Raw genomic sequence first — 72,089 nt, forward strand, 5'->3', positions numbered from 1 at the left:
GAAGCAAAGAGTGAGGAAAAAAAAATTCCTTGCCAGATAGTGGCCAGATAATCTAGGTCAAACTGTGTACAAAACCAATGATTGGCGAGAAGGCAATTAGACTATGCTTATTTCCTTAAGAAGAACAAAAAGGAAAAACTTAAAACACACCCACATGAACAGGCATTGTTTGTATTCCTTGGTTAAGTTGGTTTGAACCTATAGCTGCTGCACCTTCAGACAGAATTAATTGTTAAGCAAGTGTGTTATCTCACGTCGAAGAGCTACATAAAGAAGTCGAGCACCGTGTCGGTCTCTTGGATACTCGTACCCAACTTCATTCATCACGATGCAACAGAGTTCAAAGATGTCTTCATCACATGGTATTGTTTTTCTGAAAACACATTCCTCTTTGCATGCTTGCATACGTTCCTGGCTCACACCATGCAGATAATCTCTTGTAGTGTACAAAGACGGCAAGTTGAACATGATGTTTGGGCGGCCGCTAGGAGCTTGGACGTTCCTCGATGGTCTAATGAGATGCCGATCCCATACATCTACCACTTCATCAAGCTCAGCCTGCAATTGAGATGGGAAAGAGATAAAACGGCGTCATTTAATATTTTAAGCATAAACCAGTATACCGTCAACAAAAGACACAAGGGAGGAAACATGAAATTTAAAATGTAAAATGTTTGGCAATATTCTATTCGGCACTGAAGCATGATTAATCATCTATGGCTTCGGTTACTAAATGCTATATTAAATCAGGCCCCTGAGAGCAGCACCCCTGACCCTTTGGAGGGGGGGGGGGCAAAGTTACCCTGCAAAAACGCCCCAACTTTTTTTTACATTGATCCTTTTGAAAGTTTGATCAATATCCAACTTCGTTACTTCTTGGGGATCGACATTCTCAAATGTCCAGAACCAGATCCTTGCGCTGCTTCAATTCATTTGCAGTGCGAACAAAAAAGTTGATCACTGTAAAAGAACAATTAAAGGCCTAGATCTATATGATATTATAAAGTAAAGTTAAAGATTTTCTTCTAATCTTAATTTCTGATTCTTAATTTTGGTCGATGGTCATGCAAATCTAAAATGGAGGTAAAAATTGCCATTGCTCTTACCTGGATAAGATGTAAGAAACAAAACCGTAGGAGATTGACATCTACGAAATTGCCAATGAAATCACCGTCATCTTGCAAATCGCGAAAAAAATAGATCCAAAATTCCATGCACTCCCTTCGAAGGAAGGACCACCAGTACTCGATCCTTTGATTGGCGGTGCTTGGACCTTCTAGATAACTGCGAATGCCCGCCATGCCATCTTCGTCGTCCTCACGGAAGAACCTTTGAAAGTCACGCACATATCCATTCTCGGTACCTAGATCCCCACGTACAACAGATGGACATCCTCCGATGTCTGACACCTTTTCTATGTAGTACCCTCCAATCACCTTCGGGTCTGATGAAGTGTGGTAGGCGTTCATCCACATTATTTTCCTGAAAAACCCATCGATGCAGCCATTAATGCATATTCCAAATGCTTTCAGTTTGTCGTAGCTGTCCAGATGCCACAAAAAGTTTGGCCCTTTGGATGAATACTGACGTCGCCTCAGTCTTCTCCTTCTCCTCTGAGTTGTCCCTTCTGGGTCGACAACTCCAAGGATTATCCTTACATCTTCCTTTTTACAATTGATATGATGTGCCCGACATTTTTCAAACATCCATCGGTAGCCATGCAGACGACCCGATCCCTCGACCTGCTTTAGAATAAAGTCTACAACCTCACCGATGTCACTGTAGTTTTTTCTCCTTGACAGGCCATGCTGTCTGAGCAGCCTTTTCAAATGACGGAAAGAAATTACAATTCCACACTCTGTGGCAAGAATCGTAACTATGTCTTTGTACATGAGTCCCATTTCAAAGCATATCTTTATCATTGCATTTCGTTCTTGCTCTCGTTCATCCATTTTTGGCTAAAATGGTCAGAACAAAGTCAGTAGTTTTAAAGAAGATGACTCTGAATCGACTCTAAATCGCTCTAGCATAGGCCTTACGAAGAATTTAGTCCAGACGCAGTAAACGAATTATAAGTGGTGGTAACGACTTATAAGTGGTGGGAACGACTTATAAGTGGTGGGAACGACTTATAAGTGGTGGGAACGACTTATAAGTGGTGGGAACGACTTATAAGTGGTGGTAACGACTTATAAGTGGTGGGAACGACTTATAAGTGGTGGGAACGACTTATAAGTGGTGGGAACGACTTATAAGTGGTGGGAACGACTTATAAGTGGTGGGAACGACTTATAAGTGGTGGGAACGACTTATAAGTGGTGGGAACGACTTATAAGTGGTGGGAACGACTTATAAGTGGTGGGAACGACTTATAAGTGGTGGTAACGACTTATAAGTGGTGGGAACGACTTACTAAAAAAAAAATGTTCATGCATGTCCCCTCTCGGGCTCCGTAGTTTTGGATTAAACGCCATATAATTATTATAACGTTTGCTTTAATGATCTATCTCAAAGATACCATATCAAATTTGTCAACACGACAATTTACAGCAGTGCGCTATCTTCAGCATCAGATATTTCACGTTCATGAGTTAACGGAGGTGCTGCAGTTCGTCACCTTTTATGTCCAAATTTCAGCAATGTTCATCTGTGTCCCGTCATAGAAGTAAGTTTCGTAGATTAATCAGATAATAGGGGAGATAATGTGTTGATTATATAATTATGTCAAGAAAGTCAAAGAGAGTTATTGACGAAAAACAGACGTAAAAATTCATTATAAATGTACACGTGAAAAGAGGTTGAAGTTAGAAGACAATTTTTTGGCTCAAAAGGCTCGTGTGAAATCTGATCACAATGGTCTTAAATGGACATAACTGAAATTTGTGTTATAAAGTAAAAGATACAAGATGTCTAAAATCTGAATATTCAATTAATGAAAAGCTTCAGTTGAAAGCTTTGTTTAGTTTTTTGGGAGCAATTAGTGATGTTGGAAAATGTGAATGTGAACATTTCCAGGAAGTTCAGTTCAGTTGGATTTATAATTTTAGCAAGAGCATGAAAATATAAGACTTCTTTTAGTGAGAATGAAGAGACAAAATATGTAGGTTTAATTTCATATTACAAAGTTTGTATTGATGTATTTTAAAGCATATCTATGCTTAAGACAAATTGCTCATTGTGAGGTGAAAGTGCATAAATTTATATAGATCTATACAAAATGATAGAAAAACATGGTCATGAGTCTGATACATGAACGTTTGGTGAACTCATGAAGTGTATTTTAAAAGAGTAGAAATAAGTTTCTGACAAAACTAGTTTAGTTCATGAATAATTGAATATACATTTAATTTAGAGAAAAGCAGTTTTAAAAGCTATTAGGGATTTGTTTCGGCATAGTTGGACTCAACTATGCGTTGATGGCGCCCTGCCAAAATTGGGCATTGATTTTTTATGCCTTTTATATAAGGAGTGATTTTGATAGAAAATAATATTGTCTGCTACATTCAGACTTTCAGTTGGTTTATATTAGTCTTAATCCATGCTTTTACTATAAACAATGAAAGTCAATCTTGGTCAGAATATTAAGTAATACTTTGATGGACAAATGTAAATGCATCAAGACCAGGTTACACAAGATATTCATATTTAAGTGCATGTTTTAATTCAGGATGAGATGACTCAAAATATGCTGTTTTGTTTTATCATTTCAGATTGAATAAAATCTACAAATCAACACTGTAGAAATATCTCAATTCCATGGTTCACATCTCGGCTTGTTCTGTACTATCCAAACATGATGTTTTTATGATTGTGCCTCGAGCATTAGCATGATTAGGGCGAAGCTCAATGCGTGATAATAACAAAAAGAGGGGGCACACCATGGCCCATGCCGAAACAATTTGCACAATAATAAGTCTCGAGCGAGCGAGAAAAAAAATATGCAAAAAATGACATTATATCTTTCATCTTTCTTTCCTTTTCCTTTTGTTATTTCTTTTTTTTTTCTCGGTTGTAGAACTTTTTTTGGGGGGGGGGGTGGGCAATGCTATGCAGATCGGGTCCGTGGCAATGACGGCACCAAGGTTTTTAACCTAGGAGTAGGCAAAATAACATTTTTGGGCCGGGGGTGACACACAATTAAAAAAAAAAACAGAGCGAGAAGCGCGAGTTAATTTTATTTCAAATGTAGTCCCTACTGACTGGAAAAAGGGAGTAGGACTAGCTGTTTGCATTAATTTGTCCATGAAGATGATATCTCACCAAATAAATCATGCAAGCCCGAAGAGCGAGCCGAAAAGTATCCGGGGATGATACCTGGACGTAATCACTTTTCGTAATCATGAACTAAATGGGTATCTAATTCGCTGAAAATATTTCGCTTATAAAAATAATGAATACGCAGGATATGAATCTCGCTAAAACGAATTATGAAAACTCTAAAAACATTGGATTTTTAAGCCCCATGTGAACAGATAATGTACTTATCTCAATTATTAGTAATTGCGAGCGCGTAGCGCGAGCGACATTTTGAATATTATATAATAAACTCAAAGATTTATATTAGTGACCAAAACTGTTGCGAGCTAAATGCTAACGGTGAATGGATGAGAAAATTTTCGAAATTTAAAGAACCAAAAACCGTTTCGAGAATTTGATTTGATTTTATTTTATTTCTGCACTCAGGATATTTATGCAACATAAAATCTAGGTGATACAATTTAGTTTTACAAAACAATTAAGCAGTATTCATAGTAAAGCGATGAAAGCAATGAAAAAATAAATATTAAAGGACAAGTCAACCCCAACAAAAAATTGATCTGAAAAAAGGGAGAAAAATCCAACAAGCGAAACACAGAAAATTTCCTCAAAATCGGATGCAAAATAAGAAAGTTATGACATTTTTAAGTTTCGCTTGATTTCACAAAACAGTTATGTGCACATCCTAGTCGGTATGCAAATTGGCAGATTGATGACATCACCCACTCACTATTTCTTTTGTATTTTATTATATGAAATATTCTAATTTTCTCCTCCTTGTCAAGTGAAACAAAGTTTTATTTCTCCCTGAACATGTGAAATTACCATTATTTTAACAGTTTATGGTTAGGTTAACTTGGTCCTTATTGTCAAATCTGTAAAAATTGTAATATTGTATTATTCAAACAATAAAACACAAAAAAAAATAGTGAATGATGGACATCATCGACTCTCTCAGTTGCATATCGCTGAGTAGTGCATTTAACTGTTTTGTGAAAAATAAACGAAATTAAAAAATGTCATAACTTTCTTATTTTACATCCGATCTCGATGAAATTTGCAGCGTTATGTTTGTTTGATTTTTCTCTGTCGATTCAAATCAACAATTTTCTGGGGTGGACTTTACCTTTAACAAGAAGCAATATTCAATGAAAAGAAAATAACAGTTTAAACGAATGCAGGAGACCGCCATCGTGAGCGGTTAAGCTTGAAAATGATGGCGGCCTCGTAAAATGGTACATCAGTTTCTCTCTTCATTGATCAAGTGGGTGCAATGCAGGTGCAGGTGCGGGTGGAGTAAAGGGCAGTTGAATAATTAATCTAAAGAGGGGGATGCATATGATTCGTTTTTTTTTTCTTTTAATAGTGGCTTTAAATGAGTATATTGTTGAACATGACTTAACGTTGCCTGGAAAGTTGTTCCAAATATCCAGATTCTGGAAAGTTGTTCCAAACATCAGAATTATGACAACGTTTACTATACATTTTTTTCGTCAAAATTTCGGGGGGGGGGGGACAACTCATTGGGGCCTCCTTCTTTGGTGCCGCTACTGGTCTGGGGTGGAGCCCCCGGAAATTCGTGATATTTTCAAACATTGCAGATACATTGCAGATGGCCATTTTTTGTATCAAATCGCGGGTAAATACAGCACATATTATATTAAGTTCAACGCAGTTGCGGATAATAAACGAAATATGTTGAGGCAGCACAACATAGCAAATGTGGAAAAAAATTAAAAGTCGCCAGCGAGCGAAGCGATTAGGAAATGTTTGGCCTTTTAAAATGATTTTGAAATTAAATTCTAATTATGTTGTAGTCGCTTTGGAAATTTAGCCGATCAATCAATCAATCAATCAATAGCTTTGGAATTAGTCACGCGATATCGTCTAAAAGAGACATTTTAGTTCATGTAACGTTTATTTTGTAGGGGTATAACTTCTTGTTGATTAATTGAATTGAAGGCTACACATGCAAAAGAAAATGTCTCCAAAGAATCATTCGAAGATTAGAGGAGCTTTGTACTCATATTATATGTTTTGACAATACGTTTTCTATCGATATACGCCCCCATCTTTTTTTTTCAAGAAATGACGATCTACAACAGACGGCTAAAGATATTCATTCGACCCAACCCATTCTCATTTTTTTTTGTAAGCTGATAAGACTTATTCTAGAAACAAAGAATGGGCAACCACTGAACATATTTTGTGCGAATAAAAGAAAAATACATATACCACTAAGCTTTCGGAACTATTTTAGTGGAGGAAGAATTAGACTGAGTATAATAGATCAATAGGATGTGCTCATGAGATGTTTACCGAGTTGCTCCCTAAATGTGCATGCGCCGGGTCAAGCTAGTGTTTATCTGGTTGCCCGAGTCCAGTTCTATACAAGTTAGGATACGTGGTTACCTCGGCTAGGCCGCCGGGATAACCCTGGGGGCCCCCTTGAAAAGAAAGGCTTTTTTAATAAGAAAATGCTTGAAATAGCAAATTATTCCTTTAATTGTTTAATTTGAGCCCCCTAAATGTGCATGCACCTGTTCAAGCTAGTGTTTATCCGGTTTTCCGAGTCGAGTTCTACAATTTAGGATACGTGGTTACCCTGGCTAGAGCGTCTGGATATCCCTGGGGGCCCCTTGGAAAAATCCTTTTTTTAATTAAAAAATGCTCTAAATAGCCCTTTATTCCCTTTAATTTTGTTAATTTGAGCCCCCTAAATGTGCATGCACCGGGTCCAGCTAGTGATTATTTAGTTGCCCGAGTCGAGTTCTACGAGTTAGAATACGTGGTTACATTGGCTAGGCCGTAGGGATATCCCCGGGGGCCGTCGAAAAAAAAAATCATGCCCTTTTTTAGTGACGTTTGTCCCCTAAACGTCCTTGTACTAGGGCAAGCCCTGGGGGCAAGCCATTGTTTGTATGGTTGCCCGATACGTGCTCCACCTGTTAAATCCCCTAGTTAGCTTTCAAAACCATTGATTTTTTTAATATCGAATATCGAGTATTGGTCTAACTTCACACGCGTTTGAATATCGAACCCGAATATCAAACCAACCTCATAGTTTGAATATCGAACATCCAACCAACTTCCTGCCGGTGCTTCCGGCGCGGCGGCTCCAGCTCTCTACTGTCCTGCTGCTAGCTGCCTGACGCGTCCCGTCCGACGTCCCGGTCCCTACGGCGTACGCTAGCCCGGGCTGCACCACTGAACTGAAAATATGTATTTCTAGGTCAGTGGGCTGTACTAGTACTATCGGCCGGTATCGCGATCGGTGGCCCAGCTGCATGAGGATTTGTCGAACAAAATTTTGTAGTAAAGTGAAATTTTGCCGAATGAATTGATATTTCATCGAATTAATTTTAGTCGAATAAAATGTATTTTGCTCTGAATACTTTTTTTCGAATTGAATTTTGCCAAATATAAAATTATCACATGAAACATTGTCTAAAAAAAATTTGTCGAATGTGTCGAATGAATTTTGGTCGAATTAATTTTTTTTTGTGTGGAATGAAATTTTGACGAATATATTTTGACATCGCACGTATGGTACGCCAAATGTGTAGGTCAAATGAAATTGTGTCGAATTTGTCAAATGAAATTTTGTCGAATGAATTTTTGTCAAATAAAAAAAAAGTTGTGTGAAACTGTTAATACCGAATTGAGTAATGTCTGTGAATGGTTCAGTGCAAATAAACTCACAATCAATTACAAAAAATGCAATTACATTATATTCCGTAACTCTACAACGCATATAGATTTTAATCATGAAGAAGTTAGGCTTAATAATCAAATTATTCCAAGAGTTGAAAATACTAGATTTATTGGTGTTATCATTGACAGTAATTTAAGTTGGTCACATCACAAACATGGAATTGAAAAAAAGGTAGCGAATAATATCGGAATTATACATCGCCTAAGCTTTTATTTTCCAAAACCGGTCCTACGTACATTATTTTTTAGTCCTCATCAGAGGTATTTATTACATTAAAATCAATAATCAAACACATTTATTTATTTATTAAACAATATTTCAAAAGGGTGCCCTTTCAGCAAATGCTGGTATCAAAAGGGGCCATAAAAGCATAAAGACAAGACATGTATATACAAGTGGTAAAACATACAAGGTAAAACAAGGTAAAAACATTATATAAATCATACATATTAGAACACAGAAAGGCATGCAAAATTTAGTTATTAAAATATTTGTGGCACAGGAATCATTGACATTTTAACATTTGCTGGACATTATATATGATTTGAGTTCTTTTTTAAAACTAGAGAGGGTGGATAGGGTTTTTAAATGAAGGGGTAAGGAATTGAACATTGATATTGAGGAAATAATGAATGAGCATTTATAGTATTCAGTATTGCATTTTGGGACATCGAGCTGTAGATTGGAGGCGGATCTTGTATTTACGTTATGTTTTTCGGATACTAATTTCAAATTTTCATTAAGAAAGTCGGAAGATAAATTATTTAAGCTCTTAAATATAAATATACATCGAAAATACATTACTCTTTGGGGATAGGAGAACCATTCAAGTTTTTTAAATAACTGATCAGACGGGGTGAGGACGTTTGCTTTGAGTATTATTCTGGCAGCACGTTTCTGAAGTTTTATTATTTGATTTGTTTGTGTGATGAATCTTAAATCCCATACCTCACAACAATAGTCAATTTGACTTTAGATTAAACAGTTATAGATTAGTTTTGCAGTGGTAACATCAATGAATGGATTAGCCCTTTTCAGTATGGCGAGAGCAGCACATACTTTTTTACTAACGTGTTCTACATGATCATGCCAAAGAAGTTTATCGTCTATTATGACACCTAAACACTTTGTGGAGTGAACCTTTTTATTACTTTACCATCAAACGTGATAGAAATATCTTAATCTGAATTATTATATTTGTTCATTCTTTGTCTTGATCCCAGAATCATCATATTTGTCTTTTCAACATTGAGAATTAACTTATTTAATTTTATCCATTGGTTTAAAGCATTTACATCTTCTTGTAAAGCCAATTTCATACAATCTATATCGGATCCTGATAAAAATAATGTTGTGTCGTCGGCATACATTGTAACTTGACCATTCTTTATTACATTCGGCAGGTCGTTAATAAGTACTAGAAAGAGTAGCGGACCTAATATGGATCCTTGTGGTACTTCGATAGACACACTTTCTTTCTCAGAAATAGATTTGTTATATTGAACACATGGCAATCTCATGTTGAGATACGAGTTAAACCATCTAAGTGTTTTATCGGAATAGCCAATACGCTGGAGCTTATTTAGCAGTACATTCGTGTTAACAGAGTCAAACGCGCGTCTAAGATCAATAAAAACAGCGCACACAAGCTGACCATTGTCTATTGCTTTAGACCAGTGATCCGTCATTGAAGCTAAAGCGGCTGCGGTTGAGTGACCCGGTCGGAAACCGAATTGTACTTTACTCAAGATTGACTTTTTGGTGAGATAATCGTAGAATTGTTGATGGGCAAGTATTTCTATTATTTTGCTTATCGTGGGGAGAATTGAAATTGGGCGATAGTTACTTAAATTTGAAGTATCACCTTTTTTTTATAAATGGGTAAGACTTTTGCGCATTTCCATTCATCAGGGTAGGTGCTCTCCAAAAAGGATTGATTCATGAAATTTGTAATGTAAGGTAGAACAGTTTGAATTGAAATCTTTAACGGTTTCGCTCCGATGCCATCCAAACCGCACGCTTTAGATTCTTTTAACAAATTGAAACCTTCTTTACCGTATCTTCATTTACGGGTGAGAAATTAAACGTATCTTCTGGTGGTATTGAATTACACGCTATGTTATCATTCTGGTTATTACAGTGTATATCATTACTAGTTGTATTTATATTGATAAAAAAATTATTAAAAGCACAAGCAATTTCCATTTCGTCTTCAACCATCTCGCCTTCTATATTAAACTGGTTTGGTAATTTCTGTTGACTTTTTGGAATTAGGTTTCTGAGACATTTCCACATATTTTTGGGATTATTACTGTTCAATTTGATTTCATTCATAATGTACGAACGCTTTTCATTTCTTATCAATGTATTAACTTCGTTTCTTACTTTTTTTAATTCAGTCCAAGTACTCTCCGTTTTGGTTTTAATTGTGATGAGGGCGCATCTGGGTGAACAGGCTATGACACTTCTACCTCTGAAATGACCTTTGAATTTCACATTTTTGCTATCATTGGAGTGCATCATTAGGATCCATGTGATATATAGTACACTGATAATTACTATTCGTTGATCTTTTAGTGTGTTTCTTCAGTATTGTGACGTTTTTTTCAAGAAACATCTTTCGTTCGTTTGAACTCATACTAGTAATGTTGAGTATAAATGGCGCCGGGGACTATATACAGCAACAAGCATAAAGGAGTACCAGGAACATCATCATTCGCCTAAAAACTCCCAAAGAACATAACTGTTGCAAGTATAAACTTTTGTCTCCAAATATCATATGATTCGATTTTGTTCACCATATCTGATGAAGTAGAGGAATCTACTATTCTGAACCATTTGACTAAGGTATACCCAAACTTGAATATTGAAATTGGACGCCATTTCGTATCGTTATTCTACAACGAAGTAAAGAAGGTCAATGTTCATGACTCCCCTCTTTGTCTACCTTCTCCGAACAAAGAAGCTCACCCAAATGACGACATCGAAGCGGAGATTTCTTAAAAAGATGATGTGCCTGAACGAAATACAACAAAGGAATCTGTAGAACTCATACCCAATCACGTATTTTCGCAAAGCGGATTAGAGGAGCAACTACTTGACTATCGCAAATCCCAAACTTCTCGTTTCCATGACTACAAAATGACACATGCCGATAGCCTCTTGGTTGGTGACTCCATGCTTCGTCGTATATAACCAACAAAATTGTCGCGATCTCAACGAATTATTTGCAAAACTCTTCCAGGAGCTCGTGTTGATGACATTAGCGATGATGCGGTGAGATTGGCCAATTATAGTAATGTGAGTGAAGTTATATTCCGCATTGGCACCAATAATCTTTATCAGAATGATGCTTCAGAAATCGCAACTAAAATCGAAAGTGCAGCTATACATGTACTCGAATGTTGTCAAACGGTTACTCGAATTACGATTAGCAGTATAATCCAGAGACGTCAAAGTGTCCTCCAAACTACCGCCAATAAGGTCAATGACCTCTTGGAAATAATTTCGAAGTAGCATGACTGGAAGTTCATTGACAACAGGAATGTTGATCCGAGCTTGCACATCGGTCCTGATGGAGTGCATCTTAATGACATCGGGGTCCGCATCCTTGCAAGGAACTTCATCTCCCATCTGAAAGGAATCACCCACCGAGATGATCCAAGTCCGGAACCGCTTCAGGATCTCCATCATGTTCAACGCCATGTTCAACGTCAACGCTCGCAACAGAATGTGAAATATGATGACACAATTACGTATCACGAGGATTTCCCCCTACCAGATGGAAGAACTGGATATCATCGTCGGTATGAAAACCCTTATTACGGTCCACGTTGGGCTGCCTCATTGGGCCACTCCGGAAGTGATGATGATATTTCCCATCCATATGTTCATGAAACTCCGAGTACCAACCGTGTACCTTATCATAACTATCAGCCATTATCGAATGAGATACAGATAGACAGTTCTCATCACCCAGATTATACTTTCCTTACACCTCATGAGTACACCGGATGCTACAACTGCGGAGAAAAGAATCATACACAAAAAGTATGTCGATACCCAAGCAGACTGCAATGTTTCAAGTGCCTCAACTACGGCCACAAATCAAAATTCTGTTCTTATGTGACAAATTATTGAGTTGCCGGCAAGGAAGACCTAGCCGTTAATAATAACAACATAGGTCAACAAACTTTAAGTGCAAGTTCAAACGATTGTATTGAAAACTGTAATTGTACATGCTGTTTATTTCGTTTACTACCATTCCATGACACTAATTTTTATGTGAACGATAATTTTGAAACTGACAAAATATTAACTAAAGATAGTTGCATTCAATTATCTGATGGCAAAATCCCACGATTTAAAAAGGGATTGGTTTTTGTGTCACTAAATATTCGTGGCCTAATCAACAAAATAGACAACCTCAGGTATTTACCTTCAGATGCCATAAATTATATTGATTTTCTATTTATAAATGAGTCATTTTGTGATCAAACTATATGTAATGATGAAATATCCCTAGAAGGGTTTGGTGTTGAACAAAATGACCGAACCCGCTCTGGTGGTGGCATTGTAGTTTACATATCAAATCGTCATAGATAAACCAGACGTATTGAATTTGAAGATAGCAATTAGAAATAATTTGTCTGCAGGTACACTTACAGTTCCAAAAAGACGTGTATGTAATTGGCTTATACAGGCCGCCATCTACGGGAGTCGAATTCTTTGGCAAACTCTCTGACGTATTATGAATTTAATCGCTTCTTTACTCGAGTGTTGAGAACCCTTTAAATAGTTCATCGCATTCGAAACCGTTTACAAATAAATCATTTATGTTTGCCAGTGTTACACGTGAATTTGTTCAAAGGGAGTTGTTAAAACTTGACAGTCGTAAATCGTGTGGTCTTGACAACCTACACCCGTATCTGTTGAAGATTGCAACGCCGTTTATTTTAAAACCATTAACCTACCTTTTCAATTTATCGCTTAACTCTGGAACTATACCTATTGACTGGAGAAAAGCAAAGGTAACCCCAGTTTTTAAAAATGGAAAAAAGGATAATATTAACAATTATAGACCCATTTCAGTCATATGTCATTTGATGAAAATTTTGGAAAAGGCAATACACGAACAAGTGTACAATTATTTTACTTCAAATCAATTATTAAGTCATTGCCAGTCAGATTTTCGCCCACTGCACTCAACGACGACTGTTTTGTTAGATTTGAATGAATATGTTTTGAAAAATATTGACGGTGGTTTTGTAACAGGGTGTTGATTTTTGGATTTCAAACGGGCGTTTGACTCTGTATCACACACTATTTTATTGCATAAATTATTTAGATATGGTTTTAAGGATAGCGAATTAAACTGGTTTAAAAATTACTTTTCTGATCGACAGCAGTGCGTTTCCTTTCAAGGCATACTGTCAGATTTACAAAATATCCAGTTGGGGATTCATCTGGGGTCTATATTGGGACCTCTTCTTTTTTCTATATTTATAAATGATATGTGCAGTTTACCGTATTTAACAAATACAAAATTATGTTTATATGCAGATGATGCTGCTGTTTTTTGTAAAGACCGAAATATTAATACATTATCTAAATTACTCCAAAAAGAATTTACCAAGATATGTAACTGGGTAGAAATCAAATAACTTAGAATTGAATTTAAAGAAATGCAAAAGTATGTTGATTGGGTCAAAAAGGAAAGTTAAAAATGCTAATTTGATTATAAAATTTAAAAAAAAAATTGTCGAGCAGGTACATGAATTTAAATATTTAGGTGTTGTTCTTCATGATTGTTTTTCATGGAACAAACATATTGAAAAAGTATTTACGAAGATTTCAAGAATAATTGGTTGTATCAGACAGATAAAGCACAATGTTCCACAAAATATATCACTCATGTTATATAATGCATTAATATTGCCACATATTGATTACGGTATCGTTATTTGGAGCAGAACTAATAAGTGCAATATAAAGAAAATACAACAACTCCACAACAAGTATGCTCGTTTGATTTTTAATGCTGATTTTTCAATACCTTTCAATGTTCATCGCACCCAATTAAACTGGCAAACTATTGTACAAAGACAACAGTATCATACCTACCTTATCATGTTTAAATTAATTAATGATTTAGTTCCAACATATTTAAAGGAAATTATTATTTATCGTGATATTAACTTTCAAACTCGATATGCACATTCTTGCCCATTAAAAATCAAAACACCTCGAACAGAGCATTACAAGAAATCTGTACATTTTTATGGTTCAAATCTCTGGAACAGTTTACCCCAGAGTATGCAAACTGTAACATCTTTTCCAATATTTAAGAAACAATCTAGAATTTTAACTCTTAACTCCGAATTTTAAAAAGCAGTATTAACTTTGATTTAATATAAATATTAAAGTGGTGTTATTTTATATTATAAAAACTCTGCTTGTATGTTATTTAAGCTTTTTAATTTCAATTTAATTGTGATTTTACTTGAGTAAATTTTTGTAGTTAAGTATTAAGTATTAAGTTTTGAGTTTTTTGTGTGTAAAGTTGTTATTTATATGTATTTGTTTTTTATTGTGCCAGGCCCCTTTGTAGAGCAGTTTTGTAACTGAAAGGGCTACCCTGCTGAAATAAAACGGAAATAATAAATAAATAATAATATTAGAAAGATTGCATTGTTCCCCAGTGAACAACAATCGAGAAGTGTTTATTCTTGGCGACACAAACTGTGATTACTCAATTAATGCTAGAAACAGCTTAAGAAATAAAATTAAAAGGGTCATGGATCCATACAATCTAAAACAGATAATAAACTTACCGACCCGAGTTACAAATACGTCTAGCACAATAATTGATCAGATATTTACTACAAACCCTGTTAATATATTATGTAAAGGTACAGTCATCACCTCTATAAGTGATCACTTTATGGTATTTGCTATAAGATGCAAGCATACCAAGGTCAGAAAAGCTGGGAGAACATTACAAATACGGTCTTTCAAAAATGTTACCCCAAACAATTTTAATGAAGAATTTCTTAATGTAAACTTTGATGATTGTTTAGATCCAACGACTGTGAATTGCAGTTGGAATGCCTGGAAAGAATTATACCAAAACATCATAGATAAAATTGCACCTATCAAGTTGATAAGAGTACGTAATGAAAGCCTGCCATGGATAACATCTGACATCAGAATAATTATGACAAAAAGGGATCTCCTTCATGTCAAAGCAATTAAAACAAAAACGGAGAGTACTTGGACTGAATTCAAAAAAGTAAGTAACGAAGTTAATACATTGATGAAAAAGAAATGAAAAGCGTTCGTACATTACGAATGAAATCAAATTGAACAGAAATAATCCCAAAAATATGTGGAAATGTCTCAGAAACCTAATTCCAAAAAGTCAACAGAAATTACCAAACCAGTTTAATATAGAAGGCGAGATGGTTGAAGACGAAATGGAAATTGCTTGTGCTTTTAATAATTATGTTATCAATATAAATACAACTAGTAATGATATACACTGTAATAACCAGAATGATAACATAGCGTGTAATTCAATACCACCAGAAGATACGTTTAATTTCTCACCCGTAAATGAAGATACGGTAAAGGAGGTTTTCAATTTGTTAAAAAAATCTAAAGCGTGCGGTTTGGATGGCATCGGAGCGAAACCGTTAAATATTTCAATTCAAACTGTTCTACCTTACATTACAAATTTCATGAATCAATCCTTTTTGGAGAGCACCTACCATGATGAATGGAAATGCGCAAAAGTCTTACCCATTTATAAAAAAGGTGACACTTCAAATTTAAGTAACTATCGCCCAATTTCAATTCTCCCCACGATAAGCAAAATAATTGAAAGACTTGCCCATCAACAATTTTACGATTATCTCACCAAAAAGTCAATCTTGAGTAAAGTACAATTCGGTTTCCGACCGGGTCACTCAACCGCAGCCGCTTTAGCTTCAATGACGGATCACTGGTCTAAAGCAATAGACAATGGTCAGCTTGTGTGCGCTGTTTTTATTGATCTTAGACGTGCGTTTGACTCTGTTAACACGAATGTACTGCTAAATAAGCTCCAGCGTATTTGCTGTTCCGATAAAACACTTAGATGGTTTAACTCGTATCTCAACATGAGATTGCAATGTGTTCAATATAACAAATCTATTTCTGAGAAAGAAAGTGTGTCTATCGAAGTACCACAAGGATCCATATTAGGTCCGCTACTCTTTCTTGTACTAATTAACGACCTGCCGAATGTAATAAAGAATGGTCAAGTTACAATGTATGCCGACGACACAACATTATTTTTACCAGGATCCGATATAGATTGTATGAAATTGGCTTTACAAGAAGATGTAAATGCTTTAAACCAATGGTTAAAATTAAATAAGTTAATTCTCAATGTTGAAAAGACAAATATGATGATTCTGGGATCAAGACAAAGAATGAACAAATATAATAATTCAGATTAAGATATTTCTATCACGTTTGATGGTAAATTTATAAATAAGGTTCACTCCACTAAGTGTTTAGGTGTCATAATAGACGATACACTTCTTTGGCATGATCATGTAGAACACGTTAGTAAAAAAGTATGTGCTGCTCTCGCCATACTGAAAAGAGCTAATCCATTCATTGATGTAACCATGGCAAAACTAATCTATAACTGTTTAATCCAAAGTCAAATTGACTATTGTTGTGAGGTATGGGGTTTAAGATTTATCACACAAACAAATCAAATAATAAAACTTCAGAAACGTGCTGCCAGAATAATACTCAAAGCAAACGTCCTCACCCCGTCTGATCAGTTATTTAAAAAACTTGAATGGTTCTCCTATCCCCAAAGAGTAATGTATTTTCATTATACATGTCTTGTTTTTATGCTTTTAGGGCCCCTTTTGATACCAGCTTTTGCTGAAAGGGCACCCTATTGAAATATTGTTTAATAAATAAATTAATAAATAAGCTTAAAAAACAGCTTTTAAACGTATAATTAACATAGCCTACATATTATGTCGAACAGAAGGCAAGTAATGGCATCAGCATATCATTGGCTGTTATACTACTATTCATTAACAGCTCAAAATATTGAATTTCGAGCATGACATACAGTCACGTATTTAGAACGAAGCATGATACGGATGTCTGTTTTTTCACAATTAATGATATGTTTTAAGATGAAACTCTTTTTCTTTAGCAAAAAAAAATACTGGATAGTGGAATTCATCAATTGATTGAAGGCTGCATAATCTACAAAGCCTCATGTTTCTTTTACGATTTTCATATCTTCCTCAGACAATAGGAAGCCGATGATTTCCACAGCGGAATCTACAAAAAGTGATTCTATCTATTTTGTTTATATTGATGATGATTGAACGTGCGTGAGGTGTTAATGGTGCGCGGGTGTGATGCAATAGAGCGAGTGTGAGGTGTGATGATGATTGAACGTGTGTGAGGTGTTAATGGTGTGTGGGTGTGAGAGCGAATGTGAGCTGTAATGATTATTAAACGTGTATGAGGTGTTAATGGAGTGGGGGTGTAATGATGATTGAACGTGTGTGAGGTGTTAATGGTGTGTGGGTGTGATGCGATAGCGCGAGTATGAGGTGTAATGATGATTGAACGTGTGTGCAGTGTTAATGGTGTGTGGGTGTAATGGTGATAGAGCGAGTGTGAGGTGTGATGATGATTGAACGTGAGTGCGGTGTTAATGGTGTGTGGGTATGATGCGATAGAGCGAGTGTGAGGTGTAATGATGATTGAACGTGTGTGCAGTGTTAATGGTGTGTGGGTGTAATGGTGATAGAGCGAGAGTGAGGTGTGATGATGATTGAACGTGAGTGGGGTGTTAATGGTGTGTGGGTATGATGCTGTAGAGCGAGTGTGAGGTGTGATGATGATTGAACGTGTGTGCAGTGTTAATGGTGTGCGGTGTGATGCGATAGAGCGAGTGTGAGGTGTGATGATGATTGAACATGTGTTAGGTGTTAATGGTGTGTGGGTGTGTGGGTGTGATGCGATAGAGCGAGTGTGAGGTGTAATGATGATTGAACGTTTGTGCGGTGTTAATGGTATGTGGGTGTAATGGTGATAGAGCGAGTGTGAGGTGTGATGATGATTGAACGTGAGTGCGGTGTTAATGGTGTGTGGGTATGATGCGATAGAGCGAGTGTGAGGTGTAATGATGATTGAACGTGTGTGCAGTGTTAATGGTGTGTGGGTGTAATGGTGATAGAGCGAGTGTGAGGTGTGATGATGATTGAACGTGTGTGCGGTGTTAATGGTGTGTGGGTATGATGCTGTAGAGCGAGTGTGAGGTGTGATGATGATTGAACGTGTGTGCAGTGTTAATGGTGTGCGGTGTGATGCGATAGAGCGAGTGTGAGGTGTGATGATGATTGAACATGTGTTAGGTGTTAATGGTGTGTGGGTGTGATGCGATAGAGCGAGTGTGAGGTGTAATGATGATTGAACGTTTGTGCGGTGTTAATGGTGTGTGGGTGTGATGGTGATAGAGCGAGTGTGAGGTGTGATGATGATTGAGCATGTTAGGGTGTGATAATGATTGAGCAAGTGTGGGTGTGATGATGATTGAGCATGTGAGGGTGTGATGATGATTGAGCAAGTGAGGGTGTGATGATGATTGAGCGTGTGTCGGTGTGATAATGATTGAGCAAGTGTGGGTGTGATGATGATTGAGCATGTGTGGGTGTGATGATGATTGAGCATGTGTGGGTGTGATGATGATTGAGCATGTGTAGTGTGTGATGATGATTGAGCATGTGAGGGTGTAATGATGATTGAGCATGTGAGGGTGTGATGATGATTGAGCAAGTGTGGGTGTGATGATGATTGAGCATGTGTGGGTGTAATGGTGATAGAGCGAGTGTGAGGTGTGATGATGATTTAACGTATGTTAGGTGTTAATGGTGTGTGAGTATGATGCGATAGAGTGAGTGTGAGGTGTGTTTTTGATTGAACGTGTGAGGTGTTAATGGTGTGTGGGTATGATTTGATAGAGCGAGTGTGAGGTGTGATGATGATTGAACGTGTGTGCGGTGTTAATGGTGTGTGGGTATGATGCCATAGAGCGAGTGTGAGGTGTGATGATGATTGAACATGTGTTAGGTGTTAATGGTGTGTGCGTATGATGCGATAGAGCGAGTGTGCGGTGTGATGATAATTGAACGTGTGTGCGGTGTTAATGAAGTGTGGGTGTCATGATGATTGAGCATGTGTGGGTGTGATGATGATTGAGCATGTGTGGGTATGATGATGATTGAGCATGTTAGGGTGTGATAATGATTGAGCAAGTGTGGGTGTGATGATGATTGAGCATGTGAGGGTGAGATGATGATTGAGCAAGTGTGGGTGTGATGATGATTGAACGTGTGTGCGGTGTTAATGGTGTGTGGGTGTAATGGTTATAGAGCGAGTGTGAGGTGTAATGATGATTGAACGTGTGTGAGGTGTTAATGGTGTGTTGGTATGATGCGATAGAGCGAGTGTGAGGTGTGATGATGATTGAACGTGTGTGCGGTGTTAATGGTGTGTGAGTGTGTTGGTGATAGAGCGAGTGTGAGGTGTGATGATTATTGAACGTGAGTGCGATGTTAATCGTGTGTGGGTATGATGCGATAGAGCGAGTGTGAGGTGTAATGATGATTGAACGTTAGTGCAGTGTTAATGGTGTGTGGGTGTAATGGTGATAGAGCAAGTGTGAGGTGTGATGATGATTGAACGTGTGTGCGGTGTTAATGGTGTGTGGGTGTGATGGTGATAGAGCGAGTGTGAGGTGTGATGATGATTGAACGTGTGTGCGGTGTTAATGGTGTGTGGGTATGATGCGATAGAGCGAGTGTGAGGTGTTAATGGTGTGTGGGTATGATGCCATAGAGCGAGTGTGAGGTGTGATGATGATTGAACGTGTGTGCGGTGTTAGTGAAGTGTGGGTGTGATGGTGATTGAGCATGTGTGGGTATGATGATGATTGAGCATGTGAGGGTGTGATAATGATTGAGCAAGTGTGGGTGTGATGATGATTGAGCATGTGAGGGTGTGATGATGATTGAGCAAGTGTGGTTGTGATGATGATTGCGCATGTGAGGGTGTGATGATGATTGAGCATGTGTAGGGTGTGATGATGATTGAGCATGTGTGGGTGTAATGGTGATTGAGCATGTGTAGTGTGTGATGATGATTGAGCTTGTGTGGGTGTAATGGTGATTGAGCATGTGAGGGTGTGATGATGATTGAGCATGTGGGGGTGTGATGATGATTGAGCATGTGTGGGTGTAATGGTGATTGAGCATGTGTAGTGTGTGATGATGATTGAGCATGCGAGGGTGTGATTATGATTGAGCATGTGATGATGTGATGATGATTGAGCCTGTGTAGTGTGTGATGATGATTGAGCATGTGAGGGTGTGATGATGATTGAGCATGTGAGGGTGTGATGATGATGGAGCATATGAGGGTGTGATGATGATTGAGCCTGTGTAGGTGTGATGATGATTGAACGCGTGTGTGGATGTGATGAAGATTGAGCATGTGTGGGTGTGATGATGATGATTGAGCGTGTGTGGGTGTGATGATGACTGAGCATGTGAGGGTGTGATGATGATTGAGCATGTGTGGGTGTGATGATGATTGAGCATGTGTAGTGTGTGATGATGATTGAGCATGTGAGGGCGTGATGATGATTGAGCGTGTGTGGGTGTGATGATGATTGAGCATGTGTAGTGTGTGATGATGATTGAGCATGTGTATGGTGTGATGATCATTGAGCATGTGTAGGTGTGATGATGATTGAGCATGATAGGGTGTGATGATGATTGAGCATGTGAGGGTGTGATAATGATTGAGCATGTGAGGGTGTGATGATGATTGAGCATGTGATGATGTGATGATGATTGAGCACGTGAGGGTGTGGTGATGATTGAGCGTGTGTCGGTGTGATAATGATTGAGCATGTGTGGGTGTGATGATAATTGAGTGTGTGATGATGATTGAACATGTGTGGGTGTGATGATGATGGAGCATGTGAGGGTGTGATGATGATTGAGCACGTGAGGGTGTGATAATGATTGAGCATGTGTGGGCGTGATAATGATTGAGCACGTGAGGGTGTGATAATGATCGAACATGTGTTGGTGTGATTATGATTGAGCACGTGAGGGTGTGATAATGATCGAGCATGTGTTGGTGTGATGATGATTGAGCACGTGAGGGTGTGATAATGATCGAGCATGTGTTGGTGTGATGATGATTGAGCACGTGAGGGTGTGATAATGATCGAGCATGTGTCGGTGTGATAATGATTGAGCACGTGAGGGTGTGATGGTGATTGAGCACGTGAGGGTGTGATGATGATTGAGCATGTGAGGGTGTGATGATGATGGAGCATGTGTCGGTGTGATAATGATTGAGCACGTGAGGGTGTGATGATGATGGAGCATGTGTCGGTGTGATAATGATTGAGCACGTGAGGGTGTGATGATGATTGAGCATGTGAGGGTGTGATGATGATGGAGCATGTGAGGGTGTGATGGTGATTGAGCATGTGTTGGTGTGATGATGATTGTACCACCGACTAAATATTACAATGGGCCCCGGTTAATTCTAACATTGATGCTGGAGAGAAGGGGGATTTTCTGGGGGTTATTGTCAAGGGGGTAATTGTCCTTGGGAGTAATTGTCCGGGGGTTAATTGTCCTCGGGGGTAATTTTCCGGTAGGTAGTTGTCCGGGGGTAATTGTCCTGGTGTAGTTGTCCGGGGGTTATTGTCCGGGGGGTAATTGTCCGGGGGGTAATTGTCCGGGGTTAATTGTCCTTGGGGTGTAATTGTCCTCAGGGGGTAATTGTCCGGGGGGGATTGTTCTCGGGGAGTATTTGTTCGGGGGTAGTTGTCCCTGGGGTTAATTGTCCTGGGCGTAGTTGTCCTGATCCCCTCCATTTCACTTCTTAAAAGTCAAATCAATCCGAAAAAAATGTTGATTTGAGTCAGTAGAGAAGAACAATTGAGCAAGGAGTTTTATTCACTTGCACATGCTCAAGGTTCCCCCATTTCAATTCATGGCTGGTACTAAGCCTAAATTGTGTACCTTGACAGTCAATCACAGCTCGCCGCTTAGCGTCTTTTTTCTCTTTCTGTTCTATTTTTTTTTGCTCTAACTTTTTAGTCATTCATGCGATTTCACTCCTATGAGATCATGTCGAAAAACTTCAGTTTGTTCGTTGTTAGGGCATTTAGAGAAAATTAAAAACAAGCATAACGATATAAATCTAACCAGAAACACCTGTGAAATGAGAAAGTGATGTAATTTTCACGTTTCGCTTATTTTTCACAAAAGAGTAATATGCACAAATCAGTGACATGCAAATGAGAGTTGATGATATCGCTAATTCACTGTTTTTTTTGTATTATGTGAATTGTACAATATTTCAATTTCTAAGGTTTTCACAATAAGAACCAACTTGACTGAACCATAAAATGTTAAAACAATGGTATACCACATGCCCAGGGAGGACAAAATACTGTTTCACGTGAGAACGGGGGGGGGGGGGGGGTGGGGTGTAAGAAATATTTTTCTCCTATAATGAAATACAAGAGAAATAGTGAGCAGTTTCCTAATTTGCATACCGACCAGTGTGAGCATTATAACTATTTTGTGAAATTAGGCAATTGTATGTATTGTCCTAACTTTCTTATTTTACACTTTTTAATGAAATTTTTTGCTCTATGCTTGTGAGATTGTCTCTTCTTATTTAAAATCATCTTTCTTGTCTGAGTGAACTTTTTCTTCAATTGCGTCATGCAATCTTCAAATTTTTAACTCCGAAAATGTTTTAACGGGTCTTGCTGGTGTTTTTATTGTTGCCATCTAAACTGGAAAGTAGTACATAAAATTAAGGCTCTTCCGTAAGCTATGAATTACTTTGATTGCTTCCCTTTTCATTTTAATTTACAAGAACACAAAGAGCATAACATTCCCCCTTCTTAGTAGTACTGGTGGTACAATTTGGATATCTCAACATGCTGTGCAATCAGAATCAGCAATGATTAAACTATTAGAAGTATATTAAATGATCGTAACTTACTCTATGGTCCCCTCTCTTCTTTGAATTGATGTCTGCTGCGTCTGTGAGCTTGATGCACTGTGCTCTATTGCTACAAAAAACACGGCAAAAGTAATTATGACATCCTTTATTTCATTGTACTGTACACGTAGTTCAATTCAATCCAACATTTCATTTCCAAAGGTTAATTATTCATTAAAATACATTTATATAAGTTAGAATATAACAAAGGTGAATTTTCCATTTTTGCTCATTATGATAACATTTTCCTTGCAAGCCATGAATGCAAAAGTGGCTATTTAAAGCTATTATTTACTTTATCACATTTAAATAGGGCTAAAAGCAATGGTTTGTAAGTGAAAATTTAGTATACATGACGATTATATATAAAGTATGTTCAATCTTGCTCATGATTTTGAAGTTGAAATTGAAATAAATCTATTTGAAACTTCACATTACATTCCGGATGAAATCAACTAACTAATTCACCTACATCCAAGATTACACAAAACATGATATCGTTGACTTAGACATGCTTTCCATTTTTAACATTCTCATTTATATAATAATTTTTCATTATTATTATGGCTGTATCATAGTCAGTGATTGTCTTGGGGAAAAGGATGTGCTTGGAAATTAATAATGTTTGCTCATATTTGCAGCTGTTACCTGAATCTAGTGGCGAATCCTTTTCTAATTTCTGAGGAATGGGAAAGTCTAACTGGAATAAACATTTGACCTCCAGTTTCTTGGTTTGTCCTGCTGTAATTGATACTGCAACAATATCAGAATGATTACCAAGATCCAATTCAAAGCCCACACAAATCCTGGTCAAATTCGTAAGGTTGTCGAATGATACGACCTGTAGAGAATAGTATTGTCATTTCTGAGATTATTACGATTTTTGTTTTTGTGTTTAGCGTGTAGTCTTTTTAAAGTTCAAGTCCACCGAAGAAAAAAAAAACGTTTTGAATCAAAAAAGAAAAAAGCAACTTCTTTAAAATCAGATGTAAAATAAAAAAGTTATGATATTCTAAAATTTTGCGTATTAGTTAAAAAAAAAAAAAATAAAAATATGCACAACTCAGTGACCTGCAAATAATAGTTTCGACGATGTCCGTCATTTACTATTTTTTTTTTATTTGACTTACACAAACTTTTACTGATTTGACATTGAGGACCAACTTTACTGAACCATTTTTTCCCTTTTTGATGAAATTTTCAGTGTTATGCTTGTCGGTTTTTCTCTTTTTATTCAAATGGACTTTTGTTGGGGTAGACTTGTCCTTTGAAGAATATTAGCAAGGAGCATATAAAAATAAAATAAAAATCTGGTTTTGTTACATTTTAACGAGTTTGGTGATCATCAAGATGACCTCAAGGTGCGCTAAAAGAATTTAGAGAGGGGTGAGTGGGGGTGACTACCCTGTCCTGTAACCGTATTCTTACACCAGTGTTTTTATTGTTCTCTTGCTAAACATCCTTGTGTTAGGTATTGCGAAAAAGCTTAGTGAGCGAGCTTAGCGAGCGAAGAAATATTAAAAAACTTTTCGCGAAAGAAGCGTTATCATGCTTATTGAGATTTATTCCATGCTCATCACACATACACACGGACACCTTATGTAAGGATTTTTTTTTAATGCCATCCAAACAATGTTCTTTTTTTCGGCAGGGGCATGTGGGATGCAACCCCGCTGTTTAGTTTAGTGGGGAGTGCGTTGTATCAGCCCCCCTCCCCCCTGATATCCTTGTCATTTTTTTAAAATGTAATTTAGCTAAATAACAAACACACATACACACAGTCATTAATCATAAGGGTCCAAAGTTGGAACGTGTATGTGCAGTCTCATGTATATTTTAACTACCGGGCAAAACTTACAGACGATAAACATTTTTTATATTGAACTGGCCCTAGATAATGTAGATGTTCAGCAGCCAAAAAAAGAAGGGCTCCTAATTTTATATGGGCTTTTAAAAAAAAATACAGTAAAACGGTGATATCTTACACTTTTATATAACAATATCCTTATAACTGATGTACGCGAAATGATAGTATCTTAATTTTGTAAATTGAAACTTGAGTTGGGCAGAAATCGAAAGCTAAATTTTGATATATTGTTAAGTTTGAATTTTTATTTAAAAAATGATACAGAATAAAACATTACCACGCATTACAACAAATGTTCGAACCCCCACCTCAGAAACACAATTAGTAATCAAAATATTTTAACTTATTACTAAACTTACAGCAATGTCTCCAATTAGCTTTTTCTTCACATAACATCTCATTTCAAGATCAACTTCTGCCTTCTGTACGAGGACAGGTAAATAGATATGAGCAGGAATGAGGCCTTGTATCTTTTCCTTCTCTTCCACCTCTTGCTACCAAAGAAACACAGAAACAGAATATATATATGGTGAATATATCACTAACATGACATGAAAGGCAATATCGGGTATATTCATACAACATCATGATCATGATAAGTAGATTCAAGATCTTCTTACATCTGTTATTGACAATTAATACCACCATCAAAAATATATTCGAAGTAAGTTTCAAACACGGAATTAAAAAGTGTATTTTATAGTGTCCAGTATCTAAACAGAGCCAATAGAGAATTTGGCAAGGATATCAAATACAAAGATTTACGTTTGGATTATCACTAGGACCACAGAACTACTACTTGTATAGTGGTAGGGTATTGGAAAGAAAATTTACTAGTAGGTGAAATGTTTTTTTAATCACGTGATGTACATGATGTACGCATTTCACACGCGTTTAGTAGATCCCTCCTCCTACTCGGTTGTCGTAAAATAAATGCTATGAATATTCCAAGTATCGTGATTAGCAGATGAGCTTGGCAGGTTTTAAAATAGGCAGATACTGCTTTGACCTCTCGGTGTGAAGTGGTGTACAAAAACGAATCTACCAAGCCAGAGTAGAAAAATAAGATTTTAAAGGAAGCCATGTGCATTAAAAACACCACCCCCCAAAAAGACCCCTGCTCCCCCCCCCCCCCCGTCCTGGTGTCATGGCATTCTATCAGTTTTTAATTCCACTTTCAAATTCATCTTAATATTGAGGTTTTTTTAATAACTATTTTAAAACAATTGATAAAGAAAAAGAATTAAAAAAATAGTCACGCTTGAATGCCCGATCCATGAACAATAAGACAACGATGATCTGTGATTTGATATTTTAAAAGTCAGACCTCCTTATTGTAACACAGTCTTAGTTAAGAGGCGACGCACATGATAACAGTGATATCACAACTACTTTCCCAGACTTAAATGTCGTACATTAACATCGCTATTATCGTAGAGGTGGGATATGTATAGTCTATCGTTAATCTTTGGGAATCGCTGAAGTCACCTCAGAGAAATTGACGTCTTTTAAGCATTATTATGGACATTTATGTTCGCATCTTATCTTCGGTTGCGTTTAGGACGCTGGCCATATATAGGCCCCCTCATTGTCAAGAAACAGAAATTCATATGACATCTTTGTGACCGAGTTTTCTTCATTATTGGAATCTGTTATAATTGATCAGCGCCAAGTCATCTTCAAGGGACGAGAAGCGTCGTGGCCCAGTGGATTAGTCTCCGAACTTTGAAAAAGAGGGTCGTGGGTTCAAATTCCAACCATGGCGTAATTTCCTTCTGTAAGGAATTCATCCACATTGTGCTGCACTCGACCCAGGTGAGGTAAATGGGTACCAGCAGGAAGTAATTCCTCAAAAAGCTCTGTCCACCGAATAGGTAGCCTAGCTTAGCCGGGTATTAATAATAGCAGGGCTCGCTGGGAGAACAGTTTTCGGAACTGAAGTAGACTAGAGCCTGTTACGATACTGCAACAAATAACAATTAAAATTTAGTTTTAAATTTGATTTCCTTTTCTTTTAATACAGGAAAAATTTAATGAATACACTAAAAAATACAAAAATAATGATGATCTTACATCTCTTGAATGTCAGTTATGATTATAATCCAAAGCTATGATAGTCCTGTATTGAATTCAGATAAAATCCACGTTGGTTGGCGAAGATTCTTTAATTAAAGTTCACAATGATAGCGATGGTGAAATTGATGTTGAAGCACGATGAATAACAAGAGTCACTGTGTGAATCCATGTTGATTTTTTTGACCTACTGGACCACTGACTGTCCTTTAACTTGTCCTTAAGAATTATTTGGCCCTTTAAACCATTTTTAGATACCAGAGTCGTATTTTCTAGGTTGATATTATAAAAAGTTTTAGGGGGGTTTTACGTATCAGCAGCCATTTATTAATTTTTGGAAACCATTGTTTTTTGACTTACCAATTTTCATGAATGGCGGCCATTTTGGAAGCCATCTTGGAATACGGAACACCCCCAATGAGGATACATGAGCACTTATAGTATGTTATTTTAAACATATTCCAGGACCTATCCTGAAAAAAAAATCAGCTCACCTGAAATTTCATTTCTAAAGCCTATTTTGGTCTAATGCTCTTGGTTAATGAGCATTTTCAAAATGTGCTAAAGTGATAAGCGACAAAAAATTATGAATTGATGAAAATATATATATTTTGCAGTTACGAAGTACCGTTAGAAATTTTGAATGGTTGCATGTTATAAGGTGGTTCAATTTGCCGAAGAGTTTAAAACTGATCCCAACAATAGTTTTTGATGTAATAGGTATTACCATTCTGTAAATAATGACAAAAAAATGAAGTCTCAATTTCCTTTATTTTTCCTGAAAATGAATAATTGACAGCTAATTATTACACAGACTTCAATGTAAATGTATATTTTGAAATGTGTTTTTCTCAAATTGGACCTGCTGCACATAAAGTGGTTTCAAAAGTTAATGCAAGATTAGATCACCCTAGTATTTTGCAGTTTTAATATTGTAACACCAATAATTAGATCTGTAACAAAAATCGAATAGTTATATGTTATTGTATGCATATTGATTACACTAATTAATTAATATTTCATTTCAAATTTCTGCCCCAATAATGCCTGTCACTGTTAATATGCTTGGAAAGATGACTACATCATGGATTGAAATGTGTGTTGCAATGATGCACAACTTTTGTACTAACATTTAAATTTACAAATCAGATAAATAACAAAATTTCTACAGTTACTAACTGATTAGGTTGGAGATCAGAGCTGACATACACATGTATTTCATTCCTGCATATTTTCAAAATTGTCACATTTATATAACATTTAGTTGTTCCCTGCTTTTAACATGCCTAAAAATATAAAAATATTGAATTTACGGAGCCTTTAAAGTGCCATCGACTTGACGACTTGGCGAGATACTTTATCTTGCCATGTCGACATAATAACCTTATTATGTCAACATGGCGAGATATCAAGTGTCCGAGGCCAGGCGAGACTCCAAATATCTTGTTAAGTTGACTTATAATTTTTTATAAGTCAACTTGTCAAGATATAATATCTCGCCATGTTGACATTTAACTTTTTACAAGTCGACTTGGTGGGATAACGTATTTCGCCATGTCGAAATAATAAGGTCATTATGTCGACATGATAAAGCATCTCGCCAAGTCGTCAAGTCGATGGCACTTTAAAGGCTCCGTACGTATCGATATAATTTATAATAATATACTTAGCCTATAGTTTCTAGCTTCAAAATGAGATCTTACTCAATAAATTTGTCAACATTCTGTTATGTTGCAACAATTTATCCATGGCACCGTGTGGAAAATTGTACATCCACCACTCTTTTTGCATACCAGACTTTTGGAATGCGACCGAATGTTTGTTCCCCTATCCCAAATGTGTTAACGTCATTACACTAAATGTAATCAATAGGTTGTGGGCATTAGAGAAATTTATTACCCTCAATTAACGGACTAGGATAAAACTGAATATTCAAATAAATCAACAGGATGTGGTATGAATTAAAATGTACTGTCTAAAACTAGCAGTTAGAAGGTACGGGGAAATACCTATCCGTTGGGCCGACAACTCATTTTAAAGCGAGCTTTAATTTAAAAGTCGTTGTCGAAGTACACATAAGTCCTAATATTAAACTGGTTCGTTACAGCGAATTGAAGACATTGATCAGGGCTTTGGCTAATCAGTCGGGCCGCGTGCGTTGCGAAATAACTCGGGTTTTGGATTTTTGTCGATTGTTTTGGATTTCGATACGATTTCTTTTTCTAACGGTGTCCTCAATTGGACAAACACGCTGGGAAAATAAAATGAAATTGAAATTCCCATATGCGGACATGCCTGGCCCCATGGCGGGACCCGGCCGCGGTTGGACACGAAGTGCATCGATAGCATGGAGCAAGCTAACGTTAGTCGATCCGAGGAAGATCCAACGTTACAGTGCTGGCTGCTCCACCCATGAATCAATTTGAGAGCGAGAGCATAGACAATGCAATGTAAAACATGAATAACAAATAATATTGAGGATTTTTGTATTACCCGTCACTCTCTGAAGCCGTGTCTTCTGTTTGCTGTATGTTTCCAATCCGAGTTTAATCTAGACTAGTTTTCAGTACGGTATTATAATTTGCATTTTCGTCATGCGAATTTTTACAGTGCCAGCGATTTTTATTTCTCTGGAGGAAGAGTACGGACTATTATAAGACCTGTATTAAGACTGGAAACGAAGTATACGAATTATGATGTACTGGAATATTGGTCTGATGATTCTCTCTGATTTGCAATTTTGGCGCGCGAGAATCATACCCGAACGATTGTTTTATTCCTCTAGAAGAAGAGAATACCGTAGACCTTAGAAGTTCGTGTGCTTGTGACCAATAACTTCAGTTCAGTAGCTCACGATCAAAATCGAGTGTGCGGAGAGAAAAGTACATTTTGGAGTTAATGGGAGATAACGATACGGAGTGTACACAAAATTAAACAGAAACAGGTTGAATATGTGGAATGTGATTATGTTGAAACAGTAGTCAAGATTCGCTTGTTAAAGTAGTCTAGTACATGTTATTTAAGGCACTTGCCGGCTTAAAACGACAACCGAATTTCAATTTCATTTTATTTTCCCAGCGTTTTGTCCGATTGAAGACACCGTTAGAAAAAAATCGAAATCCTAAAAATCGCCAAAAGTCGAAAACCCGAGTGATTTTGCACACGCACGCGACCCGACTGATTAGCCTAAGCCTTGATCAGCGAAAGGGTTTTGAATTTCTGTTAAAGGACTAGTCAACCCCATTTTGTATAAAAAATCAAACAATTGAACATTTCATAAAATCGGATGTTGAATTAAAAAAGTTAGGTCATATTCAGGTGTTGGAAAAATTCGCAATAAAGTTACATTAACGTCCTGGTATGTATGCAAATGGGGAGCCTAATGACACCATCCACTCACTATGTATTTTGTATTCAATTTTAAGAAAATATTTTAATTGTCTTCCTATTGTCATGTGAACCAAAGATTTATTCCTGCCTGAACATATTTATTGTCATTGTTTCCAAATTTTGTGGTTTAAACAGTCCTTGTCCTTGTAATGGTCCTTGTAGAATCTGTAAAATTTGAAATAATATACAATTCAAACAATAAAAAAATAAAATAGTGAGGGACATCATCAACTCTCTCATTTGCATATCACTGAGTTGCGCATTTATCTGTTTTGTCAAAAATAAGACAAACTTTTCAATGCCATAACTTCCTTTAATATTTCATATCCGATTTTGATAAAAGTTTTCAGTGTTATGCTTCTTTGGTTCTTTTTATTTATTTTGTTAAAATCAATTCTTTTCGGGGGTTGACTTGGCCTTCAAGAAGAAGGTGAATAGAATGAACCTTGTTCCCCTTCACATCGTCAAATATATGTGCATGTAATATAACAGGTGTCTTAGCTAGGGGCAGGTTCATCTGTTTAAATGGCAAAAAGCACATCCTCTTTCCGCGGAAGAATAAGCTCTTGATCCAGATCATAATCTTCGCCCACGAAAAATGATCAATCTTGAGTTCGAGTACGTCCTTCATGATATTACAGCTGGGTATTCCAGACCTTGACAGTACTTTTCGTTCTTTAACAACTGCATCTGCATTGGAAAAGAATGAAACGGTTAAGGAATATATGATGAAAGGAAATAATATTTGCGAAAGCGAATTAAGGACAAGAAATCGCTTATAGGGTAAGTTCATCCTGATAGTAAGTTGGTTTTGATAAAAGCAGAAAAAATAAAGAAAATGTCGATTGAAAGTTAGTGTGGGTTTGATAAAAAATCCATCAAAGAATAACATTAAACCTTTCCTTTTTGTGACGTCACAGACTAAAAGCTCCCCCATTTACGTCGTGTGATATGAATTCCCAAAAGCGCTATTTTCTCAGATTTTTTTTATTTACATATATTTTTTTGAGGTGGCTTTTTCATCAGAAACATCATTTCACAGCCCCTTATCTATAAAAATATATATATTCATTTATCATATTTTACTTAAAATATGTGTATGCCTATCATTTCCATTGAATTAATGAGCTATGGGATTTATATTACATGATAAACTGCTTGGATATGACGTCATAAATTTAACATTTTAAACATTATTGTCTTATTCTTTGATAGATTTTATTAAACCCTTACCAACATTTTTCACTATTTCCGATTTTATTAAGACTAACTTATCAGGATGAACTTTTAGGGTTTAAAGTTAAGAAATTCAATTTACGCGTCACACAATATGTTCGCAGCAGTTACTGATATTTTTTGTTTTTTTCACACGCACAAAGTATTGTAATTATTGAATTTAATTGTATACGGAAGCTTAAAAGTGCCACCCAGATATTCGGATTATTATCTCAACATGTCTACACGCTCACATGACATGATCTTGGATCTTGTCATGTCAACATCCAGCCAATGGCATAACAGGCGGGGGGGGGGGGGCAAGCTCCCCACCCCCTGGCAGATTTCACCGGGAAAATAAAACAAAAACGGGAAAGGAGAAATAAAGAAAGAAAGAAAGAAAGAAAGAAAGAAAGAAAGAAAGAAAGAAAGAAAGAAAGAAAGAAAGAAAGAAAGAAAGAAAAAAGGAAAGAAAGGGGGAAAAAGAAAAGGGGGTTAAGGAAATGGAAAGGGAAAAGGGAAATGAAAAGCCGTGACAAAATGAAAGAACACAAATAGGAAAAATGGAAGGTAAGCGGGAAAAGGAAGGAAAGAAGAAAAGGAGAGAAAGTACAAAATATCCTACATTAGCATGATTAGCAAGAGAGTGATATAAAATTAAAAGATATGACTCAATGACACGGGAAAACATTTTAAAAAGGCAAAAGAAACGGAAAATGAAGGTAGAGCCAAAAGCTAAATTGGAAAATCAAAATGAAGAAAAGGGACATTAAAATAAAAAGAAAATAATATAATAAAACGACCGGGCTGCCTAGGATTGAAAACTATAAATAACGAGAAGATAGGTGGATGGCGTCTATTATAAACTTGCTAAATTTTATGGAATAGTGGTCGCAATCAGTACACAATTTTTTTTAGCCAAGGCCAGTTATATCCCCTATGTCCTAGCCTCAGTACAGCTTTACGCTGGATAGATTTACCATAAAAAGCTTTTCAATGTTTACTTTTACTAAATTTCCAAGGCTAGTATCAAATAATGAGAATTTCATTTTCAAATCATTTGCCACATTTGCTATGTCGTGCTGCCTCAAAATACTTCGTTTATTCGCAACTGCGTTGAAGTTATGTGTATGTACCCGCGGCTTGATAAAAAAGTGGCCATCTGCAATGTTAAAAAAATATCACGAGGTTCCGAGTGCTCCGCCCGGACCAGTGACACAACCAAGAGGGAGGCACGGGAGGCATTTGCCCCAGTTAGTATGCCCCAACTTGCCCCCTACCCCCCCCCCCCGGAAACTTTGAAAAAAAAATGTATAATAAATGTTGTCATAAGCATCCTGCTAATGCTGCAAAGTGCTCGATCAAAACTTTTTCGTTTTATAAATTGTAAAACTTTCTTATCCATTTACTGTTAGCTCCCAACAATTTTTGTCAACATTAATCTTTCGGGTCATAACATAAAACTCAAAAATTTCGCTCGCGCTACGCGCTCAATCGCAGTAACTGTTGACTGAGATAAGTAAATTATCTGTTCACATGATGCTTAAAAGTCCAGTGTTCAAGTCAATATGCTTCTCGCGATTAGAATTATTCGTTTTAGCGAGATACACATCCTGCGTATTCATAATTTTCATAAATCAAAATTTTCAGCTTGCGCTACACGCTTGCATCAATTTTTTTAGTTAGATAGCCATCTAGTTCATGATAACAAAAAGTGCATAGAACGTCAAGTCATTATCTCAGGATATCAAAAATTCTCAGCTCGCGCTTCGCGCTCGCATTATTCCTTTGATAAGATATCACCTTCATGACCAAATGCAAACAGGAAGGCATCAACAGGTCTCTTTTCAAATCAGTAGGGCCTATATTGAAAAAAAGCTCATGCTTCTCGCTCGATTTTGTGAAATAGGCAAAACTTTCGTGTGTTGCTCCCCCCATGTTATTTTTGCCTCCCCCTAGGTTAAAAATCCTGGTGCCGGCACTTCCCCGGACGCGATCCGCAACGCACTGCTGCCCCCCCCCCAAAAAAAAAAAAAAAAAAAAAAAAGTTCTACAACCAAAAAAAAGATGAGAGGAAAGAAAAGAGAAGGAAGATGAAAGATATGATGTTATTTTCTGAATACCATGTAAAAATCAATCTCTAAGTTAGATTATCATGAAAGGGTGATTTTTTTATCGCTTGCTTCGCTCGCTCGGGGCTTAAGCGTGTTGTTGTGTCCCCTCTTTTTTGTACTTATCACGCATTGAGCTTCGTCCTAATGCTCGAACACAATCATAACAAATCCTGTTCAGACTATGTCGACCGGGAATTTCTTTTTTTGCTCTTGCCCCCCCCCCCCCGGCCACCAACCCCTGTTACGCCCCTGCATCCAGCAGGATAGATGATCGCATGACATGAACTCGTATCAATCCGTGTCTACATCCTGTAGAAGATATGGTCACATACCATGATCAAACTCTTCATGTCTACATACTGGGGGAGAAGAGATGATCAGATAAGAAAATCTTCGATTCATTAACTTGGCATGCTATTATATCCTCAAAGAATTGAAGACGATATCGAAGATGATGGCATCAGATCATTTCTTTTAAAAGATGTAGACTTGCACTAGCAGGTATCTCAAGATGTACTCATGACAAGACATAAGATCATAGCATTTAATCATCTCTCATAAATGATGTCGACATGACGAGATCTAAGGTCATGTATTGTTCCTTTTACAGGATGCAGATCAGACAAGAACTACTCATGTGACAATTTTTCCGAAGGATGTAGGTAATTATCTGAACATCTGGGTGACAGATTTTAACCCTCCATAAAACACATATAAAACAATAAGGTATGCCGTGCACGTTAAAGTTCTTACGAGGTGAGTATTCCCCCTCTCCTGAGTACAAGACTGCCTTTAAACATGTTAAACTCGAGTACCATGTTACAACAGCGCAATGAGGTATTGTGTAAGTCACCGGTAACCTAAGGACTAAGTCATCAGGAGCTAGACACTGTACACCAAAGCAGACTGACATCTCGTCTTTGGTGTCACCAAGATTAGGAGTATCGGTCAAGACATGAAGAGAGATTTCTTGTGGCTCTTTGCTGTCGATTGCACCAGGAGGTATATCAAGTTCAATCCCAAAGGACTCTAGCCGCAGTCTACCACCATCAGCTCCAATTCTCTTGCAGCACACCTTCTTGGTTGTTTCGACATCTCCTTCATCAAGTACTGAAAATTATCAAAAATATTTATATTTATTTATATTTTTATTGCAAAACTTTAACTTCAAAATTCTGATAAATTATTGTCGCTCAACACTGACATGACTGGGGGACATTCTGAAATATCCGTTGTAAATGATAAGAGGAATATAGTATTTGAACAAAAAAATTTCCAACTTGGCAACTTTTAAAGGTCAAGTCAACCACAGAAAAATGTTGATTTGAATAAATAGAGAAAATAAAAAAAAATAACACTGAAAATGTCATCAAAATCGGATGTAAAATCAGAAAGTTATGTTTTTAAAAAGTTTCACTTATTTCTTTCACAAAACAGTGATATGCACAACTCAGTGACATGCAAATGAGACGATCAATGATGTACGTCACTCACTATTTCTTTATTTTTTTTATTGTTTGAATTATACAATATTTCATTTTATACACATTTCACAATGAGGACCAACTTGACTGAATCATATAGTTTTAAGCAATGCTAGTTCTTCATGTTCATGAAGCAATCAAGCGTTGTTTCACTTGGCAATGAGGAGAAAATTAGAATATTTCATATTTCATGTAATATAATACAAAAGAAATTGTGAGTGGATGACGTAATTAGTCTCTTCATTTGCATACCGACCAGGATGTGCGTATAACTGTTTTGTGAAATTAAGCAAAACTTTAAAATGTCATAACTTCTTTTTATTTTACATCCGATTTTGATGAAGTTTTCAGTGTTTCACTTTTTTGTGTACCACACAAAAATATTTCCTGATTACTCTACTCCTACAGAACCTGATTCTTCTTCTCCACTTTCAGGGTTGTGTGAGCTTGTAACTTCATCAAATTCAACCCTTTCCTCAGCAAGTTAATCTGTGTATAATAAACTGTTAGTTTAAAGGAACACTACTTTCCTTTAAATATTGATTATGAATTTCGTTTATTTCCGATATGCGTTAAGTGCACGTAATAAATAATTATATCTACCTGTCTTTCAACAATTAATCATCTATTTAGACAAGGGAAGATATTAACGAAACGTCGGAATCATGGTATTTATGAGGAAATATCAGATTGCGCACGGGAAATAGTTTAGCCTATCTCAATAAATATGCGTAATTTGCATGAAGAAACTCTTGCAAAAAATTCACTGTGTGCAGAAGTAAATTCCCAATAACCCCATTATGCCTATTGTAAGATTTAACTCTTTTCTATACATTTTATAAAACCTTGTAAATATTAATGATTTCCAAAAAGGTAAATTTGAATCACTATTTATCTGGTAATCATGATGAATAACAATCAATATCAATCCACCTATGGCAGAGGTCTTGAGGGATTGAGAGGAGGCTTTGTCCAACTTGGAAGGTATCCCTGCACCCTCCTGAGATTCTTCAGATGATTCCCGACTCTCCTGTTTTTCAGTCACTTTGACATTAGGATACAACTCCGAAAGCTTGTTCCTGTCAGATTCGGAAAGTGGGCTTTCTGAACCAACGAACCTGATTTCCCGCAGTGTACCAAGTTCCTTCGGGCTTTGCAGTGACTTACTTTCAGACTGACCGAAATCAATCTTGCAACTGACGAGTGTAAGGACAGTAACCTCTTTAAATTCACTAGTTGCAATATCGACTAACTCGATTATGGATACAGCCGCTGACTTTCGCAATGCGTATCTTGGTAACTCTTCTGGGAGTAGTAGCTGTTCAGCTGACGCACCTTGAATCTGCAACCCGCAATCCGATGATGTTCGGGACCATTCAACACTCTTCATAACTACATCTCCTAGCTCTACACTTTTTACTTTGACAAATTTCAAACTAGGACTCATCGTACGACCTAAGTGTAGTAAGTCTGTTATCATTTGGAGTGCATAGTGCTCGTCAGACCAACGAGATTCAAGATGGATATCAGTCAGATTAGGTAATTTACATTCTGTAATGGCTGTCCTTGACTTCTCCCATTTGAGAGTTCTATAGCTTGTGACGGTGAGGAATTCAATGTTTTGACAGAAAGAAGAAAGCAAGAGAAAGAGGTTGTCAAGAGTATCGCGGTAACGTAGGATACGTAATTCCAATCTTCTCAGTGAAGACAGCGGGATGCCAGAGTGGTGTCTGGAAGCGGATTCAAATAATGCCAATTCGCAATCCAGCACAAGACTCTTTGCATTTGGAAAACACCTACTGATGGTCTGTAATGAGTCATGGAGATTAGACAAGATTTGGTAAAGGCAAACGGCGATGACAGATCTCATTGGAATGAAAGGTTGTGATCCATGCGTATGACTATCCAGATAACCTTTAAAGCCAGTGGTAATATGTTCCACTTTATGACACAATGGAGCCAGTGCAGAGAACATTTCTGGAAGATGTAGTGGTAATTCATCTTTAAATACTATCCAAGCTTCATCGTCATCGATATTCCAAGATATACGCCGATGATCTTCTTTTCCATATCTTATAACAGAGACCTCGGCTGAAAATAAATTCATGAAATAGGATTTATCATGAGTATCTCATTTGAGCTAGGACTTAAATGATTTAAATGAAGAAATATGTTAATGTAGTCCAGGATAGGCCCATAGGAAATTTACCAAACCTTGTTTTTTCATATTTACAATATTTATTGCCAGTTTCTTGTCAATTCGAGGGTGCTGATTACGAATCTGAGTGATGCCACTCGTGTAACCTTGAGCATTTTCCGCAAATTGGCAAAATCCAATATGGCCGCCAAAATATGCAAATTACCCATGAAAATCATACAATTGACCACACATAGGTTATATAATGTATGTATTTGTATTGCAGGATTGAAATACTCTGAAAAAAAAAAAGATTTCACAAAAATATATTTTCTAGAATTTCAAAATGGCCGCCATAGACCCCTGTATTCTATATTATGTACAATATGAATGGGGACAACTAAATTTCACAAATGTAAGCACTAAATGCAAGTCATTGTGATTTTTAGTGAAATAAGGGTTGAAAACATGACTGCTAAGGAAATGTATCATTTGTTATGTCATGTATGTAATAAATGAAGCATTTTAATATTCAAAAGCCACCAAATGCCCTGACAGTACTATGTATAATGTTAATGGGGACAATAGAAAATCACAAGAATGAGTACTAAAATGCATATTACTACTATTAAGATAAGCGAGGGAATACTGGCAAAAAACATAATTTTCAACGAAATATGAATGCAATTTATGTGATAAATGCTGTATTTTGAAATTCAAAATGGCCGCCATAGGCCAAATATACATTATGTACAATGCGATTGGAGAAATTAATTTTCACAAGAGTAAGAATAGTAAGTCATATACGTGTTATTATTTCATATCTACAAATTATCTACTAGTATCTTGTTATATAGTGTTTCTGGAAGCAGCTGGACAAATTTTATGCCAGAATTTCATTATATTTGAGTGTTTCTAGCCTTGGAATATTTCGACCATCTTCTTGTTTTAAAGTACATGGGTAGACATATTGAACTCCATGTACCACCTTTCCATGTACTGCTGCAAAGGATCAATCTGAAGATTAAGCTTTTGTCCTGGTTCTGTTGGGTGAGCATACACCAAAAGACTGCCCAGTGATCCTGAATAGCAGCATTAGAGATACAATGGAGGGGATAGGGATTATCCATCTTGTTTTGTTATTGACCTTTGCAAATTTTGACACTTCGTTTGAACCATTATGTGCTTCATGTGCACATAGAAATGGTGGCCAGAGGTATAAACCAATGATGGAACTTTGACACCTGAAGTATGTCGGACATGGAATTTACTACTATTCTAATTCAACAGCCATGTTCCGATCTCAGCTCTTGGTTTGTGGAGATATTGAGATGAACCCTGGCCCAACCACCACTATGAGTGGTAAAAGATTAACTTACACTGTTAGCGAACTCTTGGACTTAAAATACAGCCCTCTTGCAAACAAGAAACTTCCTGAATCTACCTGGAAGAATGTGAAAGGTTTGGGGATTTGTCACATCGGGGTAAGCGTGGGGGAATCAGAAAGCGACCACAGGTAAAGTTAGCCCATATTGATGCACCACATGGGTCTTTGGTAAAGGAACACACATGGTTCAAAAGGAATAAACAAACTAAAGATAAACAAAGGATGTCTACAACTAGGACTCTTTCAAAAAATTCCTTAGATTACAAGGATAGGCAATTTGTGAAACTGGCTGTTTGGAATGCCAGATCGATGAAGGCGAGAGGACGTGCTACGGCAATATGCGATTTTGTGATTAGTGAGAAGATAGATATTCTTGCTCTAACAGAGACTTGGTTGACTGATTCCTCACGTGATGATTGTGCTCTTGCAAATATAGGTGCGACTCTTCCTAACTATGTATTCCATCACGTCCCACGCTCTAGGACCTCTGGCGGTGGCGCTGGCATCCTTGCTCATCGGGGCTTTGATCTTAAGCTTCATCAGTGCTACCAAGTGAATTCCTTTGAATACATGGACATTTGTATTACGTCCCCTAACTCGCCATCTCATGTCATTCGCCTACTGGTCATATACCGCCCTCCATACAGCCGGAAGAGGACGGGAAGCAGACCAGCCGTTTTCCTAGATGAGTTTACTTCCTTACTTGAAAGTCTACAAGTAACTTCACAAAAGATACTTTTGGTAGGAGACTTGAATTTCCATATGGATGTTAAAGACAATCCGGACAGTTTGGCGTTAAAAGATGTCTTAGGCATTTTCAACCTCCAGAACCATGTGTCTTTCCCCACCCATTTGTCAGGCCATACATTAGACCTTGTTATATCTGATGCAGGTGATCATATCTCAGGTCTAGAGAAACACAGTCATCTGCCTTCAGATCATGCAGCGGTTACATGTAATCTTCGCCTAGGTCGGCCTCAAGAGGTTAGGAAACATCTTCTCTCATGCAACATGAAAAATATCAACTTCAATCTACTCCAGCGGGATCTGTCAAAGAGGCTTGAGGGGAACGATCCAGATGGTATCGATTTGTTAGTTGACCTGTATAACATGTCTCTGGAGGATGTATTGAATCAACATGCACCAGTGAAAGATAGATATATCATTCTTCGCCCAAACGCTCCCTACTACAATGATTCTCTTCGGGTTGCAAAGCAGGAGCGACGTCGCTGTGAGCGGCGAATGCTCAAGTCTAAAACTGAGATTGATCGACAGATTTACAGGACTGAGTGTAAACGTTACTACGATAAATTAGCAGTCGTGAAATCATCATACTTCCGTGATAAGATAGACTCTTGCGATTCACGTAAATTATTTCAGACTGTGGAGAAGCTAACTACCGTAAAACCAAACGTTCTGCCACCCCATACTTGTGCAGAATCATTAGCAAATGAATTTGCTGACTATTTCCATCAGAAGATCTCTAATCTGTTGCTTGAAGTGGATAAGGCACAGTCAGGTGATCATGGCTGTATTGAGCACAAGGAAACATGCCATTTTCACTGTCTAAATTAGAAACTCTCAATGAAGCTGATGTTTTGAAACTGATTAAGTCGTCATCATCTGCAACCTCCCCTCTTGATCCCATGCCTACTACTATTACCAAGAAGTGTGCCCTAGTACTACTACCATTGATGAAGAAGATTATTAACACTAGTCTTGAAACCGGAGTCTTTCCTTCTTCATTAAAAAGAGCAGTCGTGACACCACTCATCAATAAATCCAATGTTTCGGCCGATGATCTGTCTAACTATCGTCCAATTTTTAATCTTGGCTTCGTGGGAAAATTAATTGAGAAAGCTGTTGTCAAACAACTCCAGGAATACCTGTTCGAAAACGATCTGCACAACCACTTTCAGGCAGCTTATAAGCCACACAACAGTGTTGAAACTGCTCTGCTCAGGGTCCAGAATGACATATTGGTCTCTCTCGATGATAGAAATGAAGTTCTGCTGGTGCTCTTAGATTTTAGTGCTGCATTTGATCTGATTAACCATGACATTTTGATAAATCGCTTGAAACAGTTGTATGGTTATCGATGGGTCTGTACGGAAGTGGATATCATCCTACCTCTCACAACGTACACATGTTGTAAAGGTGAAGGAAGCTGTTTCCAAACCAATCACTGATATATGCGGGGTGCCTCAGGGATCGATAATTGGTCCATTGCTCTACACGCTATACAGCTCTCCAATATCAGCAATTATCAAGTCCCATGGCCTGGAAACAATGCTATATGCTGACGACACTCACATGTATTTAGCATTCAAACCACATGATCTGCAGAATGCTACAAGCAGGATTAATGTCTGTCTCGCTGAAGTTCTTTCTTGGGCCCGAAGAAATAGTTTGAAAATCAACCCACAGAAGACTGAAGTGATTCATTTTTTATCTATGTTTAATCCTGCTTTAACACCAGCTTGTATTGAAGTAGATGGGGTGGATGTACATGAGACAACCAAAGCACGCAACATTGGCGTTCACATGGATCAACACCTTCAATTAAAAGAACATGTTAGGATTATGACACAATCTGCAATGTGTTCATTGAGAAGAATTGCAAAAATTCGGAATTACTTGTGTAAAAAGACCACTGAAATGTTCATTCACGCTTTTGTTTCTTCCAGAATTGAATTTTGCAATTCACTTTTATATGGCCTGCCTGAAAAAAGATATAAGAAAGATACAAATAGTGCAAAACAGCGCAGCCAGACTTATTATGCGTGCTAAAGGTAAAGATCCTGTTACGCCCTTGTTGTCGTGCTTGCATTGGTTGCCTGTACAGAAGAGAATTGTTTTCAAGATAATAGCAATATGTCTTAAAACATTAGTTACTAAGTCCCCATTGTACCTGTATAATCTGATTACTGAATATGTCCCACAAAGAAATCTCCGCTCTTCTCGCCAGAATTTGTTAACTGTACCAACGTCTAAAACATGTTCGTTTGGGGATCGTGCCTTTCAGTCAGCGGCACCTGTACTGTGGAATAAACTGCCTAATAATCTGAGGGCCATCTAATGTACTTCCACCTTTCTCAAATCTTTAAAAACGTACTTGTTCTCATGGTAGATTATTTTGTTTAGGAGCGGTATGTTACAATGTTTTGTTATTTTTTCATTTAGTATTTATGTATTTTATTCTAAGTATACCTGTATTAGACTTAATTACCTCTTTTGTAAAGCGCATAGAGATTCTGTAGAATATTATGCGCTATATAAGCATCTATTATTATTATTATTATTAGGTATTAGTAAAAATATTGTCTTAAAAATGATTTTTTTTATATAAATACATCACATATTGGTCATGGAGGTAATAAATGCCGTAATTTGAAGTTCAAAATGGCTGGCAAAGGTTTAAAAGTATTATATACATTTTAATTTGGGACATATAATTTTGACAGAATTTGGCTTTGCTCGACTATAAAAGTATTGCATATAATTGTGATGTAAGAGTGAAATATTGCCTAAGCCATGGTTTCTAACGAGGTATATCATATCTGGTACATTAAAGGTGATAAATGCTGCATTATGATATAGAAAATGGCCGCCATGGACCCTCATTGTATTATTTACAATTTGAATGAGTACAGATAATTTTCACAAAAGGGCACATGGCAGCCATTTTGAATTTTAAACTATATCAGTTATCACCTTAATTTTAGATGATATGATATATTTCGTTAGTTTTCAGACAATATTTCACTCATACAACACTATTTAGTCAAGCAAAGCCAGAATCTGTAAAAATCATTTGTCCCCAATCACATTGTACATACTACTGTTGGGGCCTGTAGCGGCCATTTTGACTTTCAAAATACAGTATTTATCACCTACCTGGCAGAAGAACTGATATATCTTGCTAGAAATTATGCTATCAGACAATATTTTACTCATAGATCACAATTACGTGCATTTACGGTGATCACTCGTGTGAAAATTTATTTCCAACTTCGCATTGTACATAATACAATTAATGTCTATGGCGGCCAATTTGAAAAATACAGTATTGAACACAAACTTTAAACCTGAATGATATATTTCGTTAAAAATTGTGTTTCTTTTAGACATTATCCCATTTATTCATCACAAATAAATGCATTTCAGTGCTCACTATTGTGATTTCTTTGGTACCCTTTCTCATTGTACAGAATACTGTTAGGGCCTCTGGCGGCCATTTTGAATATTAAAATACGGCATTTATCACATACATGACATATTGAATAATATATTTCATTAGCAATTGTGTTTTTAGTCAGTATTCCACTAGTTTCTCTAAATAATATGCATTTTAGTGCACACTTTTGTTGCGATTTTTGTTGGCCCCTTTGCCATAGAAAATAATACTATTTGGACCAGTGGCAGCTATTTTGAATATCAAATATAACAATGTTCCCATACATGACATAATAAATGATATATCATGTTAGCATTGATGATTTTCATATATTACTTCGTCCATAGATCACATTTACTTGCAGTTTAGTGATCATTTTTGTGAAAAAATAATTTTCCCAATTCATATTGTACATAATAGGGTATACAGAGGTCTGTTGAGGCCATTTTGAATATCAAGATATAAATATTTTGTCCAAAAAATTGTTTGTTTTCAGAGAGTATTTCACTCCTGCAACACAATTACAGACATTTTATAGCAAATTTGATGGCAATTTTATGATTTTCATGGGTAATATGCCTATTTTGGCGGCCATATTGGATTTTGCCAATTTGCGGATAATGCTCAAGGTTACACGAGTGGCATCATTCAGATTCGTAATCACCACCGTTGAATTGACAAGAAACCATAAAAAATATTGTGTATATGAAAAAACAAGGGTATGCCTCTTCTATCCTAGACTAATGCGTTAGTTTCTGGTATTGATATCATCACACAGACGGGTAAACAGGTTACTATAAAATTGACCGAAAAATGTTTCAATGAAATATAACAGCTCTGCTCAACAGCTAACTTTCACTTCCTTCCAGCAGCAGAATGTTTCATTAAGGGGTTCGTAAGTTATGTATTTTTTACGCATGACTGGAACATGTTCTTATAAGTCAGCTGCAAAGGGTTACATAATTCAACAAACGATCCTTATATATCATTTCTCCTGAAAGTGCCTCTTAATCATTAGCGTACCTACGGGGGCTGACTGCCCCCCCCCCCCCCGACGAGTCACAACTGATCCCTGACGAGCCACAAGTGGCCCGCTCCTTTGTAATTGAATAATTTTTTTTTAATTTTTTTTTTTGGGGGGGGGGTTTGCTTGTCAATTTTTTTTTCTGGTACGAAATCCTTTATTTGTGGTGGAAGACCTTTCTTTTTTGCTTGTCAATTTTTTTGGCGGACGAATCTGCCCCCCCCCCTCTTTAAGAAATCCTAGGTACGCCACTGCTCTTGATATATTGTTTGTACTATATTTCCGATCCGCATGATAAAAATACAAAGTCACTTTCGAGTGTTTCACCAAATAGTGGAATGGTATTTCATTTTCCACCGGATTCAATTTCCAGCGCTTGACTTAAAATCACAACCCATGGGAGGTTTATGATAATGAAGCTAATGTATACTTATTACCATATGACCTTGTGTGCGTATCCATACATAAGATAATAAAATGCCATAGAAAACGACGTCAAAATCCATAATTATTTTCCGTATAGAAGGATTAATTTGCACAACATACATGGTTAGGCTGTATTATTATGATACTTTATAATAACTTTTTGTGTGTGTTTACTTTGAATCCAGTCCGATGTTAATCCACTTACTAGTATAAGGTTCCAGCTTTTGGTAACGATCGATGTTTCTATGTCGATTATACCTATACCATCTATAATGATCAAAAACAAGTAGTCTCTGTGTGTCGGAAAGGGCGTCATTCAACTCGCTTGGCTGTTGAAATAGATAATATAAAGTTTAAATCACTCACACAAAATCTTACTCTTTAAATAATATCCTACCCAAACTTTATGAAATATAGGCCCTACAGGATTCTTAAAAAAGGAACAAAACCCTCCCTCCATGTTTCTATCTAACACAAAAGGCAATATTGAACAGAACGCCCTTGATGGGCAAAGCTCACAGACATGAAGCCCATCCACCAAGTTATCTGACTTCGGAAATTAATTTTAACTTAATAAGGACATTATGTTTTGCATTGGTAGCCACCTAATTGACAACACTGTTCTACCATTGAACTTAAGATTCTGAGCGCCAAGCTTAAAAAGTCAAGGTATCATTCCATTTTGGTATAATTCAGTTAAAGATTAAACCCACTGCCTCGTGTTCTTGCTTTATCGATGAAATAGGCGCTCTAGCATTGTATTGTGCCCTCATGCCGATGGTGCCCGGTACGCGCGTTTCCGTTTTACACCCTGGCGAAGGCAATCTCCGCAAAAATAGCTAAAAAGCGACTAGTGAAGAGTCTACGTTTGTGTACATTATCAGCTGGGCGCGCGATGTAAAAGTCCGCACCGAAGAAATATGCAGAACATGTACAAATGCATGTTCAACACGAACGTTTGCCTTGATCATTTGCCTTTGCCGAATTGCTGGTAATTTGCCCTCTCACTGTCATGGAAGAAGAATAACATATTACGTCACCATTGTTGGTATGACACTGCATTATTATATGAGTAGGGTGTAAAATAGACCTTTGTTTATGTTTAGATGAAAGAAAAGCAATCATTATTATAGGGTATAAGTAAGACAATGTTTGTTGATGCATTAGTAATGTAAGATTAAGATTCTTACAAGTTTGATGAATATGTGTTCGAATAAAATTTACGTTTTCAGTTGTTGGCAAGAAATTCTTATGAATTCATTTTTTTTTTAATCTTTGTTTGATGTAAAGTACTGTAGTTTGAAGATTCGGGGGCATGCAGGTATAGTGATAGTCCTAAAAAAATGACAAAACTTATCAAAACAGTGAATATGAAAAATATATAAATTTAAGAATCTATTTTCTTTTTATGCCTCCAGTCTACACCATTAATTTAATTCAATTTATTTTATTTAATTTTCAACAGAATAAAGTAATGCATGTGGTCAAAATAGTAACAATGAACTTACCATACAGGCAAAATAAATTGAGGCATGTACAATATATGATATTTATCTATAAGTAAAAGTAAAACAAAACAGAGTATTATATATAAGCAAAATATCATAACCATTATAAATCAAAATTCTGAGAAAAAGAAGGGATCCACTAAAAAGCAGTGCTTTTTATCAGGAACACCTGATAAACATGGTATCAGGTGTTCCATAATAATGTCTGTCTGTAATAGGTCCAGGGTCTGTCTTACCGTAAATGTTACTGCAATAACAGTGATTGGATTTTTTACCACAGTGAAGTTGCTGGAAGCATCATGTTTTCCATCTGTTTGTGCACCGTTTGTCTGTCCATTTGTTACCAGTTCTCATTATCGCGACAACATAGAACAGCTATCAGATATTGATGAAACTGGATCTTCATTATTTGTTATCCGATTTTGATAAAATTTTCAGCATATTGCTCTGTGAATTTTACTCTACTTATTAAAATAGAAATATTTTCAGCCTGGACGATATCTTTAAGGGGAAACTAACTGGACAACACTTTTTATGATTTTGTTGATTATAAATTGCTACAAGTAGTTTTTACTTGGTTTTCATATTATAATTATAATTAGTTATTTTAGTAGTATTATTTAATTAGTATTATTAGTAGTCGTCGTGGTGGTAGTAGTAGTAGTAATAGTACAATATAGTAGTTAATGTAGTTATATATTATCGATATTATTATTATTATTTAATATTGTTATTATTATTATTATTATTATTATCATAATTATTATTATTATTATTATTGTTATCATATTTTTATCATGATTAGTAGTATAGTAGTAGTAGTAGTATACTTTATTATCATTAGCATCATTTTAAACTGTTATTAATTATTAATTACATAGTTTGTCAATATTATCATGATTACTATTATTATTATCACTATTATTATTATTATTATTGTTATCGCCATTGTTTTTATGAACAGAATTAGTAGTATAGAAATAGTATAGTAGTAGTAGTTTATAGTAGTAGTAGTAGTAGTAGGAGTAGTAGTAGTAGTAGTATTAGTAGTAGTAGTAGTAGTAGTAGTAGTAGTAGTCTATTATCATCATTGTTATAATTAGTCGTAGTAGTAGAAGTAGTAGTAAAGTATAGTCGTATCAGAAGAAGTATATTTTAATTCATCGCTTAGAATCATTTTGAAACAATTTAAAACAACTGGACTTGTATGGTGCTGTATATCCTCCTTCGTTTTGTACTATTGTTATTATTCTTGTCTTATCATTATTATTACTGCTTACTAAATTAATTTTGGCTATTGCCCGAATTGTAGGTTTTTCACCTCCTTGTGTATCGGGATACAAACTGCAAAATATGTTCGGATTTAATTCATATGACTGCTCTCTGTACGGTACATTAAGTGCCGTGGCCGTGTAGCCACTGAACCCTGTGCTATTATCAGTGGCTGTGTAGACTGCATGCGGTGCAGTGTTATGTGCATATCTAACCAGCGACGTGTATAGACTCTTCACTAGTCGCTTTTTAGCTATTTTTACGGAAAATGCCTTCGCCAGGGTGTAAAACGGAAACGCGCGTCCGGTTCAGGCCACGTACAAACTACTAACTATTTTCCCATTGACTTGCGTATTAAAAGAAGATTTGGAGAAAAAAAAAATAATAACTTTAATAATGAAACCATCCGAACCTTTATCTTTTGGTACCTCACCCAATATGCTTCAAAAAATGTGACATGATGTTTTTCTGCATTTTTCGCGCTACAAGGGCTGAAACTCAGACTACGAGCAAACTTGGTTACGTTGCATTCACAGTGCTCACTGGGTTTCCTGGGCCACTAATTCGCAAAGTTCGCATAAAATCCACCAGGGACAAATTACTGGTCTTCCGTGGGAATGGACAGATCCAGTAGTGATGTTTTCATGCAGATGTGCATCGTGATTTTATATGGATATTTTGCAAATAGTAAGCATTTTTTTTGTCGGTGAAGTGGGCGCTCCAGCAATGTGTCCTGATGCCTACTGTGCCCTGTTCAGGTCACAGACTACACTTTAAAAACTGTGGTGTTAAAACTGACACCAGTTGGTGTTAATAGAGGACCACACCCTGAGGTGTTAAAATTACACCCTAGAGATTGAACATAACACCAAAGAGTGTAAATGTAACAACTAAAGGTATTGTAATAACACCTATGGGTGTAAAACTAACACCACCAATTTAACACCGGTGTAAAACAACTGGTGTGGTCCTCTATGTACACCGGTTAACACCACAGTTTTTGCTGTGTACTTTCCCCATAGTCTTGTGTGATAAATATGAGATTTAAAAAAAAACGCTGTCAACAATGACAAAATCTAAACAGCATTTGATAACTCACCCAATATCCTTTAGATGTTTTTACCCCGAAGGCGTTAATGCGTTTTCATGGTTTGAATTAAGAGAAATGTAATTATAGTATCAGTAATATCTAACGTACAAACTTTAATTCTATCGGTGCCTCGTCTCGTATGTTTACTTCTGTCAGCTCTTTGACCTGAAAATCAAAAATTGCAAATATGCTTTATGTGAAAATTAGTGGTAATTCCTGATTTGGTACAAAATCATAGTAATCAATACGTTCAATATGTACACTCTAAGAAATCCCGGTTCAAATGGGATGTAAGATACGTGGGTACACCCTTTAATACCATAGATGTGCAAGTTAGCTCTTATATGCGAGATTCCGTGTCTGTTGTACACCCATGTACTATTTACGCGCACCCCATCAGTCTCGATGATGGACGTATGGCATAGATCAGGGATTCTCAAAAAGCGGCGCGCGATCCACTTGTGGCTCACCGAGCCTTGAGGAGTGGCGTGTGGGAGCCGGAATGTAAAAAATATGTATGTAGAATTGATGTTTGATGATAATTTTACACAAAGGGAAAAACAAGTCAGTTATATTTTAAACTTAAGTCTTTATTGATTTTATATTTATTTACTCTAACGTTATGGTTTTTATATGCTTGGTGTATGGATTCATGTGCGATTGTCAATAGTATGTGCATCACGATAGATGCATTATCTCTATGATCACAAGTGAGTAAGCATTTTGTTTTGTCGGTGAAGTGGGCGCTCCAGCAATGTGTCCTGATGCCCACTGTGCCCTGTTCATGTCGCAGACTACACTGTAAAAACTGTGGTGTTAAAACTGACACCAGTTGGTGTTAATAGAGGACCACACCCTGAGGTGTTAAAATTACACCATAGAGATTGAACATAACACCAAAGAGTGTAAATGTAACAACTAAAGGTATTGTAATAACACCTATGGGTGTAAAACTAACACCACCAATTTAACCCCGGTGTAAAACAACTGGTGTGGTCCTCTATGTACACCGGTTAACACCACAGTTTTTGCTGTGTACTTTCCCCATAGTCTTGTGTGTTAAATATGAGATTTATAAAAATCGCTGTCAACAATGATAAAATCTACACATTTATCATTTGATAATTCACCCAATATATTTTTTACCCCGAAGACGTTAATTGTTTTTTCATGGTTTGAATAAAGAGAAATGCAATTAAGTATCACAAATATTTAACGTACCAATTTGAATTGTATAGGTGACTGTCCTCTTAGGTTTCCTTCTGTCAGCTCTTTGACCTGAAAATCAAATTGCAAATATGCTTTATGTGAAAATTATTGAGAATTCCTAATTTGGTACAAAATCATAGTAATCAATACATTTAATATATACACACTAAGAAATCCCGGTTCAAATGGGGTGTACGATACGTGGGTACACCCTTTAATACCATTGAGGTACAAGTTAGGTCTTATGCGAGATTCCGTGTCTGTTGGACACCCATGTACGTTATACGCGCACCCCATCAGTCTCGATGATAGACGTATGGTATAGATCAGGGATTCTCAAATAGCGGCGCGCGATCCACTTATGGCGCACCGAGCCCTGAGGAGTGGGGTGTTGGAGCCGGAATGGAAAAATATGGATATAGAATTGATTTTTTATGATAATTTTACACAAAGGGAAAAACAAGTCAGTTATATTTTAAACCTAAGTCTTTATTGAGTTTATTTTTATTTATTCTAATATTATGGTTTATATATGCTTGGTGTATGGATTCATGTGCGATTGTCAAGAGTATGTGCATCACGATAGAGGAATTATCTATTTGATCACAAGTGATCTGATAGCCCCGTTCGTCGGATATCTATCACGTTTTCAACTATTTCTACGGCTTTTAATTTCGCATTTCCAGATTATACATTGAGAATTGATGGAATTGCTCAGATGCAGCATTCTCGCTGGCATAGCAGGAAGTAACTTGACTGCAGATATAACGAGGTGAGTTCGAGTCCCAACTAAGGTAACTAAAAAGAAATTGATACAGAGAGTGAAAGGACGGGAAATCTATACAATATTGTTCGTTATTTTAGGTGAGGGTACATCATGCACCCTAAGGGGTAGACGTGTACGCCATCTAAGGTGCAGTTGGACACCCCAAATAAGGGTGCACACTGTACACCCCTTTTTGGGGTGTATGTGTGCACCCCTAGGTGCACTCGTATAGGGATAAGCCTGTGCACCCTATGGGTGTAAAATTGAACCCGAATTTCTTAGTGTGTAACTGGCAGTCACAGACTGAATTGTACATGTTTACACAATGCTAATATATAAATTTAGTCAAGACGTAAATAAATATATACAATTCAAATCACATATGGGTTTTAAAAAATATAAATAACACAATATTGCACACTTATCAAACAAATTGCAGACTTATTTACCATGTTATTTGTTTAATAATCTTGTCAGACTTGGAAGAAGGCAGGTCTGATTTTTTTTTTTTTGGGGGGGGGGTACATGAACTCACCTTATGTTTACTGATATGTCATAAATTGAAAGCGTTTGTTTTCAGTGGAGGTAACAATTTTTTCTAATTCTAAAGCGAAATTTCTTCTCTTCGACTTTAAAGTGATGTCAAATTTAAGGTATTTAGAGCCATGTCATATGATACATGCTTGGTTCCTAATACTATCTTGCATGCCCTTTTCTGGACAGTTTCAATAACGTTTATCTGTTTCAAAGTAAGAGAAGCAGCGAAAAGATATACTAGTACACGATACTCTCGGACTGGTGTTACATACCTTGTATACACTGTTGACAAATCACATTCTGGTAGACACGATTCATTGTAAGCTTTCAATCTTTTTAGTATATATAATTTTCTGTTGCTTTTTTTCATCATTTGAATTGATTTTCACTGTAGTTATACATGGTAATGGGGTGTTATTTATATAGATCAATTGTGGTTGAAGAGGTGATGATGTTATGGGCCAGGGATAATGATTAATGGCGTAAAAATAAACCAGACAAGGAATAAGCATTATGCCTAAGAGAGCGGGGAGATATACGGCGTGTCCCATAGAATATACTGATTACGAGCGCATGAGGTACCGGTAATCTTTTCATATACGTCAATTTGTTCATTTATTCATTTCCAAGTTTCAAATACATTTTTTTCCATAGTAGTAAAATCAACATGAATGCGTATGATTTATAAAAAAAATCACTTATTATAATAATGGCAAAGTACGGGAAATGGGATGGCGATTGTTGCTGTGTGAAAGCATTAGTAATTCGGTCAGCAAACATGATTGCATATATGGCCTAGAAAAGTCATAAGAAGATGAGACTGGTTAAGTAGGAATCTTATTCATTATAATTATTGATAAAACAAACCAAACAATGTGAGCGTTGTTAGAATCGTAGACATAAAACTATAACACATCGCTGATTACACGTGTTAAACTTTGTTAAAACCGATTCAAAATGTTATTACATTACATTTATGGCCAGAGGATTCCATATTGACATAGCACGGTATCTGAAAGTACTGTATACCTATTATGAAGATTTCATTCTGTTTCTGGTAGAACGTGTATGGTTTCTTTATAGTGATACTTCAATATCAATTAATCAAATAGTGTGCTTCGACTTAAAGGAATCCCCAAACATCACTATTTCTAAACAATTCCTTAAAATGATGCTAATTTGCCATTGCTTTACATAAACAAGTCAATCTACCATATAACTAAAACTCCCATGATACAACTTGCCTACCGACCTATTACCGCATCCTGTCATGCTCCTCTTCGCACCTCTAATTGTACCTGCACCCCTCCTCTCTCCCTTCATTTGCCTCTCTGTTCCTCCCTCATTATCACAATTATTGTAACCATATTATAATTTTTTTTATTATTACTATGATCATTTATTCTAATTTGGGTCACTATTTCGTTGTTACCTTCGATATTTTGTATAGCCTCCTTTAAAACTATCTTCCGTCACTATTTTATACTATAGTTTTGTAATGTTGCCTTTACGTGATGAAACTAACTTTTAGGGGCTTGCCTCCCATACAAGCTTTGTTTTTCTTGGCAAGCCCCTCCGTTCTGTCTGTTTTGTATAGTTATTAGTCAAAGTTACTTTCGTTCGCATTAGTTCTCATTGTTTATACCTTCTAATTCTAATGCTTTATTCCGATTCATATTGTACTTTAAATATGACTATGTATTGTTAGTTTGATTTTGTTGTTCTTTGTGAACGGAAAATGAATAAAATCATAAAATCATATATTCTCCTTATTTAAATGTATAGTCTGGTTTACAGCTCCTGCATGAATGGTTCTGGTGATTCAACCATCTGCAAGTTCTAACACAACCTGTGTATGTCATGTCATCACAGGCCTATATTGATATCAAATAATACACACATCGTCGGCGGTCTTCCGAACCGTCGTATCCCACATACGACGGTGCAAACCCATTTCAGAGAAAATCGACTTCAAAGTTTACTATAATTTTACAACTTAGTTCCCTAGCCTTACAGCATATTCATCGCTAGAAAAATACATGGTTTGAAAGACCAAGACAATTGCTTGACAATGGTAGCATTATTTTTACACAAAAGCAAGGACCAGAGAAAATATCGCAAAAGAGCTACATGATTGTAATTTCGGTTTGAGCGGTTTAGATTTCCCCTGTACAAAAACGCCATAGGGTATTCAACAACCCTGACCACGATTTCAATGCGCGCGGTCAGTCAAAACGTCGTATCGCTTTTCACGTGCAAAGTCAATGCAGTGCAGATGGCCGATACGACAGTTTAGTTGACCGCGCGCATTGAAATCGCGGTCAGTCAAAACAATGTATCGCTCTGTCTCAGTACACGTTTCCAGTGGGATTAAAAATTGTATGGCAACGCCGTGAAAATCCTCTCATATCTCAGGAAATAAAATAAATTTCTGCCTATAAATTTAGTTATGAATTGAAGAGGACTTGTATTTTAGTTTTCTGCAAAAATCTCAAAATCAATTTTTTTTTAAAACAAAATTGACTGATACGACGGTTCGGATGACCGCCGACGGCATAATACATCTGTGACTGAAACTATATAAACAAATTAACAAACACAAACCTGGGATGAACCAGACATTTCTTTCTGTTGGTGAACTGATGTCCTTTGTCCCATCGTCTCTTTAACCTGAAAATAAAATATTTTACATATCATTGATGTGAATGAAGTACTAACAATACCTTTGGCCCCTGCATAAAAAGTTACTACTACGATATGTTACATCCAATAACTTGAATGTGATACTGGATTTTGATTGGATAATGTATACTGTTAGTTGCCATGGTAGTTACCGTTGGATGGAACCCTGCACTGTAAAAACTGTGGTGTTAAAACTGACACCAATTTGTGTTAATAGAGGACCACACCCTGAGGTGTTAAAATAACACCCTAGAGATTGAACATAACACCAAAGAGTGTATATGTAACAATCATAGGTGTTGTAATAACACCTATAGGTGTAAAAATAACACCACCAATTTAACACCAGTGTAAAATAACTGGTGTGGTCCTCTATGTACACCGGTTAACAACACAGTTTTTGCTGTGTACACTAGTTCCTATGTAATTTATGTTGGTGTCTATGCGTGGCCTATATATTACTGCCATTAATCAGTCTGATCATAAACATGATTGTCTATCTCTCTTAGAATTGTCAAATGTAGATGCAGAACCTTGTGTTGTTTATTTTGTTACATAATTAAATATTTCAAAATTTCTAGTTCATATGGACATGATCAAACTAAATTGGCATTTACGAAAACCATTTTATCATGTAAAATTTTAATTCAAGCACGACCTATGAAATGATAAATGATTGGTGCCATATTAAATAGACTATACAGATACAAATGAATAGTATGTATAACATAATGGGTTTATAGATCTAATTTTGGGTTCATAAGTTAAACCTGACTTCAGAATACGGGCCATAGAATATAGTAATTATGAGCGCATGAAGTACCGTGAATCTTCCATAAACGTCAATTTGTTCATTTTATTCAATTCCAAGTTCAAATACATTTCATTCTTTCCATAGTAGTAAAATCAACGTGATTGCGAATGATCAATAAAAAATATCACTTATTCCAAAAATGACAAGGTACGGAAAATGGAATGGCAATCGTTGCTGTTTGAAAGCATTAGTAATTTAGTCAGCAACCATAATTGCAGACTGATTAAGGAATCTTATTTATTATAACTATTGATAAAAGAAAGCAAACAATGTGAACTTTGTTAGATTCATAGACATAAAACCATAGCACATTGTTGATAACAATGGCATGTGTTAAACTTTCTTTTAAAATAGATTTATAAATATTATTACATTTTTTTTTGTTTTGCATGAAGACTCCATATTGACATAGTATGGTATCTGATAGAAAGTACTGTATACCTCATTGTGGAGATTTCATTCTGTTTCTGGTATAACGTGTATGGTTTCTTTTAATAACATTTCAATATCAATTAATCAAATATTGTGCTTATACTGTGATCACATATTCCCCCTATTGGTGATAGCATTTATAGCCTGGTTTACAGCTACTGCATGAATGGTGCTGGTGGTCCAACAACATGTATAAATTCTAACCCAACCCGTATTGTGTCATATCATCATAGGTCTATATTGATATCAAAGAATACACACATAATATATATACATGATTGAAATGATATCAACAAATTTACGAACACAAACCTGGGATGAACCAGACATTTTTTTGTGTGAATGGACTGATGCCTTTAGTCTTTTCCGCTTTTTAACCTGAAAAAAAAATTATATATCAGTGATGTGAAGAAAATACTGACAATACGTAGGACCATTGCATAAAAATTTACGATTACTATAAATATACCATCAAATGGTAACTTCAATGGAATGCTCGATATTGATTGGATAATGTATGCTGCTAGTTGCCATGGTAGTTACCGTTGAATGGAACCCTACGCTAGTTCCTATATAATTGATTTTGGTGTCTATGAGTGGCCTATGTATCACTACCATTAATCAGTCTGAACATAATCATGATTGTCTATATATCTCTCTTAGAATTGTCAAATGTGTATGCAGAACATCTTGACTTGTCTATTCTTTTATAAATATAATTGAATATTTCAAACTCTTTAGTTCAATATGGCCATGATCTAACTAAATTGGCATTTACGAAAACCATTTTATCATGTAAACTTTCAATTCAAGCACGACCTATGAAATGATAAATGATTGTTGCCATAATAGACAACAAATCCAATCGCATAGTATGTATAACACGATGTATTAATAGATCTTATTTTGGGTTCATAATCATGCACTCTTTGCTTCTCAAGATAACCCGCACCAGCATAATTGAGATTCCATCAACAAACCGGAAATCAAACTTTCCATAGATTCGTCCTATCCACATTCATCCTGGATTGCAAAGAATGTACGTTCTAAAAAAAAATATTGGGTAAAAATGCCCCGTGACGGTAATTATGTGTCCAACCCCCCCCCCCCCCAAAAAAAAAAAAAAAAAAAAAAAAAAAGGAGTAGGTCTGTGCCGCGGGCGAGACAATAAACGTGGGCCTTGGAGCGGGCAAATTGTAGAAAGGAGGGTCCTTGGAACGGGCGTCGGAACTACAAATGTTTGTGAAAACAGGTGTCCTTGGAACGGGTCGCCTGCGCGTGAGTGCATCCAAATGGAACGGGCATACGTGCATGCAGCTAGCCCGGCGGCACGGGCGCCGGGTGCGCTAGCGCAGAGGCGATGGTCGGACAGCGCTTTGCGGCCGCTTTTCACCAAAATAATATTGCGGCTCATTGTAGCAGATCAATACGGCCGAAACGGCGTAACGGAAAATATGCAAAGCTTTGGAGCGGATTTCCTTTTTTTCCTCGATAAGAAGAAAATGCTATGCTTTGGAGCGGCTTTCTTTGTTCTTTTTCTCTATAAGACAAAAATGCTATGCCTTGGAACGGAAATTTGAGTGTAAAAATGGGGGTCCCCTCCGCGGCACATACCCACTATGCATTTTATACTGAGTGCCCCCCCCCCCGGGTCCAACTGACATTGGGTATTTCTATTTACCCAGTGTGATGACAATTTTGACCATTCTAAAATAATTGCCACTTTTGTTTTTAACCTTGCTTGACAATATGCTTCCGGCATTCCTGCCCAAAACTAGTTGCACACATTATTACTCTTATGCTGGTGGAAATTTTACCCAATGTATAGTTGACATGATATTTACACATACCTTTGATGGACCGGCCATTTCCGTCAATGGCTCATCGGATATCTTTACCTCTTCCAACTGAAAATAGATAAGAAATTAAGACCTATCTTGTCCACACCACACGCCAACATTACAGCCAGGAGGATTAAATAAAATCTTCTCCTCAGTGACTTCTAGAAGCGCTAAACATCTGCTCACAAAGTTTTGTTAACAGTCACCACCCACAAGCATTGCGGGGACACCAAAATAGATATACGTCTTTACTGAAGCCAAATCTATAACCCCCAAATTCGATTACTCCATATGGTTCATAATTAATATTATTTGACGCTATGTATCCTTAACTGAAAATTTGCTTTCTTTGAACTAAAGCACATGAATTTATACACGTCATTGTATTATTATTATTATTATATCTTATAATTTTTTCAGTAATTTTGGTAACATAGGATCCACAGTTACATCATCGATCATCTGTGCTATGCAATTAGTGATCTGCATGAAAGATGGAAATAGAATTGCAGTGTATGATTTTTTTTATTTCAATCGCCTTAATTCTATATATATCCTGGACATCCTTTTGATATTTGTTGAAAAAGTTCAAATTGTTGTTAATGAATCATTATATTAATTTGAAGACGGTCTCCTATTTCATGTACAAAGCTGTATAAATGTGAATTTGATTTCAGTAATAAAATTAATTCACTTGACATGAACATTTTGTTTTAAGCTACATACAATACATTTAATAATTACATTCTAAAAAAAGGTTCAACCAGTATTCATGGTTTTGGGGAAAATGGAAAAATGCATGTTGGTTGGGTAACAAAATTGTAAATTTTACGCAACGTTGCGCTAAAATAACACAAGAAAAAGACAACATAAACATAATTTATGATTTGTTAGCCCTCCAAAATTTTAGCACATAATTATACCGCGGTCTAAGTTAAACCTGACTTCAGAATACGGGCGTTAGAATATAGTAATTATGAGCGCATGACGAACCGTGAATCTTCCATAAACGTACATTTGTTCATTTTATTCAATTCCAAGTTCAAATACATTTCATTCTTTCCATAGTACTAAAATCAACGTGAATGCGTATGATTAAAAAAAAAATATATATCACTTATTCCCTTAATTACAAAGTACGGAAAATGGAATGATAATCGTTCCTGTGTGAAAATATTAGTAATTAAGTCAGCAACCATGATTCCATATAAGGCATATAAAAGTCATGAAAAAATGAGACTGGTTAAAAAATAATCTTATTCATCATGATCATAGATAAAACAAAGAAAACAGTGTGAATGTTGTTAGAATCTTAGAAATGAAACCATAACACATAGTTGATTACATGTGTCAACTTTCCTTTAAATAGATTCATTAATATTATTACATTTTATATATTGCCAGGGAATTCAACATTTACATAGTATGGCATCAGTAAGAAAGTAGGTGGAGGTAGGGTAAGTTGTGACACTTTTTTTTTTATTTATCATGTTAAAATTGATATGATTAATGATCTTGAAGAAATAAGTACCTTGCCTTAAAATCTAATTCTTCTGAAATATTTTCACCTATATACATGTATAACTTTTTACCCCCACACTGAAAGTCACTGTCACTTTTGAAAAAAAAACTGATGTCAAATGGCTCAACTTGCCCCATCTGTGGGGTATTAAAGTTGTTCCACCGTTTTGGGGTAAGTTGAGCCACAGAAACTATGTACAAAATGTATGCGGGAAGAACCAGCATGTCAATTTCTTATTTCAAGTCTTTTCACTTGCTAATTCTCTATAAATACTAACATCCTCTAAAAGTAAAAGAACTGTCATGTGAATTTGCACCTTTCTGCCTGCATATCAATGGCTTTTCAAGGTTTGTTTCTTTTTATATTATACAGTGTGTATAAAAAAAACGGGACAGTTTTGAAAAGTCTATACAAAAATTTGTTTCAAATTAGTATATCTATATTTTGATGTTAATAGATGCTCTGAGATGTTATCTTTGAAATGCCATTTAAAAAAAATAAATTTTGTTCATGCTTGAGCGAACATGGAACGTTTTTGTTGGGGGTTTAAAAAGAGGCTTGCGCCAAAATGGCAGAAATGAGAAATTTGAAGATTAGACTTTTGGCTAATCAGCAGACTTCCTCTTAATCTTTTCGTTGCCTTTGCCATGATTTTCGAATTATGCTGTCAAATTTCATTTACAAATTAAATTATTTACCTGAATTATTTTGTTTTTCATTTAAACTTCTTTGACCTTTGAATTTTCCTTCATAAGTAAGAAAAAAAGACTTTTTTGTCAACCCAAGTAAGAAGATTTGCATTATTAACTGGGAGAATTTGTAATTATTCAAATCCTTTTGTTATGTGAAGCAAATTATGTTATGGTACCTATAAAAGACATGAATCCTATTTTCCAGGGGTTATGGAATCCTTCACCAAGTTTATGTGCTTGACAGGACAAACAGGAAAGGATTCATGTCTTTCAACGGCAATGGTGTATTGAGTCAATTTTGAAGAAGCAAGATAGGGCAGATGGGGTAAAATGTATTAAATTGTTGTGAAGCCATCAAGCAAAAATTTCCACTTTTTTATTAACATATAACATTTTGTGATTTTGACATAATATTCAGAAAATGATATCATATTTTGCTTTCTATGTTTTGTTATTTTCCTTCTCACTTTTTTTTCTTGGTCGTGATTTTTTGAAAGTTTATTTTTCGGGGAGGGGGAGCACCCCAAGCCCCCACCCATCAGTATGCCACTGTTCAGAGGAACCATAACATTTCTAGCACACAATCAAGGGATTTGAAGAAGAAAAAAAAACACGCTCTCCCATACTTCGGTTTAAAAAAAAAAATTGTTCTTGCCTAAAGAAGGATTATTCAAAGATAAAAGAGAACATGTTAAAAAGGAACTACAACAGAACTATTCAAGCAGATGAGTATATTTGGAAATATTTGGAATTTGTCCGCATAATTCAAAAATTATGGCAAAGATAATGAAAAGGTTAAGAGGAAGTCTGCTGATTAGCAAGAAGTCTAACAGTCATATTATAATTTTATGCCATTTTGGCGCAAGCCTCCTTTTTATCCCCAGACAAAAACATTCCGTGTTCGCTCAAGCATGAACGAAACTAAATTATTTTAATGGCATTTGAAAGATAAGACTTCATAGCACCTTTTGACACCAAAATATAGACATCATAATTTGAAACAAAAATATTATAGACTTTTCAAATCTGTCCGGTTTTTTCTATACGCACTGTACATTACCATACAAATTACCATGGCACAACTTGCCCCATGTTGGCTGGCTCAAAGTACCCCAGTCCGAACTTAATGCGATATTTTCACATTCACACATTTCTTATGCATCCATCATGTAAAAGACTATGACAAGAATGAAGATCCATACCCGGACTAACAATATTGTTCTTATTTCTTTATTATATTTAAAGACGTGTGTGGATAATGAAAAACTGATCTATTTTACACCCTTTTTTACTTTTTTTGGCTGAAATTTGTATTTTTCCCTCTAAAAAAAGTACTTTTAGTTTCAAAGTCGAAAACTATGTGGTGGGGTAAATGGTTACGTAATGGGTCATCAATACATGACACCACCACAATGTCTGACTCATTCATTATTAGCCTGGAGGTGGTGGCTCAACTTACCCCGCCTTCCCCTACTGTTTACCTCATTGCGAAGATTTCATTCTGTTTCTGGTATAACGTGTATGGTTTCTTTATATTTAGTATTTCAATATCAATTAATCAAATATTGTACTTATACTGTGATCATATTCTCCTAATTCAAATGTATAGTCTGGTTTACAGCTCCTGCATGAATGGTGCTGGTGATCCAACCACATGTATAAGTTCTAACCCAACCCGTATAAGTGTATGTCATATCATCATAGGTCTATATTGATGTCAAAGAATACACACTTAAAATATCTATGATTAAACTTACATGAAATATTTAACAAACACAAACCTGGGATGAACCAGACATTTCTTTTTGTGAATGGACTGATGCATTTAGTCTTTTCCGCTTTTTAACCTGAAAAAAAAAATTTATATATCAGTGATGTGAAGAAAATACTGACAATACGTAGGACCATTGCATAAAAATTTACGATTACTATAAATGTACCATCAAATGGTAACTTCACTGGAATGCTCGATATTAATTGGATGATTTATGCTGCTAGTTGCCATGGTAGTTACCGTGGGATTGAACCATATACACTAGTTTCTATGTAATTGATTTTGGTGTCTATGTGTGGCCTAAGTATCACTACCATTAATCAGTCTGAACATAAACATGATTGTCTCCTATCTCTCTTAGAATTGTCAAATGTATATACAGAACATCTCGACTTGTTTATTCTTTTATAAATATAATTAAATATTTCAAACTCTTTAGTTCACTATGGACATGATCAAACTAAATTGGCATTTACGAAAACCATTTTATCATGTAAACTTTTGATTCAAGCACGACCAATGAAATGATAAATGATTGGTGCCATAATAGACTATACAGATACAAATGAACAGTATGTATAACATAATGGGTTTATAGATCCAATTTTGGGTTCATATGTTAAACCTGACTTCAGAATACGGGCCATAGAATATAGTAATTATGAGCGCATGAAGTACCGTGAATCTTCCATAAACGTCAATTTATTCATTTTATTCAATTCCAAGTTCAAATACATTTCATTCTTTCCATAGTAGTAAAATCAACGTGATTGCGAATGATCAATAAAAATATCACTTAATCCAAAAATGACAAGGTACGGGAAATGGAATGGCAATCGTTGCTGTTTGAAAGCATTAGTAATTTAGTCAGCAACCATAATTGCATATAAGGCCTAGAATGAGACTGATTAAGAAGGAATCTTATTTATTATAACTATTGATAAAACAAAGCAAACAGGTTGAACGTTGTTAGATTCATAGACATAAAACAATAGCACATTGTTGATAACATGTGTTAAACGTTCTTTTAGATAGATTTATAAATATTATTACATTTTATTTTTTTTGTCTGAAGACTCCATATAGACATAGTATGGTATCTGATAGAAAGTAATGTATACCTCATTGTGGAGATTTAATTCTGTTTCTGGTATAACGTGTATGGTTTCTTTTAATAACATCTCAATATCAATTAATCGAATATTGTGCTTATACTGTGATCACATATTCTCCCTATTGGTGATACCATGTATAGCCTGGTTTACATGTATAAATTCTAACCCAACCCGTATTGTGTCATATCATCATAGGTCTATATTGATATCAAAGAATACACACATAATATATATATGATTGAAATGATATCAACAAATTTACGAACACAAACCTGGGATGAATCAGACATTTCTTTTTGTGAATGGACTGATGCCTTTATTCTTTTCCGCTTTTTAACCTGAAAAAAAATAAAATTTATGTATCAGTGATGTGAGGAAAATACTGACAATACGTTAGACTGTTGCATAAAAATTTACGATTACTATAAATATACCATCAAATGGTAACTTCAATGGAATGCTCGATATTGATTGGATAATGTATGCTGCTAGTTGCCATGGTAGTTACCGTTGAATGGAACCCTACGCTAGTTCATATGTAATTTATTTCGGTGTCTATGTGTGGCCTATATATTACTGCCATTAATCAGTCTGAACATAAACGTGATTGTCTCCTATCTCTCTTAGAATTATCAAATGTATATGCAGAACATCTCGACTTGTTTATTGTTGTTGTAAATAAATTGATTTTAAATGTAAATAAAACTCATTGTACGATATTCACCAATAAGAAAATTAATTACAATAACATTATTATTGAAATGAATGGTACTAAAATAAATGTTGCTACATCTATCAATTTTTTTGGGGTGATTGTGGATAATAAACTGTTATGGCATGAGCACATCAATCAAGTTTGTAACAAAGTTTCAAAATGCATTGGCGTACTTTATAGGTTGAGGCATTTTCCACGCAAAATTTTATTGATGATTTACAATGCTATAATTTCAACTTATTTAAACTATTGCAATATTGTATGGGCCAACTCTAGAAATTATTCAATGATGAGATTATTTTTCTTACAAAAGAAAGCCATAAGTAGAGTTTTTCATGCCAATTATCTTGCCCATTCTAAACAAATTTTTAAAGAATTGAAGTTATTGAATATTTTTGATATGAATGATTTTAATATTGCAATTTTCACGTTTTTAGTTTTTAATAAAATTATACCATCTAGTCTTTCAACATTTTTCAAATTGAATTCTGATTTTTACTTGTATAATATGCGAAAGCAATTAGATTTTCACTTGCCATTTGAGAGAACAATATTGGTATCAATTCTATATTCTTTAAGGGTCCTAAAATTTGGAATGCATTACCTGATGACATTAAATTAAGAGTATCACTCAATTCTTTCAAACAATTATATAAAAAAATATTACTTATAACATTATCAGGCTTTGTTTGTTCAAGTATCGTGCAGGGTTTGTCTTGGAATATTAATAGCTTGTACTTGTATTTATCATCCTTATTTTCTAGTTATTATGTTAAAATGTTCATTTTTAAATATTTGTGCTTACATTTTGGTGGCAGCACTGTATAAGACTTGGTTCTTCTAAGCTGTCTCCACATTCTTATATTGATATTTTGTTTATTACTATGTATATTTATGTGTTTTTATGAATGAAATAAAGTTGAATTGAATATTTCAAACTCTTTAGTTCACTATGGCCATGATCTAACTAAATTGGCATTTACGAAAACCATTTTATCATGTAAACTTTTAATTCAAGCACGACCTATGAAATGATAAATGATTGTTGCCATAATAGACAACAAATCCAATCGAATAGTATGTATAACACGATGTATTAATAGATCTTATTTTTGGTTCATAATCATGCACTCTTTGCTTCTCAAGATAACCCGCACCAGCATAATTGAGATTCCATCAACAAACCGGAAATCAAACTTTCCATAGATTCGTCCTATCCACATTCATCCTGGATTGCAAAGAATGTACATTCTAAAAAAAAAATTATTGGGTAAAAGTGCTCCGTGACGGTAATTATGTGTCCAACCCCCCCCCCCAAAAAAAAAAAAAAAAAAAAAAAAAAAGTAGTAGGTCTGTGCCGCGAGCGAGACAATAAACGGGGGCTTGGAGCGGGCAAATTGTAGAAAGGAGGGTCCTCGGAACGGACGTCGGAACTACAAATGTTTGTGAAAACGGGTGTCTTTGGAACGGGTCGCCTGCGCGTGAGTGCGTATTCATCCAAATGGAACGGGCATACGTGCATGCAGCTAGCCCGGCGGCACGGGCGCCGGGTGCGCTAGCGTAGGGGCGAAGGTCGGACAGCGCTTTGCGGCCGATTTTCACCAAAATAATATTGCGGCTCATTGTAGCAGATCAATACGGCCGAAACGGTGTAACGGAAAATATGCAAAGCTTTGGAGGGGATTTCCTTTTTTTTCCTCGATAAGAAGAAAATGCTATGCTTTGGAGCGGCTTTCTTTGTTCTTTATCTCAATAAGACAAAAATGCTATGCCTTGGAACGGAAATTTGAGTGTACAAATGGGGGTCCCCTCCGCGGCACATACCCACTATACATTATATACTGAGTGCCCCCCCCCCCCCGGTCCAACCGACATTGGGCATTTCTATTTACCAAGTGTGATGACAATTTTGACCATTATAAAATAATTGCCACTTTTGTTTTTAACCTTGCTTGACAATATGCTTCCCGCATTACTGCCCAAAACTAGTTGCACACATTATTACTCTCATGTTGGTGGAAATTTTACCCAATGTATAGTTGACATGATATTTACACATACCTTTGATGGACCGGCCGTTTCCGTCAATGGCTCGTCGAATATCTTTACCTCTTCCAACTGAAAATCGATATAAGAAATTAAGACCTATCTTGTCCACACCACACGCCAACATTACAGCCAGGAGGATTAAATAAAATCTTCTCTTCAGTGACTTCTACAAGCGCTAAACATCTGCTCACAAAGTTTTGTTAACAGTCACCTCCCACAAACATTGCGGGGACACCAAAATAGATATACGTCTTTAATGAAGCCAAATCTATAACCCCCAAATTCGATTACTCCATACGGTTCATAATTGATATTATTTGACGCTATGTATCCTTAACTGAAAATTTGCTTTCTTTGAAATAAAGCACATGAATTTATACACGTCATTGTATTATCATTATTATTATATCTTATAATTTTTTTCAGAAATTTTGGTAACATAGGATCCACAGTTACATTATCGATCATCTGTGCTATGCAATTAGTGATCTGCATGAAAGATGGAAATAGAACTGCAGTGTATGATTTTTTTTTTCATTTCAATCGCCTTAATTCTATATATATCCTGGACATCCTTTTGATATTTGTTGAAAAAGTTCAAATTGTTGTTAATGAATCATTATATTAATTTGAAGACGGTCTCCTATTTCATGTACAAAGCTTTATAAATGTGAATTTGATTGTCAATAGTATGTGCATTACGATAGATGAATTATCTATCTGATCACAAGTGATCTGATAGCCCCGTTCGTCGGATATCTATCACGTTTTCAACTATTTCTACGGCTAGTAATTTCGCATTTCCAGATTATACATGGAGAATTGATGGAATTGCTCAGATGCAGCATTCTCGCTGGCATAGCAGGAAGAAACTTGACTGCAGATAAAACGAGGTGAGTTCGAGTCCCAACTAAGATAACTAAAAAGAAATTGATACAGAAAGTGAAAGGACGGGAAATCCATACAATCTTGTTGGTTATTTTAGGTGAGGGTACATCATGCACCCTAAGGGGTAGACGTGTACGCCATCTAAGGTGCAGTTGGACACCCCAAATAAGGGTGCACACTGTACACCCCTTTTTGGGGTATATGTGTGCACCCCTAGGGGCACTCGTATAGGGACAAGCCTGTGCACCCTATGGGTGTAAAATTGAACCCGAATTTTTTAGTGTGTAACTGGCAGTCACAGACTGAATTGTACATGTTTACACAATGCTAATATATAAATTTAGTCAAGACGTAAATAAATATATACAATTGAAATCACATATGGATTTAAACAAGTGGAATGCCTCTGGCCGTCTCACCTGCATCACGCGATTCAATATAGCAGCAGTGCTGATTTTGAAAACTACTTTAACTCGCACAAGATGTTCAGTGATACTTGGTTACTCTTATTTATGAACTAGACCAATACACTTATAGACATATGATGGCAATTCAACAAATACCCCCAACGTGGCCAAAGTTCTTTGACCTTACATGACCTTTGACCATGATCATGTGACCTGAAACTCGTACAGGATATTCAATGATACTTGATTAGGCTTATGTCCAAGTTTCAAGAGTCAGATCCATCAACTATCAAAGTTATGATGGTAATTCAACAGATACCCCCATTATGGCCAAAGTTCATTGACCTTTGACCTTGGTCATGTGACCTCAAATGTGCACAGGATGTTCAGTGATACTTGATTACTCTTATGTCCAAGTTTTATGAACTAGACCAACACACTTTCAAAGTTATGGCTGTAATTCAACAAATACCCCAATTCGGCCAAAGTTCACTGACCCTAAATTACCTTTGACCTTGACCATGTGACCTGAAACTTGCACAGGATGTTCAGTAATACTTGATTACTATTATGTCCAAGTTTCATGAATCAGATTCATAAACATTCAAAGTTATGATGGTAATTCAACAAATACCCCCAATTCGGCCAAAGTTCATTGACCCTAAATGACCTTTGACCTTGGTCATGTGACGTGAAACTCATGCAGGATGTTCAGTGATACTTGATTAACCTTATGTATAAGCTTCATGAACTAGGTCCATATATTTTCTAAGTGATGATGACATTTCAAAAACTTAACCTTAGGTTAAGATTTTGATGTTGATTCCCCCAACATGGTCTAAGTTCAGTGACCCTAAATGACCTTTGACCTTGGTCATGTGACATGAAACTAAGGCAGGATGTTCAGTAATACTTGATTAACCTTATGGCCAAGTTTCATGAACTAGGTCCATATACTTTCTAAGTTATGCTGTCATTTCAAAAACTTAACCTCAGGTTAAGATTTGGTGTTGACGCCGCCGCCGCCGCCGTCGGAAAAGCGGCGCCTATAGTCTCACTCTGCTATGCAGGTGAGACAAAAAAACTATAAATAACACAATATTGCACAATTATCAAACAAATTGCAGATTTATTTACTATGTTATTTGTTTAATAATCTTGTCAGACTTGGAAGAAGGCAGGTCTGATTTTTTTTTTTTGGGGGGGGGGGGGGTACATGAACTCACCTTATGTTTACTGATATGTCATAAATTGAAAGCGTTTGTTTTCAGTGGAGGTAACAATTTTTTCTAATTCTAAAGCGAAATTTCTTCTCTTCGACTTTAAAGTGATGTCAAAATTTAAGGTATTTAGAGCCATGTCATATGATACATGCTTGGTTCCTAATACTATCTTGCATGCCCTTTTCTGGACAGTTTCAATAACGTTTATCTGTTTCAAAGTAAGAGAAGCAGCGAAAAGATATACTAGTACACGATACTCTCGGACTGGTGTTACATACCTTGTATACACTGTTGACAAATCACATTCTGGTAGACACGATTCATTGTAAGCTTTCAATCTTTTTAGTATATATAATTTTCTGTTGCTTTTTTTCATCATTTGAATTGATTTTCACTGTAGTTATACATGGTAATGGGGTGTTATTTATATAGATCAATTGTGGTTGAAGAGGTGATGATGTTATGGGCCAGGGATAATGATTAATGGCGTAAAAATAAACCAAACAAGGAATAAGCATTATGCCTAAGAGAGCGGGGAGATATACGGCGTGTCCCATAGAATATACTGATTACGAGCGCATGAGGTACCGGTAATCTTTTCATATACGTCAATTTGTTCATTTATTCATTTCCAAGTTTCAAATACATTTTTTTCCATAGTAGTAAAATCAACATGAATGCGTATGATTTATAAAAAAAATAACTTATTATAATAATGACAAAGTACGCGAAATGGGATGGCAATTGTTGCTGTGTGAAAGCATTAGTAATTCGGTCAGCAAACATGATTGCATATAGGGCCTAGAAAAGTCATAAGAAGATGAGACTGGTTAAGTAGGAATCTTATTCATTATAATTATTGATAAAACAAACCAAACAATGTGAACGTTGTTAGAATCGTAGACATAAAACTATAACACATCGCTGATTACACGTTTTAAATTTGTTAAAACCGATTCAAAATGTTATGACATTACATTTATGGCCAGAGGATTCCATATTGACATAGCACGGTATCTGAAAGTACTGTATACCTATTATGAAGATTTCATTCTGTTTCTGGTAGAACGTGTATGGTTTCTTTATATTTGATACTTCAATATCAATTAATCAGATAGTGTGCTTCGACTTAAAGGAATCCCCAAAAGTCACTATTTTTAAACACAACCTTAACTCTTTAAGAGCCATTGGCAGCTATGCGTGCCCTTAGACCTGTAATGCCATTGGCACGTATACGTGCCCAAAGAACTTTTTTAACCAATTTTACAGGTAGAAAATTAACACCTTATTTTCCGTTTTTTATGTTGTTATACTGACAAGAAATTCACAATTCATTTTATCATATAAAAAATAGTGGTTTACCTAATAGACATTTTTTGAGTGAAATTGTATTTTTGCATCATTATTTTCAAGAGTTGATTTCGGATATTGCTGCGATCTGAATCAAGATTTCCCCTATAGACACGTGTGATATCACGGTTGTGTGTTGCAATACACGTACTTCTATTGGCAGAGCAAAGGCGAATGTGTGAAGGCATTCAGCTCGGAATTGACCAATGACAGAGCGGTACGATGTTCCTCACCCAACACTACTCGCCCATTCGCTATTGTCACATGAATATTCATGAGCTATCGATCGTGTCTTTTGCAGGCCGGTATGGTAGTATTCGTGTGTCAAGGCTTTTTTTCTGCCTGCAAATGTGCACGGTTTCGGGGAGATTTTTTTTTTTTTTTTTTGGGGGGGGGAGGGGGGGAAGGTCTTATACATTGTTTTTAGCATTCTCACAAAATTGTTCTCGTTAAAAATATATGAGTAAAGAAGCCTGTCATTTCCAACTCTCGTCTGCGCACTGCAATCATCACACTCATTATTTATTTATTCATTTATTATTGTTATTAATATTATCATTATTAGTATTACTATTATCATAATCTTTATTATCATTATTGTTATTGTTATTATAATTATTATTATCATTATTCTTCTCTTTCACCTTCTTCTTAGTATAAAATGGATGGACCGGACTGAAAGTATTCATAGTTTTTTAAATAGAGCAGAGTTCACTGAACAAAATACCGAAAATGTCATCAAAATCGGATAACAAATAACAAAGTTATTGAATTTTAAAGTTTAGTAATATTTTTTTTTCCATTCTTCCTCATTTGTTTTATTAGCGAGAAATAATTTATATTAATCCATGTATCATTTCTTCCGATGATCCGCTTTCTTTTGTTTCTCCATTTTTGTCAGCAAAAAGAAGATGGGTAAATTCCCTTACACGCTGAGCTCTTATGTCAAATCTGATATCATATACTACTAAATGAAAAAAATGAATCAAGCAAATTTGATAACACCAAATTACGTACCAAGTTTGATGGAAAAAATAAACATCAAATATGCATCGGTTACGGAAAGAAAGCTAAATATTATTTTGATCATCAGCAAAATATATGTTTTCAATGTGGCAAGGGCGAAATAAAAAGTATGATGTGTGTAAGAAAGAAAAAAAAACAGAAAATGGGAGTGAGCGAATCAAGCGAGTAAATGCACTTTTCATGATCTTTTATTTACAAAATTCTGTGAATGTCCTGCATTTTCCGCAATGCGTTTTTTTTTTCATTTTTCATCATTTGTTTTATTAGCGAAAAATAATTCATATTAATCAATGTATCATTTCTTCCGATGACCCGCTTTCTTTTGTTTCTCCCTTTTTGCCAGCAAAAAAGATGATTGGTAAATTCCCCTACACCCTAAGCTCATATGTCAAATCTGATATCATATACTACTAAATGAAAAAAAATGAATCAAGCAAATTTGATAACACCAAATTACGTACCAAGTTTGGTGGAAAAAATAAACATCAAATTTGCATCGGTTAAGGAAAGAAAGCTAAATATTATTTTGATCATCAACAAAATATGTGTTGTCAATGTGAAAAGGGTGTAATAAAAAATATGATGGGTGTAAGGAAGATTTAAAAAAAAGAAAAATTCATATTAATCAATGTATCATTTCTTCCGATGTTCCGCTTTCTTTTGTTTCCCCCTTTTTGCCAGCAAAAAGATAATGGGTATATTCCCCTACACGCTGAGCTCTTATGGCAAATGCTGAGCTCATATGGCAAATCTGGAAGCATAAACTGGATTACTACTAAATGAAAAAAAATATATATATCAAGCAAATTTGATAATTGGAAATGTGAAATGTACTAACATATCGAGTATCTTGATTGTGCATAAGTTCTACCGCATGAATATTTACAATACACGGTATAAAGAAATTTAGTGGTGTCACTTATATATCATTTGACAAGGAAATAATGTCCATTTTATATTTTATTTCAGGGAAATGGAAGTAAAATCAATCCTTACTAGATTGACTTTTTAATGACGGGGTAATTATAAATATCACAAATAAAGAGGTGTAGACAATATAATTTCTGATATTGTCGAAAGCAATATCTTACTTTTCTGATAGATGATCAATTACAAACATATTATTTTAATAAACAGTCGTAAGGTTCAACAACGTATAAAGATCTAAATTTCTACAAATTGTTAGTAATTTCTACCTTCACACCCCATTGCTTCGTTATTTCTGTTTCCTCTTTTATCTTTCAATTTCCTGTATTTTTTATTTTTCAAGGATTATATAGCCTATACATTTCTTCAATCTTAAATCTCATCTTTATCCTTTATTTCTAAATATGCAAAATAGGGTTCAGCTACAGGTTAATCAAATTATTTTAAACTATTTGTTTTTCTTTATGCTTTTGATAAGTGGAAGTAACGATGCCAGTGTTTGTGCTGGTGGTCGTGGTGGTGGAGGTGTGCTGTTTTCCCCGTGAATTCTTGTTATCATTCTCGACATTATCCATGCCATCTTTACCATCATCCCTATCATCATCATCATCATCATCATTTAGATTACAGGAAATTCGACGCATATTGTCGATGCTAAATGTCTTAAAGTCGAAACAAATATCTGAATAAAAATTATTTTAATGGCAATAATTCAATGGAATGTGTTGGGGAAAGAGACAGAGGAATTTCAATCTTGATCTCAACGGAGAGAAAAGCTATTGTTCGTATCGGAACCTTTGAAAGTATTCAATTGTCAAATCAAAAGACGCGCGCGTGGCCCGATTTCTATGAACATCCTGTGTTAAATTGCTCTCCTCGATAATAGTTCAGGAGGGAGTGCGGATTAGACATTCCTCATGAAAGGGAGTCTGGGCATCTATTGTTCATGACTTGGTGGCATGAACAATAAAAATGCAGCCGCTATCAGACAGGTGGCTACTTTGGTCGAAGATTATTCTTTTTAATATCGAAGCAGATGTAATGAATATTTCACCCCCATCATGAAATGTCCACAGAGTGAATTTTACCTGTTCTGTTTATCGTTCTTTCACTGTTCAGCTACGATTTTATATCAAGTGGAGATCCCATTAGGCTTCCTGGCATGTCGACGAAGACAGTTGCCTTTTTTTCAAACCGCTTGCTATGTATGCTCGCTCGCGGAATGAATGAAGCCTAAAGTTTGAAAATAATCAATTATTCAAAGACATAATATGCAATGAGGCCCTTTTCTTTTCTAAAATTGTCATTATATTTTCATATTTATATTGCATTAAATCGCCTACATTATCCAAAACAGTATATAGTTGAGTGCATCGCACACCACAAATCGTATCCAGGTTACGATTTTTCTAAAACATGTTTTGCATTACGACAATATTGACAATAATTGAAATGACATAAAATTTACTCTGCACTAATAATTTGGTTTCCCCCTTAGCGGTTGTTGCGGAATACCGCGCATTCTGAAAATTTAAACAGGGTCTTGTTTTGAAGACTACACGAATGTAAGGGTACGGTTGACTGCGCTGTGAAGATACATGGCTCTAATATATTATTGTGTGTGTTTGTGTGGGATCGCTGATGTGCTGTGATTGGTCACTTGATCGACGACAATGCCCTTTTTTGGAAAAGGTCGGTTTCAATTGCGTGTGTATAAACCCTCTCGTATTTAAGTGGAAATAACTTGAATAGCAAAATAGTATTTCATTTAAAAGAGCATTATTTTTCATATTTCTGTTTGTTCAATTTCATAAATAGATACGTCATTTGAAAGGGTAACCATTTAACTTTCATT

The 72,089-nt window shown here is 35.9% G+C and overlaps 2 protein-coding genes across 2 annotated transcripts in view; both read right to left on the reverse strand.

The window, feature by feature from the left end:
* Positions 1-1,910, reverse strand: part of LOC135155201 (uncharacterized) — a 3,962-nt gene extending 2,052 nt beyond the window's left edge. The window contains exons 1-2 of the mRNA XM_064104080.1: positions 1,107-1,910; positions 1-558 (exon numbers count right to left, since the gene is read on the reverse strand). The exon at positions 1-558 is cut by the window's left edge and continues 2,052 nt beyond it. Coding sequence (XP_063960150.1) covers positions 226-558; positions 1,107-1,901 — 1,128 coding nt within the window. The 5' untranslated portion in view covers positions 1,902-1,910 and the 3' untranslated portion in view covers positions 1-225. The remainder of the gene's footprint in view (positions 559-1,106) is intronic.
* A 21,187-nt stretch (positions 1,911-23,097) lies between these two features.
* Positions 23,098-53,444, reverse strand: LOC135155314 (uncharacterized). Its single transcript, XM_064104269.1, has 9 exons — positions 53,382-53,444; positions 49,487-49,543; positions 48,374-48,430; positions 44,601-44,724; positions 34,514-34,870; positions 30,877-31,121; positions 25,328-25,462; positions 23,750-23,942; positions 23,098-23,171 (listed from the first exon to the last, which is right to left on the reverse strand). Exons 1-9 carry the CDS (start codon positions 53,433-53,435, stop codon positions 23,098-23,100), a joined length of 1,296 nt encoding a protein of 431 aa, XP_063960339.1. The 5' UTR covers positions 53,436-53,444.
* Between the last annotated feature and the right edge of the window lie 18,645 nt (positions 53,445-72,089).

This window comes from Lytechinus pictus, chromosome 8 (genome assembly GCF_037042905.1).
Source record: "Lytechinus pictus isolate F3 Inbred chromosome 8, Lp3.0, whole genome shotgun sequence".
Taxonomy (NCBI): Eukaryota; Metazoa; Echinodermata; class Echinoidea; order Temnopleuroida; family Toxopneustidae; genus Lytechinus; species Lytechinus pictus.

Excerpts from the sequence above, each read along its gene's own strand:
- LOC135155314 (XM_064104269.1), bottom strand. The coding sequence starts at position 53,435 with ATGGGACAAAGGACATCAGTTCACCAACAGAAAGAAATGTCTGGTTCA. Across the intron at positions 44,725-48,373 it reads CACCGATAGAATTAAAGTTT|CCAAGCGAGTTGAATGACGC; the intron begins GTACGTTAGATA and ends CTATTTCAACAG. Across the intron at positions 23,943-25,327 it reads AGCTAATTGGAGACATTGCT|GTCGTATCATTCGACAACCT; the intron begins GTAAGTTTAGTA and ends TATTCTCTACAG.